Source organism: Cervus canadensis, chromosome 15 (genome assembly GCF_019320065.1).
Source record: "Cervus canadensis isolate Bull #8, Minnesota chromosome 15, ASM1932006v1, whole genome shotgun sequence".
NCBI lineage: Eukaryota > Metazoa > Chordata > Mammalia > Artiodactyla > Cervidae > Cervus > Cervus canadensis.
The window spans coordinates 7,946,590-8,018,678 of NC_057400.1; the positions used below are offsets into that span (position 1 = coordinate 7,946,590).

The following is a 72,089-nucleotide window of genomic DNA, read 5'->3' on the forward strand; positions in this document are numbered from 1 at the left end:
ACATGCATCTTTTCAATTATGATTTTCTCCTGATATATGCATAGGATTGGGTTTGCTGAATCATATGATAGCTCTAGTTTTAGTTTTTTATGAAATCTCTGTACTGTTCTGCACAGTGGCTGTATTAATTTACATTCTCACCAATAGTTTAAGAGAGTTCCCTTTTTCTCCACACCCTCCCCAGAATTTATTCTTGGTAGATTTTTTGATGATGGACATTCGAACTGGTGTGAGGTGATACCTCATTGTAGTTTTGATTTGCATTTCTCTAATAATTAGTAATGTTTGGCATCTTTTCATGGGTTTGTTGGCCATGTGTATCTCTTCTTTGGAGAAAAGTCTATTTAGTCTTCCACCTATTTTTTTGATTGGTTTTTTTTTTTAATATATATTGAGTGCATGAACATGGCAGAAAGTGAAGAAAAACTAAAGAGCCTCTTGATGAAAGTGAAAGAGGAGAGTGAAAAAGTTGCCTTAAAGCTCAACATTCAGAAAACTAAGATCATGGCATCCAGTCCCATCAATTCATGGCAAATAGATGGGGAAACAGTGGAAATACTGGCTGACTTTATTTTTCTGGGCTCCAAAATCACTGCAGATGGTGATTGCAGCCATGAAATTAAAAGATGCTTACTCCTTGGAAGGAAAGTTATGACCAACCTAGACAGCATATTAAAAAGCAGAAACATTACTCTGTCGACAAAGGTCCGTCTCGTCAAAGCTATGGTTTTTCCAGTGGTCATGTATGGATGTGAGAGTTGGACTATAAAGAAAGCTGAGTGTCGAAGAATTGATGCTTTTGAACTGTGGTGTTGAAGAAGACTCTTTTTTTTTTTTATTATTATTATTTTTTTCCAGTGGGTTTTGTCACACATTGACATGAATCAGCCATGGATCTACATGTATTCCCAATCCCGATCCCCCCTCCCACCTCCCTCTCCACCCGATTCCTCTGGGTCTTCTCAGTGCACCAGGCCCAAGCACTTGTCTCATGCATCCCACCTGGGCTGGTGATCTGTTTCACCATAGAGAGTATACATGCTGTTCTTTTGAAATATCCCACCCTCACATTCTACCACAAAGTTCAAAAGTCTGTTCTGTATTTCTGTGTCTCTTTTTCTGTTTTGCATATAGGGTTATCGTTATCACCTTTCTAAATTCCATATATATGTGTTAGTATGCTGTAATGTTCTTTATCTTTCTGGCTTACTTCACTCTGTATAATGGGCTCCAGCTTCATCCATCTCATTAGGACTGGTTCAAATGAATTCTTTTTAATGGCTGAGTAATATTCCATGGTGTATATGTACCACAGCTTCCTTATCCATTCATCTGCTGATGGGCATCTAGGTTGCTTCCATGTCCTGGCTATTATAAACAGTGCTGCGATGAACATTGGGGTGCACGTGTCTCTTTCAGATCTGGTTTCCTCAGTGTGTATGCCCAGAAGTGGTATTGCTGGGTCATATGGCAGTTCTATTTCCAGTTTTTTAAGAAATCTCCACACTGTTTTCCATAGTTGCTGTACTAGTTTGCATTCCCACCAACAGTGTAAGAGGGTTCCCTTTTCTCCACACCCTCTCCAGCATTTATTGCTTGTAGACTTTTGGATAGCAGCCATCCTGACTGGCGTGTAATGGTACCTCATTGTGGTTTTGATTTGCATTTCTCTAATAATGAGTGATGTTGAGCATCTTTTCATGTGTTTGTTAGCCATCTGTATGTCTTCTTTGGAGAAATGTCTGTTTAGTTCTTTGGCCCATTTTTTGATTGGGTCATTTATTTTTCTGGAATTGAGCTGCAGGAGTTGCTTGTATATTTTTGAGATTAATCCTTTGTCTGTTTCTTCATTTGCTATTATTTTCTCCCAATCTGAGGGCTGTCTTTTCACCTTATAGTTTCCTTTGTAGTGCAAAAGCTTTTAAGTTTCATTAGGTCCCATTTGTTTATTTTTGCTTTTATTTCCAATATTCTGGGAGGTGGGTCATAGAGAATCTTGCTGTGATTTATGTCGGAGAGTGTTTTGCCTATGTTCTCCTCTAGGAGTTTTATAGTTTCTGGTCTTACATTTAGATCTTTAATCCATTTTGAGTTTATTTTTGTGTATGGTGTTAGAAAGTGTTCTAGTTTCATTCTTTTACAAGTGGTTGACCAGTTTTCCCAGCACCACTTGTTAAAGAGGTTGTCTTTTTTCCATTGTATATCCTTGCCTCCTTTGTCAAAGATAAGGTGTCCATAGGTTCGTGGATTTATCTCTGGGCTTTCCATTCTGTTCCATTGATCTATATTTCTGTCTTTGTGCCAGTACCATACTATCTTGATGACTGTGGCTTTGTAGTAGAGTCTGAAGTCAGGCAGGTTGATTCCTCCAGTTCCATTTGAAGAAGACTCTTGAGAGTCCCTTGGACTACAAGGAGATCCAACCAGTCCATCCTAAGAGATCAGTCCTGGGTGTTCATTGGAAGGACTGATGGTGAAGCTGAAACTCCAATACTTTGGCCACCTGATGCGAAGAGCTGATTCATTTGAAAAGACCTGATGCTGGGAAAAATTGAGGGCAGGAGGAGAAGGGGACGACAGAGGATGAGATGGTTGGATGGCATCACCGATTCAATGGACATGAGTTTGGGTGGACTCCGTGAGTTGGTGATGGACAGGGAGGCCTGGCGTGCTGCGGTTCATGGGGTCGTAAAGAGTTGGATATGACTGAGTGACTGAACTTAACTGAACTGAACATGACCTGCTTATATATTTTGGAGATTAATCCCTTATCAGTAGTTTCATATGCAAATATTTTCTCCTATCTGAGAGTTTTCTTCTCATTTTGCTTATGGTTTCCTTTGCTGTTCAAAAGCATTTAAGTTTAGTTAGGTCTCATTTTTTAAAATTTGTTTTTATTTCCATTGGATCAAAAAACATCTCATGGTAATTTATGTCAAAGATGTTCTGTCTGTATTTTCCTCCAAGAGTTTTATACTATATGCCTTTACATTTAGGTCTTTAATCCATTTTGAGTTTATTTTTGTGTATGGCATTTCAGTTCAGTTCAGTTGCTCAGTAGTGTCTGACTCTTTGCGACCCCATGAACTGCAGCACGCCAGGCCTCCCTGTCCATCACCAACTCCCAGAGTTCACCCACACCCATGTCCATTGAGTTGGTGATGCATCCATCCATCTCATCCTCTGTCGTCCCCTTCCCCTCCTGCCCTCAATCTTTCCCAGCATCATTTGGGAGCATGCTATTTTGATTCTTTTACATGTAGCTGTCCAGTTTTCCCAGCATCACTTATTGAAGATACTTTTCTCCACTGTATATTCTTGCCTCCTTTGTCATAGATTAGGTGGCCATAGGTGATTGGGTTTATTGCTAGATTTTCTATTCTATCCTGTTCTATTGATCCATATTTCTGGTTTTTGTTTTTGGCAGTACCATACCGTTTTGATTACTGTAGCTTTGTAGTATAGTCTGAAGCTAAGGTGCCTGATTTCTCTAGCTCCATTCTTCTTTCTTTAGGTTGCTGTAGCTATTTGGGATACAAAGGATACATTGTTTTTGTTCTAATTCTGTGAAAAATGCCTTGTAATTTGATAGGGATTGGATTCAATCTATAGATTGCTTTGCATAGTATAGTCATTTTGACAATATTGATTCATCAACCCAAGAACATGATATATCTCTCCATCTCTATCATCTTTGATTTCTTTCATCAGTATCTCATAGTTTTCTGAAGATATGTCTTTTACTGCCTTAGGTAGGTTTATTCCTATGTATTTCATTCTTTTCAATGTGATGGGACATAGGATTGTTTCCTTAACCTCTCTTTCTGATTTTTCATTGTTAAAATATAAGGATGCAAGAGATTTCTGTGTATCAATTTCATATCTTGCAACTTTACCAAATTCATTGATGAGTTCCAGTAGTTTTCTGGTTGTGTTTTTATGATTTTCTATGGATAATATCATGACATCTGCAAACAGTGACAATTTTACTTATTTCCCAATTTGGATTCCATATACATATATTTTTCTCTGATATCCATGGCTAAGACTTCCAAAACTATGTTGAATGAAAGTGGTGAGAGCAGACATCCATGTCTTGCTCCTGATTTTAGAGGAGCTAAGGTCCTCCTACCTCAGTGTTAGAGGAAATGCTTTCAGCTTTTCACCATCGAGTATGATGTTAGCTGTAGGTTTGTTGCATATGGCCTTTATTATGTTGTAGTTTCCCTCTAGGCCCACTTTCTGGAGAGTTTTTATTCTAAAGGGGGGTTAACTTGTCAACAGATTTTCCTGCATCTATTGAGATGATCATATGTTTTTTACTGTTCTATTTGTTAATGTAGTATAGCACAGTGATTGATTTGCATATATTGAAGAATTTTTGTATCCCTAGGATAAATCCTACTTGTTCAGTGTGTATGATCCTTTTAATGTGTTGTTAGATTTGGTTTGCTAGTATTTTGTTGAGGAGTTTTGCATCTATGTTCATCAGTGACATTTGTCTATAATTTTCTTTTTTGCGAGATCTTTGTCTGGTTTTGATATCAAGGTGATGGTGGCCTTGTAGAATGAGGTTGGGAGTGTTTCTTCCTCTGTGATATTTTGGAAGAGCTTCAGATGGGTAGGTGTTAACTCTTAGAATTTGCCTGTGAAGCCATCTGACCCTGGGCGTTTATTTGTTGGAAGATTTTTAACTAGTTTCAATTTCAGTACTTTAATTAGTCTGTTTATGTTTTCTACATCTTCCTGGTTCAGTCTTGTGAGATTATACCTTTCTAAGAATTTATTCATTTCTTCTAGATCGTCCATTTTATTTGCATATATTTGCTTGTAATAATGTCTTACGATCCTTTGTATTTCTGTGTTGTCATAACTTCTCCTTTTTCATTTCTAATTTTATTGATTTGAACCCTCTCCTTTTTTCCCCTGATGAGTCTGGCTAAACGTTTATTAACTTTGCATATCTTCTCAAAGAACGAGCTTTTAGTTTCATTGATATTTGCTATTGTTTTATTTATCTCCATTTCATTTATTTCTACTCTGACCTTTATGACTTCTTTCCTCCTATTAACTTTGGGTTTTGTTTGTTCTTCTTTCTCTAGTTGTTTTAGGTTGTTTATTTGAGATTTTTCTTGTTTCTTGAGGTAAAATTGTATTGTTATAAATTTCCTTCTTAGAACAGCTTTTGGTGTAGCCCATAGGTTCTGGATTGTTGTATTTTCATTGCCATTTGTCTCATTTGCCATTTTTTATTTCCTCTTTGATTCCTGCAGTGATCCACTAACTACTTATTAACATATTGTTTAGCCTCCATTTCTTTTAAACTATTTTTTTTCCCCCTGTGATTGATCTCTAATCTCATAGTGCTATGGTCAGAAAAGATGCTTGATTTGATTTCAATTTTCTTAAATTTACCAAGGATTGATTTGTAACCCAAAATGTGATCTATTCTGGAGAATGTTTCATTTTCATTTGAGAAGAAAGTGCATTCTGTTGCTTTTGGATGGCATGTCCTATAAATATCAATTAAGCCTAGTTGGTCTAATTTACAGACTGTGTTTTCTTATTAATTTTCTGTCTGGATGATCTATCCATTGGTTTAAGTGGGGTTAAAATCCTCTACTGTTATTATGTTACCATTGCTTTCCCCTTTTATGCCTGTTAGCATTTGCCTTATATATTGAGGTGCATATATATTATATACTGTGTACATATATATTTCTAATTGCTATGTCTTCTTGGATTGATCCCTTGATCATTATGTAGTGTCCTTCTTTATTTCTTATAATGGTCTTTATTTTAAAGTCTGTTTTATCTGATATGAGTATTGCTACTCCAGCTTTCTTTTGATTTCCATTTGCATGGAATATCTTTTTCCATCCCCTCACTTTCAGTCTATATGTGTCTTTAGGTCTGAAGTGGGTCTCTTGTAGACAGTGCATATGTGGATTTGTTTCTGTATCCATTCAGCAACATCTATACTTTTTTTTTTTTTGGAGCATTTAATACACTTACATTTAAGGTGATTATTACTATTTTTTAATATTTTTATTTATTTATTTTGCTGTGCCAGGTCTTAGCTGAGGCATGTAGGATTTAGTTCCCTGACCAGAATCGAACACAGGCCCCTTGCATTGGGAGCATGGAGTCTCATCCACTGGACCACCAGAGAAGTTCCCCAAAGGTGATTATTGATACATATGTTTCTGTTGCCATTTTCTTAATTGCTTTGGGTTTGCTTTTGTCTTTTTCTTCTCTTGTGTTTCTCACCTAGCTAAGTTTCTTTAGCATTTGTTCTAAAGCTGGTTGGGTGGTGTTGAATTCTCTTAGTTTTTCTTTGTCTGTAAAGTTTTTGCTTTCTCTGTTGAATCTGAATGAGATCCTTGCTGGATGGAGTAATCTTGGTTGTAGGTTTTTCTCTTTCAATACTTTAAATATATCTTGCCACTCTTTTCTGGCCTACAGAGTTTCTGCTGAAAAATAAGCTGATAACCTTATGGGGATTCCCTTGTATGTTATTTGCTGCTTTTCCTTGTTGCTTTTAATATTTTTCCTTGTATTTAATTCCTGTTAATTTGATTAATATGTGTCTTGGCATGTTTCTCCTTAGGTTTATCCTGTATGGGACTCTCTGTGCTTCCTGGACTTGGGTGACTATTTCCTTCCCCATGTTAGGGAAGTTTTTGAGCATATTCTCTTCAAATACTTTCTCAGATCCTTCTCTTCCTCTCCTGGGACTTATGATTCAAATGTTGGTGCATTTAATGTTGTCCCAGAGGTCTCTAAGACTGTCATGACTTTAAAAAAAATGTTTCTTTCCTTTGCTCTGTGGCAATTCTTTCCACCATTCTATCTTCCAGCTCACTTATTGTTCTCCTACCTCAGTTATTCTGCTATTGATTCCTTCCAGTGTATTTTTCATTTCAGTTACTGTATTGTTCATCACTGTTCATTTATTCTTTAGTTCTTCTAGTTTCTTGTTAAACATTTCTTGCATCTTCCCAATCCACTTCTCTATTCTTTTTCTGAGATCTTGGATCATCTTTACTATCATTACTCTGAACTATTTTTCAGGGATATATATTTTCTATATCTTCTTCATTTATTTGGTCTTGTAGGTTTTTACCTTACCCATGTGTCTGCAACATACTTCCTCCGCTGTCTCATTTTATCTAACGTACTGTTTGCGGTCTCCGTTCCATGGGCTGTGGGATTGCAGTTCCTCTTGCTTCTCGTGTCTGCTCCCTGGGCGTCAGCTTGACTCAGGGGCTTCTGTTGGTTCCTGGTAGGAGGGGCTTGTGTCTACGCTGCGGTGGGTGAAGCTGCGTCTTGTTCCTCTGATGGGTGGGGCTGCACTGGAGAGCGCGTTTTGGGGTGGCTGTGAGTTTAGCATGACTTCACCGCTGATAAGCGGGGCTGCGTTTCTGTCTTGCTGGCTGTTTGGGGCGACTCCCTGAGGCCTCTGCTACCAGTGTGGTCGTCCCCACGGTGAGCCACAGACAGCCCCTTTCTGCCCAGGAGGCCCTCCGAGGCCTCTGGGTCGGTCTCTGTGCGTGCTGTGGGCACGTTGCAGACAGCTCAAACTCTGACCTGGCCCGACACCCACATGCACTTGTCCCCGAAGTCCACAGCTGCTAAAGCTAGGCCAGTCTCAGTTGTGGGGGCACTTGTGTCCATTCATACAGGCTGCAGATGCTGGGTTTACCAAGCTGATTGCTGGGGTTTAATCCATGACCTGTGCAGTTTCTTGGAAAGATTTCCATTCTTCTTCCTTAGCTGCACAGCCCCAGGCTCAGTTTTGGTTTTGGGCCCAACTCTGCCTGTGGGCGACCCTCAGGTGCCTGTCCCTTGCCCAGGTGAGAGGAGGTCAGTGGCTGACTAGGGTGCTCTTGCTTGCTTAGGTGGGAGGGGCAAGAGGTTGCTACCGACTGGAGTGCAGGCTCACTCAGACGAGAGAGATAAGGCAGCCATGTACGGGGAGCACGGGTTCACTTTGATGGGATTCCCCTCTAGTGCCGTGGAGACAGGGGCTGGTGTGGTGGGGAGAGGGTCTCCCTGTCGAGGACTCCTGATGGCCACCCCTCCACTTGTGCACCACTCAACAATGGCCCCTCGCTTCGGAGGCAGACCACGTTTCCTCCAGGAGCTTTCTGGGATGTGGAGCGCCTCACCCGTGTCTCCTCAAGCTGTCTCCATGCAGCCAACAGCAGTCTTCTCCCCAGGTCTGCTCTCCCAACCCCACACTTCAGCACCCAGCCCCTGCCTGCACTGGCAGACAGCCGTCTCAAGCTGGGGCGCCCAGGCTATGACCCGTCTCCCTCCAGTTCAGTGTACTTTGCTGCCAGGAAGGGCGCCTCCCCAGGTGCAAAACCCCTCCTCTCCTTCAGCTCCCCCCTCCCAAGGAGTGTGGGTCCCATCCTGTTCTCTCTTTCCTTTTTCTCCCCTTTTTCTCCTTCATCCGACCTGGCCATGCTGGGATCTTTTCTTGTCCTTTAAGATGTCTGAGGTCCTTTGTTAGAGCTCTGTGTGAACTTTTCAACTTGTAGACGTACTCCTGATGGACTTGTGGGGAGAGGCGAACCCCAGGTCCTCCTATTCCATCATCCTGACCTTGACCTTAACTTATCATTTCAATGAATCCTCACAAGAAATCTAAGAGGGGGGAGCTGTTACTAGTTTTTATTTTACAGATGAGGAAACTGGGACCCAGAGAGGTTCAATAATTTGATTGTGCAGGTGGAGGCCTGTTAAATGGCAGCACCGGATTCTAACCCAGGATGTCTGACTCCAGAACCTGAGTCCTGAGTTGCATTTCTAGAGTTGGATGCTGGGAAACTCTCTGAGCTTGCCCTGCCAGGGCAGTGATAGGGGTCCTGCGCACAGAAGGTCCTTCGAGGGCCCTGCCGTGTCTGCCGTGCCCAGCCAGTGTGCTGAGTGCTGGTGTCTGTGCTGCTGGCCTCAGCGAGGGTCCAGCATCCCCAGGAAGGGGACGCAGGACGGAGGAGAGTGTTCTCAAGTGGACGGCAGAGTCACGCAGAGGTCATGCCCATCATATGGCGGCCCCAGGCCCCTCGCCTGCTCTCCAATGGTTGAGAATGCTGTCCTGCTAATTTTACCCAGTTCCTCTTCAGCCCCACAACAAGCCGCCAGTCAGCCACAGCACCAGCAGGCCACATGCTGCGGCCAAGTTCTGTGGTCACTCTGGTTCCAGAGGATTTCCTCAGCTGAGCTCGGCCGGAGAGCTTACCAGGAAATCAGGCAGACGTGTAGGCAGCAACGCTCCTGCTGTGTGAATCCCCCGCTGCTTCTTATTAGCTGCGTGTAGTTTTCTTAGGCCGTTATTACTATAAAACAAACCACCCCTAAACCTAGTGGCTTTCAACCACAACCATCTGTGATTACTCACGAATTTATGGGCTGGTCTTCTGATGCGGGCCAGGCTTGACCCGTCTTGGCTGGGCTCACTAACGTGACTGTGGCCAGTTGTATGCTAACTCACGGAGGATGACCTCAGCTGGGCCAACTGGGTCATGCTTCACACACTTCACACCCCACACATACCTCCTCCATTAGGTTTAGGCTGGGCTTGGTTTCATATCATGGTGGGAATTGCGAGAAAGACAATGAAAGAGTAACAGCCCTGCTTCCTGTTGAGAAGAGCAGCAGTCATGTTGCAAAGGCCGTCAGTAGAAAGAAGGTGAACTGGAGCCAACATACCACAGGCCACACCTCTCAGAGCCTCAGTCTGCACACTTGTAAGGTGGGCATGGTATCCCTTGGATCATGTGCTGCTCTGGTGTGCTGTGTTCTCCGATGGGATGGTTGGTCAGGTATGGCCTCAAGAGGGGACCCAGAAGAGGTGTGGGGATTACACTCACCAAGACAGAGTCCCTACAGGTTGAGAGGGGTCCCAGGGAGTGGGTCAGCCACTTAGACGGGGAGCCAGGAGAGGGTGAAGACTCATGGACAAGGGTCTTCGCTGGGGGGTCAGGATGGGGTACACAAGCAAACAGTGTGAGGGGATTTCATTGGTGCATTTGAATGTCACTGGGTCACAGTCACTGTGGGTGGGGGGAGGAAGGGGGATTTGTGGCAGGGGCCCAGCTTATCACACCAGTGCCCCTGATCACCTGGGCTGGTGCTCACAGCCTGTTTGTGGCGATGCTGAGACAGTGGGAAGATAGGATCTTTTAAAATTTACAATACACCTTGCAAAACTTGGACCTCATAATTTTGTTTCAAAAGCTAATCTCCTAAAGTGTGAAAGGCCTAAGATTAGACTTGCCTTTGGAGAAAATCTTCTTCGTATTGAGGAACCACTGCACAACAAGGATATGTCTCTCGTCAGAGGAAAGACTGTGAAGCAATACCAATATTGAAAAGCTAAGTGCTCTGTTTAGCATTCCTTCAGAGAGCCAGTCAGAAAATATTTATCACCAGTTTGTTGTGTAAGAGACGTTATGTAAGAGCAACTGAATGAACAAAGGGCTGGAGGTAATAGAGGGGAAATGAAACATTAAGGTTGCAGGAGGGCTTTGTGAGATTGTCAGGGGCACAACCTTTTAAGTCACGATGGTGAGTTTGACCCACCGCCTAAGGGGATGGGGAGCCATTGAAAGATATAAGCATAGAGCGGCACAGTGAGCTGTATGATTTCTAAAGATCTGTCTGGCTGCTGCCTGCAGAATGAATAGGTGGTTGGTGGAGCACGGTGGAGGAAAGGGACTGATTAGAAGCTCCAAGCATCCAGGCCACGGGGCAGTGGCCTGGACCATGATGGTGGCGGAGATGGAGATACCTGAGTGGACTGGAGAGACATTTGGGAGATAGAATACTTGGTGCCTGGTGGAGGTATGGCATCTGACACCCAGTTTCTGTCTTGGACACTGGATGGAGGGAGCAGGTTCTAGCTGCCTGAACTTTGAGGTGCTTGCGTGGAGGCAGCTTGTGGACATATAGGCAGCCAGTGCTCAGGAGAGAGGTTTTCACTGGAAGTATAGATTGGGGGATCAACACCTAAGAGATGAACACCAAAGCCATGGAAGGGAAATTTGGGGTGTGTTGAACTGTGTCTTTCAGCTTTCTTGCTGGAGGAGGGGAGGGGTAGGGGGAGGTTGGTTCATTCTCTGCAAGGATTTTGTCTATTTGGCGTATAAACTATTATTTGTTCCTGTGGAAAGATGTGTGTGTGTGTGTGAGAGAGAGAGAGAAGAGTGCATGCACGCTCACACATCCCTAAGAATGACGCAAGGGGTCCCCCAGGTAGGAACCAGTCCCACAGTCCATCACTCTTGGAGGAGGCAGATCCTGGGAAAGGAGATGAAGATGGGAGAGTTGGGCCTGATACTCCAGGGAGAACCCTCCTCTATTTCTGTCTCCTCATCTCCTTTCCCACCTTCCCCAGGGAAGGGCAGGGGGCTTTCACAGTACCCTTCCTTCCTGCTTGCTCTGCTCTGACCTCTTGCACTTAAAACACTGAGAGCAAGTCAGCCAGGCTTGGCTTTTGGTAAGCTGAATGGAAAAAACCAGAAAACTGTTTCTGCTTTCAACTCTGCTTTCATGGTTCTCCTGCTTCTAAAGAGGTTCAGAAAGTCACTTTGAGATTCAGATGGGAGAGATGACCCCCCGCTCTGTTTCAGGTTGGACCTGCTCTTGACTTTCCTTGTGGGTGGGTGGATGGGAGGGACTTGTTAGGATAGAAGGAATGGGCAATAAAATTTGAGAAGTAAGGAAGCTGATAAGACACACAAGTTACATTTGTAAAATACTACATCTTAGAACCCCTGACAGGCTTCCTTCCTCCCTGACCTTCCATTCTTCCCTCCTGAAGCACCAAGCCTGCATCATTATAGAGGTTTCTACCAAATTAAAACAACCAGCTTTCACATCCTGGTCCCATTCCCTTCTCTGTGCCCAGCTCCAGAGAGCTCTCCCACCCCCTGCAGCTCTGACCCTGCTGCTGATTTCTGAGCAGTTGCAGCCTCTGAGAGTGCAGACTGGGTCCTGGGTGGCTGGTTAAGCTCTTGAGGGAGGAAGCCCTGTGGTGTCCGCTCCTTCTCGCAGCCCTTTCACTGCTCCTCCTGGACTCTACCATTTACAAGTGCGTGCATCTGTGCTAAGTCGCATTAGTTGTGTCCGACTCTTTGTGACTCCATGGACTGTAGCCCACCAGGCTCCTCTGTCCGTGGAATTCTTCAAACAAGAATACTGGAGTGGGTTACCATGCCCTCCTCCAGCTGGATCTTCCCAACCCAGGGATTGAACCCACATCTCCCGCGGGTGAATAAAATGGATGAAAGTTCCTGCGTATACGGAACTCACGTCCTAATGAGAACAAATTTTCATGCTTAAAGGTACAGTTCCTATTTTCCATGCAACCTGGTGTCAACTACACGAGGTTTCTTCATTTGCTGGCGAGTAGCTCCAGTGCTGGGGGAACCATCCACTGCTGCACGAAGAGGCTACATCTGATCGACTGAAGGGCTGGTCATGACTAATTCTGACAACAGGGGAGCCCCACTTTCACCATCGGATTTCAGCCCCCATGTACCTCGGTTCTGAGCTAAGATTCCACTGTCCCTGTGCACCGGGTGGGGGTGCGAGGAGCATGAGGACTCAGTGAAGCACTGCGTGAGAGGAGAGACGAGCTAGTAATTTCAGCCACAGCCCGGGGCGGTGCCAGGTAGCGCTTTCAGCTTTATTGGCTTTATTGAACCCACTTCAGAGGCTGCCAGCCCCCTCTGGGAGCCCCTCAGAGAGCACCGCCTCCCTTCGAGGGCTGAGTGTCTTGGCTGTGGACACCCTGGGGGCAGAGTGGTGAGTGGGCTGCGGGGTCAGCTGCAGCTCACGCCCGCATCCTCGCTGTGGTTGCAGTTGTGAGAGCCCCAGCTGCTCTTGCTGCAGTCCCACAGGGTCGATTCTGACCCTCGACACGCAACATCGTCCAGCCAGATGTTCCCAGAGCCTGGACACAGAGAAAGCAAGGAGCGAGAGGAGTGCGGGATTAGCGGCCGAGCTGTGTGGTCCGACTGTCCTCGGGGTCTTCCACAGGGAGCTAGACTGATCATTTCTCCTGCAACTGCCCAGGCCCACAGTGCGGATGACTGATCTGCTCTCTTATGATGACTCTGCCTCTGTTCTGCTCTCTACCCTTTGATAAAAGTCTCATCCAAGTATTTAAAATGTAATCCAAGCATGATTTGAAGTCTCCTAGGGATCTCTCAGGGTTTGTTTCTTCCTTAAACGCCTTTGTAATCAGGTCATTCTCAGTTCCAAAGCATTCATACCTCCTTCAAACCCCCTTCCTTCTGATATAATCGATTTCAGATCAAGAGCTTAGAGGAATCACTGGCTTATTTGATTCCAGTAATTTATACTACAGTGTAACAATCTATATAGGCTTAATCTGTGGGAGGAAATGTGTATTTTGAAGGAGTTTTATAATCCAACTAGACTCAGGTTAAAAAGTAGGTATGCATTTTTGGTGGGGTGGAGGGGGAAGGGTAAGGGCAGAGAAGATTCGGGGGCAGGAGAAGGAGAAACCAGCCTAGTGTCATTGGCAGGTCAGCTCTTGGTGGTTGTTTAGTTGTTTAGTTGCCAAGTTGCTTTTGCAACCCAATAGGCTGTAGCCCACCAGGCTCCTTTTTCTATGGAATTTTCCAGGCAAGAATACTGGAGTGGGTTGCCACGCCCTACTCCAGGGGACCTTTCCGACCAAGGGATCGAACTCATGTCTCCTGCATTGGCAGGCAGATTCTTTACCACTGAGCTACAGGGAAGCACAGGTCCACTGTTATGGCCAAAGAAAATGACCTTTTGCTGCAAAACATAGTTGAGTCTCCATCACTCCAGGACATCTTTCCAAAACTGATTTTAGAAAGTCCCTGTGATTTGCTGTCTCTTCCCTTCTCCTTGAAGATGATCAAGTTTGGGCTGCCCAGGCCTTCATGCTCCAGAGAGCTGAGATGACCACTGTGCTTGCCTGCTTGGCATCTTTGTTCTCCTAGCTTACACCCCTCAGCTGTCCTTCCGATAGCATCCCTCACAAACACTGTTGGACATGTGGCATTCTGGTTTTAAGGCTGGATAGATAGCAACTTCTGTCCCTGTAGGGGAAGAGAGCCTTCTTTCTCCTGGGGCTGCCAGCCAGAAGGATGTAAACTGGGGCCCTGAGTTGCAAAACTTTTCAGTTGCTTGAACCAATCCCTTTCTTTTAAGCCAATCACGATGAGTCACTTGCAACTGATGGGTGCCAACACCCTACCCAGGAGAGAAAGCTCACATCAATACCTTAAAAAAAAAAGTAAAAGACTCCTGGTTGAGGACTGATTCACTCACCAGCTCCCACATTGTAGATAGCAGTTCCAGAGGAGTAACCCAGCATGCGGCAGAAAACGGTGGCATCTGCATTTTCCCAGCCGTCATCGCAGATTGTCCCCCATGCACCGTTATAGAAGACTTCAGCTCGGCCTCGGGTCCTAGAGCCAATAATCCGGATGGCTAATGAGGAGTCGCCTGGTGACGAAACACACGGGGAGAGGTGAGGGAAGCAGCACCGGGCTTTGGGCAGATGCAGGTTCGGCCTTTTAATTTTTGGAAGTCCTTTTGTTGTTCAGTCACTCAGTCGTGGATGACTCTTTGCGACCCATGGACTGCAGGATGCTAGGCTTCCCTGTCCTTCACTGTCTCCCAGACTTTGCTCAGACTCGTGTCCATTGAGTCGGTGATGCTATCTCACCAGCTCATCCTCTGCCTCCCCCTTCTCTTTTTGCCTTGGAAGTCCTACAGTTAGGGAAAAGAAGTCTTCTGCTCGGCTGTCTTCACAGCAGTAAGATCCCATGTTACGGCTCCAGCACTATCGGCGGCCTCTGTGCACTGAGGCTCACAGGCCTGAGGCCACAGGGGCAGGCGCCTCTGCAGCTGGCCTTGCAGATCCAGCCCACTATGTTTTGCTTGTGTTGTGGAGGGGAAAAAAGGGAGGAGGAAGAAGGGAGGAAGAGAGGGAGAGAAGAAGAGGGTGGGGAAGAAGCAAGGAAAGATGGAGAGAAACTGTTACCTGTGGCTCTGGGACACAGGCAGGCTTATTCAAGGGACAAGCCTTTTAGCTTTCCCCCCAAATGAGGAACCTCTCTGAGAACCAAGGCCTCTCCCCCAGGACACACAAAACTTTCAAGTACAGAGTAGCCTCTATAGCATACGTTAAAGAGAACAGAAATAGCAATTACCTTTTTGACCTTTTTCTCCCTTGGCTCCTTGTGGCCCAGTAGCTCCTGTCATGAGGAGAAAAACCGCACAGTTTGAAGGAAACCAAGTCAGAAACCCCTGCTCTCCTTTGCCACCAGTGGGGAGGAGTGCTGGGGGTCGGACTCTCTCCTCCCTCTTTGCTGGCCCCCTGGCATAAGGGGGACTGGATATGCCATGGATCTCCGTGGCTGAGCAAGAAGAAATGGGCCTGAGCTACAGCAGGAAGGACTTAAGCTAGATTAGAGAAGGACATTCAAGAGGTATGGAGTGGGAGGTCTCTGCTGAGGTCAGTCACGGGGACTGTAGGGTCCAGGGCTGGGCATGGTGCCGGCACATTGTCACCTGCTGCTCCGAGTGCCCAGCTGTGCCTTAGTCACCTGTAAGCTCCGGGCCGAGGGCAGGCCCAGCACGAGACTTCTCCACAGAACCACTAAACCTCTAGCCTTCTGGTTCTGAAAACCACTCCCAACCCCTTACAACAGGCCTCTCCTTTGAACTCTTATGTCAGAAGCCGAGACCTTACCTCTCGATCCGGGCTCTCCCTTCTGGCCACTTGGTCCAGGTGCCCCCTTGAGGCCTCCCAGGCCTGGGCTTCCCTTCTCTCCCTTCATGCCTGCGAGGCCTGGGGGAGAGAGACCATTGCCATCAGATGCTCCCATCTACTTTCCAAGGGAAACTAACAGCCTTCGTGTTTAATGAATAAATTGTCCTGAGGGCCCCCCCACCCCTATCAGTGGGCTATTTGGATGTTCAGCCTGGGGGCAGGGGCAGAGTGCTGCCCTTGCCCCAATCCCCCCACCTCCCAGGTAAACTCTGGGGAGAAGAGGGTGAAAAGAGCCGACAGGATTCTGAAGTTGTTGGTCTTCATGGGGCCATTATGTGGAAGCCATTCTGGGAGAATTTGCTAGAACATGTCCAGGCCTCAATTTCCCCTTTATTAAGTTAGAATAGGAAAAGAAAATCCACCTTAGGAGTAATAAAGACTGCTCAGGAAATGTGTCTGAGGAGTTTTTGTTTTGGTTCCTTAGGGTGGGGCCGGCAAGAAGACTAGAAATGCCGTGTGTAAGGGTGGGGACGACGAGGCCTGTAACAATAGTCCTGGGAGAAGTAGCAGGAGGAGGGGGTGCCTTGAGGGCCAAAGTGAACAGGGAGATGGACCAAAGAGATACAGGCCAGGCAACCATCTTGGGAACTGGAGAGAAAGGTTGCTTAGCTCCACGGCGGCTGCGCAGCCTGAATTCACCGCCATGAGGCAGCTCCCGGGGCTTCTTTACAGTTTTCGCTCTCAACTCCACCCCCGTCTCTATACCCTTTCCCTTGGGTTATCACTGGAAGAGCCTGAGGCTTGAAAGGCAGAGCCCTGGAGGCCTCGGCACTCTGGTGGAAAGTTACTGTGGTTACAGCCCTGCTTTCAGGGTCAACAAAACCCGCCTCAGACAATCCTTCCAGTCATTATTGTGGAAAATTAAAATGAAGCCAGTGCTTTACCTGGAAATCCTGATTCTCCTTTTGTTCCTTTCTGTCCTTGAAGTCCTAAGATCAAAATACAGCAAAGGGAAGAAGATAATAAAACTTAGATATTAAACACTTTTAATCTTAGACAACCTCTACCTTCTGTCTGATTAATGCAGATGGAAAGGTACATTGGTTCTCCTCGATTGTTTAAAGCCTCTTTAGCAGAGCATAAAAGCAGACAGACTGCAGATAAATGGGGACGTGTATTGGGGTGAAATAGAAACGTGGTGGATGAAGGTCTGGGTTAGGTGAGCAGACCCCACACTCAGTAACTGGCTTTCTTTGTCCAGTAATAACCTGGCTTGATATCTATTCCTTCTTGTTGCAAAAGAAGGAAAAAAATGGAAAAAAGATTTTCTATTGGAAAAAAATTGAGAGATATTTTGAAAATAAAGTTATTTTTATTTCTAAAAGACTGTGGAGGGGACTCAGTGGCCACTAGAAGCTCTGGGAGTCTCTCACCCTCAGTAGATATTCCATAAGTCTATTGGTTTATTTCATTGTGGCCCCCGCTGTAGCTAAACAGTTAGGCAGCTAAAGGGTCTCATGTCCAGAAAATGGAAAAATAATCACTGCAATTATTTGGGATGATCCTATTTGCAGTTCTGATGTGAAAGTTCCTCCCTACCTCCCTTCCTTCCTTCCTCCATTCATCTCTTTATTCACTAACTTATGTAGAAGGCCCACTGTTCCCAGCACCATGACGGGTCATTACTTATTGTGGGATAATAACCTATTGGTTTAGCAACTCCATGATCTCTCAGTTTCAGGGAAACAGGACTCTCTAAGACAGTCACGCAAACTTGGGGAAAGTAAAGCTCACTACTGATCATGAATAACAGTTTCTTGAGGGTAACAATGGGATTGTACTTCCACCATGATCTTGACTGGGGTCCCTTCCAACAAGCCAGCTCGGCTTTAACCAAAAACCCACTCATTGGATGGTCACTAGGAACCAAGAGGAACACAGTTACTCTCACTGTGAATCGCCTGGGGGACGTTCCTGCCCCCCACTTCAAATTCCTGGCTTTCCTGAGCACCCACTGTGTGCTGGTCAGTGGAGGGCAGAGGCAGGGCCTGGCAGGCCTCTTCAGGATCCCTTCTTGGAATGATGAACAAGGGGTCCTGGCTCCTGGCTGCCTTTCAGATGGCTAGCCTGAGGAGGAGGTTCAGAGGGCTGAGGAGCTCGGAGCTGCTGCTGCAGGCCTGGGCACTAAGGGAGGCTGGAAGGCCTGGAAAGATCTGAGAGGGCAACTAGTTTTGCCCCTCATTCTTGAGATGAGGACCAGTTTGAGTCTCAGAGAGCCTCTTCTAAAAGCTGGAGGAACTTTGAGGTCAGCTGGCAGGTAGGCCCCAGCTCACTCTGGGCCAGCTGTGCTTCCTCTGTTCCCTCTGTTTGGAAAGTCTCACCCCTTTGGTCTCCTGGAGAACTGGATCAAGCCTGTGAAAGCTGCTATGATGCTAGATGTTGCCGACTATAATACCTTCTCTGGCCTTGCCCATGGATGATGTGCTTCCTCCTAAGGCAGCACAGGGCTCAGAGTCAGATAGCCTGGGTTTGCATCCACCTCCGAGACACTTAGTCCAGTTCCCTCTCCATCAGCCTAACCTTTCTCCTCTGAGCTGCTGGTTGCCTCGGGGATGGTTATGAGACTGAAACGAAGTCATCTGTGTCAAGCCCTAAGCCTAGTGTCTGGCAAGTGGTGCCATGCAGACCCTGGGGACCCTTTTGGAACTTGTATGTATTCCTCCAGTGGGAGCACCTGGGACCCTGGGGCTAAAGGCCCCACAGGAGCTCCAGCCTTGCTGCCCAGGAAGCCCCCTCCCCTAAATGTTTGCTGTTGATCGTAAGTGGCCCAGCAGGGGCGGCAGATGTGGACTTTCTACTTAGGTGTGTGCTCAGTCGCTCAGTTGTACCTGACTCTTTGTGACCCCATGGATTGTAGCCCATCAGGCTCCTCCGTCCCTGGGATTTCCCAGGCAAGAATACTGGAGTAGGTTTCCATTTCCTCCTCCAGGGGATCTTCCTGACCCAGGGATCAAACCTGACTCTCCTACATTGGAGGCAGATTCTTTAGTATGGAGCCACCTGGGAAGTCATCCTCTGTGCTTACCTGCATCTGAATTGCAGGTGTCAAGATTAGGGAGGAGAAACCGCATTCAGAAACCTGTCTTTGGTTGTTAAATAGAAAAATGGTTCATATCTAGACTCTTGACCCCCCCCCCCACCATCTCATCTTAAAGGGTGCCATATTGCACAAATCTTTACCTTAAGAGCCTGTCCCTAGATGCAAGGTTGAAGCCATCTCACACTGTGATCTCTCCTGATTGCCTCCCCACTACCTAAGAAGCCTCCAAAGCCCCAAACAACAAATTTCTTGTACAAGCAGGAGCCCTAGGTAAGCCCCGGCTCACTAGGTCCATGGTCCCCGAGGCCTGACTCTCCCACCTCATTTCTCACACCTTTCCCCAGCCCCTCACCTCTTAGAGACTAAGCATCTGCCCCTGCATGCGCTATGCTGGACACCCTGTCAGGGGCTTCCCATACATCTCTCAGCTGCCCTGCTAGGCTGTGCCATTTCCCTCTTTATAGAGGAGGGAGTCTACACTCAGAGATGCTAGGTGATTTATCCCAGGTCACACAGAGAGGGAGTGGTGAAGTTGGGTTTGGGAACCAGGGTTGGCCTCCCACTGGGCACTGTGGCTGCTTGTTCCACCAGCGTGCCGGCTCACTCCCGCCTGGAATTTCACATGGGCTCTCCACCTGGTTCCAAAGACTTTCAGTAGCCTTGGGCCATCGCTTACTCCTAAATGAGTAGTCAAACTACAGTGAACATCAGAGTCCCCTGTACAAGGTTTGTTAAAAACTTTCTGGGACTTTTCTGGTGGTCCAGTGACTAGGACTCTGAGCTCCCAATGCAGGAGCCCTGGGTTTGATACCTGGTCAGGGAACTAGATCCCACATGCATGCCACACTGAGAGTTTGCATGCTACAGCTAAGACCAAGCACAGCCAAATAAAGAAATAAAAATATTTAAAAATCCTTCTCCCTTACATTTCTAAAAACAAGCAGACAAACAAGCAAAAAACAACTTGCTAAGCTCCACCCCAGAGTTTCTGATTCAGTGCATCTGGTTTGGGCATCTGAGATGCTGTGTTTTTAACAAGTTTCCAGGTATTGCTGATGCCTCTAGTCCAGGAATCAAGGTTTGAGTAACCACTTCCCTAAACACATCCCACTCAGTCTTCAGGGACCAGCTCACAGCTCAGCTCCTCCAAGAAGACTTCCTGTCTCTAAAGAACTAATGACCCCTCCCCTGGCTGAGCTCTCACGGAACCCACTGGCCCTTGATAAAATGCCCTCTAAGAAATGTATAATAGGTATGAACAGATATATAATAGGTGTAGGTTTTATCTTCAAAACTCCCCTCTTCAAGGGGAGAACACTGGAATTGAGTTTTGTGTGATTTCTCTCCAGGCCTCCCTTGACCCTGAGAGGGTGCTCATTGAATGGCTGTGCATGGATCCAAGGACTAGTAATTACTTTGCTATAAATCAAGGTGGTATCCTGATTGGATCAGGGAGAAGGAGAAATGGCTGAAAAACAGAAGTGCATGTTCAGAAGTGCATGTTGTAAGCCTACACTGGAAGGGAAGGAATGCTGAGTTTGTCCTCTTAACCACAAGCAAACTGGGATTCCCTGGGTGTCACAGGCTCAAGCTGAAAGGGCCCCAAATGTTTATTTGCAAGGTGCTTATTTAGAGACATAATTTTCTCCCAAGAAAATAGTTTAGTTGAAAAGCACAAGCCTTCCTATTGTTTCATGTTCAGTTGGTACTCTGCCTAAAATCTTTCCCTTCAATCAGGGGAAATTGCCTGTTTCAAATCCAGAATGCTGGCCAATTGTCAGGGACCTGGGTATTATTCTAGACCTTTCCCCATACTCCATAGAGGAGCAAACCAAAGCCTTGCAAGGTCCTATATCAACCTATCATCACCTAGCTAGTTGATAAGTCCAACATAATATACAGGCCTACTGACTCTGATTTAATGTAGAAATTTCCAGTACGTTGGGAAACTTCCTCCAATACCATCCCAACTTACAGGCTAAGTGCAGCCTGGCAAACTTATGGTTAATTTAATAACGAACAACTTAGAGTTGTCTGATAAGTCAGATGGTAGATAGGGACCCAAAACATTCTACAAATGTCTCTAAGAAACAGGAAAATGAGGGAAAATCTGTGGCAATTTAGTAATATGAGTTGGGAGAATTTAATAAATTCTTAGACTAACTCAATACTTAGACACGGGGAATGAAATTAGCTGAGAAATTGTATTCATGATCTAGGGCTTAATTGCTATTGAATTATTCTTTGTTACTTTAAAAGTAAAACACATCTTAAAATACAGATGAAGAACTAGATTTCAAGTTATTGGCACATTGGCTTAGCCTCAAAAGAAACATAAAAGGACATAGAAAATTCAGATTCTTGTTATATTTTAGACATGAGTACTGTTGAGATGGAGAAATTTTGATCAGACTGGTATTTTGGAGCTTAAATGTTTTGGCTGCTTCTAACATCGTTTCATGAGATGTGGAGGTAGAAAGAGAAATGCCATGATCACAAGCTGAAGTGAGCCCTTCCTTATTTTCAAACAAAGTTTACTTTTCAAAATGGCTAAAGGATTTAGAGCTAAAATTAGTTTTGTTGTGGATTTTTTAAAAAATTTTTTTCCTGAAGTCGAGTGATTTTGCAGTCATTTGAAAGATCAAAGGTTAGAAAACACTAAGTTTTGGGGGTTTGTGAATGGTGAAAGGAACTACCATTAGAAAAATTTCTTCTCGGTGATAATGTCCTATCTTAAATATTAGCTATGCAGTCTCTCTTCCCAACAGAATGGAAGGAGTCTCCTCTTTGCCATCTTTACTCTGAGATGGCTTCTTTTTCTCAAGAGGTGTAAACATGGGGAAATATTCCACCAGAATGGGTTGGAGTGTGATTATTGAGTGTTTAAAACAGTAGGAAGATTTGGTGACTAAACTAGGATTGACCCATCTACTGTGGGGTGGAAAATATGGGCATTTCTGATCTCTCTGTGTCCTATACTCTATGCTATTCTATACAACAAAATTTAGAAAAGCACAATTTTGGAACCAGACCTTGGGATTAAATCTTGGACTCAGTGTATATTAACTATGAGACCCCGAGGAAAGGCCTTTACTTCCTCAGCTGTGAGGTAGGGATGGTGAAACTCAGCTGTGTGGGTGGATGCACTATGATCATGGGAGTAAAGGCTCAAACAGAGTACCTGGCTTAGAGGTGTTGTTAATAATAAACAGACTTCTTTCTTTTGTAATTAATGCACAATAACGGGGCTTCCCAAGTGGCTCAGTGGTAAAGAATCCACCTGCCAATTCAGGAGACACAGGCTTAATTCCTGGGTTGGGAAGATCCCTGGAGTAGGAAATGGCAACTCACTCCAGTCTTCTTGCCTGGGAAATCCCATGGACAGAGGAGCCTGGTCCCTGAAGTCCATAGGGTGGGAAACAGTCAGACAGAACTGAGCAACTGAGCATACATGCACAAAAATGAGATCTAGCTGTTACGTAGGTTAATTCAAGGGACCGTAATTTCTCTGTTTTCAATCCCATGCAGCTGGATAGTCTCCTGTGAGACTGATGATTTTATTTACAAAATGGGAAATACATCAGTTTGAAAAACTGGCTTGATATAATCAAAACTGAACAAATACTGCAGTACCTCTAGCTTGGGGATCACCAACATCCTGACATTGACAAATAGAAATTGCCTTCCATGATGAGAAGATCTGGCTCCCACCCTCCCTTCCTTCTCCCACTTCAGAAATCTGACCTCTCCAAAAGTCCATTAACCCATGACTTCAGGATGATACACAGCCCTGGCTACAGCTAGCCAGGTTATGGTCCCACGGGAATCCAAGCTGTCTATGTGAACCATCTGCTACTTGATCAAGGGAAACGTTTGGATTTGAGTGGGAAACCTATGCAATTTGGAATAAGTTATGATCATCATACACCCCAAATTGAAAATGCAATTCATCGTGTTCACTTGAGCAACTGGAGTTAAGGAATAACCTTTAGAATTTTCCAGGTTTGGTATTCACCACTAGGCGTGGCTGATGGAAGTTCCCATAAAGGTGCCCACCTAATATGCAAGTGTGCGTGCTGAGCTGTTTCAGTCATGTTTGACTCTTTGTGACCCTGTGGACTGTAGCCCGCCAGGCTCCTCTGTCCATGGGATTCTCCAGACAAGAATACTGGAGTGTGTTGTCATGCCCTTCTCCAGGGGCTCTTCCCAGCCCAGGGGTAGAACCTGCATCTCTTATGTGTCCTGCATTGGTGGGCAGGTTCTCTACCACTAGCAGCCCCAAGGGACTTGATAATGGAGGTAAAATGATTCCCAGTCAATCAAAAGTGTCTGTGGGATCTTGGGGTGGGACCTTGGGTAAATAACAAAGAACTATAGCAGGGCCTGACAGCTCTGTTTCCTTCTAAGAGTGGAAGAAGCTGTTGAAGCTTCTGCTCTGATCCTTCTAGGACTTGGGTAGAGAGAGAAGGTGCTCCTCATCGGAATGCACTGATGGGGTGGGGGTGCTCTCAGGCTGTTTGAGGGAAAAGGCAGCATGATCAAGTATAATGGATGCGGCCCCAAGTTTTGAGTCAGCCAGCCCTGGATTCCAACCCTAGCTGCATCTCTTACTGTGAAGCAGCTCTAACAAGAGTGTGGATCCTGTTGAGCTATCATGAAAATGCCCTTTGAGTTTTAGGAATCAAACCCTCCCAGGATGCAGAGTGCAGGCAAGATTCCCCACCTTCGGACAGTGGGAGACACAGGCTGGGGACCTGAGAGGTGGGTGCAGTGCTGCTTGGTATAAAATCTTGTTTTATCACCCAGTACTCTTGCTTAGGCAAGAATCACTAGTCTGGCAAAGGGGGGATGGGGTTCAGGGGCTCCCCCCAAAATTTATAACTGAGGGAGAAAAGCCAACATCGCCATGAAGCCAAGCAGAAAACTCAGGGGTAAGACAGTTTTAGGCCTCAGAATCAGAAATCCTAAGATCTGGGACAGGAAAGACAGAAGTATAAGATCAGAAAGAAGCAGCCAATAAATTGGGGTTGCCTGACCACTACACCCAGATGGAGCCTTGAAGGCGAGACTTTGCTGAGAGCCTTCAGGTAGCATCCACATGGGATTGGGTAGCAGAGCCCCTGCCTGTCCTGACCCACCATCTGTGAAAAGGAAAGCAGCTTTGAAGACGGATGGGTTAGAAGGACAGTGTGTATAGGACTCACCTGTGTCAAGGCTCCTGACACCCTTCAGGGGAAACCCAAATGTCAAAGGCCCAGAGTCCTAGGCTCAGAAAGTGGCCTGCCCAGCTCTCTGGCCAGAGCTTCCCGAACCTCCACCAGATGCCAGACCTGGACTCAAGGGATGCCGACCTACAGAGCCCTCCCTCACCTTCCAAGACTTCACCTGCTCTGTTCCCTTTCTCTGGACTTGCCTTCCTCTCTCCCCCTGGCCAAGCCCTAGTCATCCTCCATGACTCAACTCCAGCTCTTCCATCACTCGTGCAAGATGCTACATTTTGCTACCCACACCAGGGGCCACTGTGAACTTGAAGATTTTGACAGAGCCAAGTCACATCTGTTTAAAAAAAAATCAATCAATCCATTGACCACTTGATCAATGAAAAATGAGAGGGCCTGCTCCCAGTGTGGGTTTCTAGTGTGGCTCTGGGGTGAAGGCGTCCAGGTTGTCTAACTCAAGTATGACCTTCCACACTGGCAGTGACTGTCCACAGACATCCTTGGAAGATGCCCAGCCCTTCCTCACCCTGCACTGGCCACAGCACCTCCTGGCCTGCACCTGGCTTCCTAAATGACACGTGGCACTCCTCCACGCAAAACCCTCAGCAGAGTGGGCCTGACGCCATCTGACAGTCAGTCTGCCTGTCTCCTGTACCAGCCTGTATGTCTGAGGGCAGGAACCAGGTCTTATGTGTCTTGGAGGCCCAACTTTCTAGACTCTCCAGTGGACCAGACTTCCTAGATCATTATGGGTGCCCGGACTTACTTAGTGACTAGCAAATTTAACAGTTGTTTATAAAGCAGACCACATTGGTAGGATGGTTTATAACTTTGACTAAATTGGCCTACTGGTTTACGACCTTGACTAAGTTGGCGTGATGGTTCATGGACTAGTCTCTGTGAGTTGGGTAACTGTGGGTCCCTCCTTTCAGCCTGGGCCCCCCTGGGAGAATGTGCAAGAAGGGTTTTTTGACAAAGTGAAATCGTTCAGTAGTGTCCGACTGTTTGTGACCCTGTGGACTGTAACCTACCAGGCTTCTCCATCCATGGGATTTTCCAGGCAAGAGTACCGGAGTGGGTTGCCATTTCCTTCTCCAGGGGATCTTCCCAACCCAGGAATCAAACCCGGGCTCCCGCATTGCAAATGCTTTACCCTCTTGAGCCGCCAGGGTTTTTTGACAACTGCTGCCCAAATCCAGAGCCCTGACCCTTGGGGCCCCACCTCAGGTCAGTGGAGAGAGCGGACTCCACATCCACAGCTGGAAGGCAGGACAGGAGACAGTGCGAGCAAGGTGCCCACACCACCCCCTCCTGTTTGCCAGTGGAGATTTGATTGTGGCATTCAAGGTCTCTCATGGACTCTGGGCAGAGACAAACAGCCACAGGGCCTTGGACTCAAAGGGCTCTGGCAGAGAGAAGTGCCCTTCTTAAATCCAGATGCTTCAGGGGCCAGAGCACAGGAGACGCTCTGCCTCCTTCTGATGGCCCTGCTGGGCAGTAGTCCTGCTCCGTGTCCATCACTGACACCCAGAAACCCCACCTGCCCACCTACCCACAGCCTCTGTTACCTGTGTCCCCCTTGCTTCCTTTCACACCTTCGACTCCTGGTGTCCCGGGCATCCCTGGTGGTCCTGGACAACAGATGCCACAGAGAGTGTCAGGGCTGGGCTGGGTGGGTCTTCAGACATCACTCCCCACACCCACCACAGGACCCAGGACCTCACCTATTGGCCCAGGGGGGCCAATGCTGCCAGTCTCACCCTTGGCACCTGGGGATCCCACAGCTCCTGGAAAGCCTGGAAGACCCTTCACTCCAGGTGGTCCTGAAAGGAAAGTCATGAATAGAAGGCTGGGGGTGGTTGGCAGAGGGCCTGGCTGCCTATGCTTTCAACACACCTCTGTTCTCTGCAGTGGCACATGCATCTCTTAACACCTTAAATATTCCCTGGGCAGCTTGAAAGATCTCCCTTTAGAAGCTTTAAACTAGCCCTATTAGTGGGAGGAGAATTACAGTCTCAGCAATTTATTAATTTATTTCCATTCACTGCTGCAGGGTTTGAAGCTTATGGACTTACTCAGAACTCGGGGTGTGAGTGTCTGGCTGCACAGGCCTGAGCAGCAGAGTGAAGAGAAGCTCTCTGAAAGAATATCAATTAGGCCTGCCCTCTGAATACTGCTCTGTTCCTCTTAAGGATGGGCCAGGTTTTACAAAATCTCAGAGGCTCTGGGTTAATATTACAGTCAAATACAGGACAGGGACAGTACCTGGAATGATGCCCATTCCTACAATTCTTACCTTGATCACCTTTGATTCCAGGAATTCCAGCCACTCCTAAAATACAGAAGGATTTTTAGGGATTGTATTTTTACCCTCTAGCTTCAGCCTGCTAGACAAAAGGGGAATACCCACAGGACAGCAGACTTGACAGTGCAGACACTTACCTGGGGAACCGGGCTTTCCCGAGTCACCTTTATCCCCCCGAGCTCCGGGGGGTCCCATGACCCCCATGTCTCCTTTCATGCCCGTGTCTCCTTTTCTTCCTAAAAAACCAAGAAACTGTGGTCAGACGTGGGAGGAGGGCGGGGCTTCCCTGGTGGCTCAGTAGTTAAAGAATCCGCCTGCAGTGCAGGAGACCCAGGTTCGATCCCTGGGTCAGGAAGATCCCCTGGAGAAGGAAATGGCAACCCACTCCAGTGTTCTTGCCTGGAGAATCCCATGGACAGAGGAGCCTGGCAGTTTACAGTCCATGGGGTCGCAAAGAGTCGGACACAACTTAGCAACTAAACCACCACCACCATGGGAGGAGGGCAAGCCCGGCCACCACATCCAACTCTGATATTTCCGGTCCCACTCAAGTTCTAAACTCAGACTCCTTGAACCCCTTGGTGCCCAGAAGTGGAAGATACAATGACTGCCCTCAAGGAGCACACCATCTTGCCCAGAGACCAGGCATAAACTCATGAAAAATGGATGAGAGGACCTGGCCTGGCTGATGGGAAGTGGAAGGTCCCAGAAGCTGAGCTCTCCATCAGCATTGCCTGGCTTATTTCAGTGTCTGAATTTGGAGGACTATTTTTTTAAACTTCCCAAACTGAATTCTGAATATTCCAGAAAGCAGATTTCAAGTGCTGAGAGCAGAAGCTTTGAGGTGCTGATGGGGAGAAAAACATTGCAACAGCACTTATCCCCCTAGTGGTTCAGACACCTGGTGGCCAAGGTTTCAAATTTTCCACTTGTCATCAGTATTCCGGGCTTGCCCCAGTCCTTCCTTTCCTCTGTCCTCCATCACTCCCCTCTCCTTCCTGAGGCTGTTCAGAGCGTATCAATCGAGGGAGGCTCCTCGCTGGACAGGGCTCAGCAACAGCTTCCTGAACTAGCCAGCCACCCATAAAGGGCCTGCTCATCGGTACCCACTGGCTGGGGAAGGCTGGTGAGGTCCCACCATCAGCAGAGTCCCAATCCTAGAAACTCCCTCAGGGGGCAGGACTGGCTTGTTAAGATGGAATTTGGTTAAAGGGCTCTATTCCATTATTGTCATGATTCCAGAGCTGGAGGGAGAAGGAAATGGCAACCCACTCCAGTACTCTTGCCTAGAGAATCCTGTGGAGAGAGGAGCCTGGTGGGCTGTTGTCCATAGGGTCGCATAGAGTTGGACACAACTGAAGCAACTTAGCATGCATGCATGCGTTGGAGAAGGAAATGGCAACCCACTCCAGTGTTCTTGCCTGGAGAATCCCGGGGATGGAGGAGCCTGGTGGGCTGCCGTCTATGGGGTCGCACAGAGTCAGACACGACTGAAGCGGCTTAGCAGCAGCAGCAGCAGAACTGGGGAGAACACAGAAACGCCCTGGCCTCCTCTCTAATGAATAAGGAAAGTAGGCATAGTGGTCTTGAGTGGAGGCAAAGAAGCAACTGCTGTACAGAACTCTCTGGGTCTAAGGTTTGAGAGATGTTAGGTGTAAGTCTTGAGAATGAGATTCTTTGAGGTGGTTAGGATACTTAGAGAATGATTATTCCTTGATGGAAGACAAAACAGCCATAGAAACCTTGATTGCAATGGAAGTCCCTTACAACTGCCTCAGATGCAAAGAGCAAATAAGTTTTTGGTCCTTCAGAGCATCCACTTGAGCAGAAGGGCCAAAAGGCTAGGACAATGCAAGGAATTATTTTCCTGAGGCATTTGTTGGTGCCCTGCTGCTCTGGGCCAGTCAGGGTCATCACTTTAAGGCACCTGTGTGACTGTATGGGGTTTCTTTTCTCTTTTTTTGCTCTCCCACACAGTTTTCAAGATCTTAGTTCCCCAACCAGGGATTGAACCCCAAAAGAATGGAGTCCTCACTACTGGACTGCCAGGGAAGTTCCTGTAGGAGGTTTCTTGAAACTGGTGTGGGCCTGAGTGAGTGTTGCTATGACTTCCATGTCTCCACAAAGAGGACCACCTTAGGAAGCAAAGTAGTACTGGTGAAAGTACCGGAATCTGGCACCAGCTGAGGAATCACAGCTAATCTGACTTCAGAACCTCCCCATCATCACAGCTAAAGGTGGAGTGAAGGAGATTGACATGATCTCCTGGAACCTCATCACAGTGGCATTACCCATCTTCTGGGACAAAGAGGGAAAGACCTCAGTACTGAATACTACAGGGGCGTGTCCCACTTGGTCTGCTAACCCTGTCTGCAGGCAGTGGATTGGGCAAACAGTGGGTAATTTGGGAAGAGGAGTCCTGATTTCTGAAGACATGAAAGCGATGCATTTCCCCTCGCCAGCTGCAGTGCTCTCAGCCCCGAGCCTGGGAGTGGCAGTGGGTGAGGGTGAGGTGGGAAGCAGTGTGGTTCAGACTCCACAGGCAAAGGCTTGGCTCTCATCCATCCCCGCTCTGGGGCTGCTGGGGCCACCTTGAGAAAGTCTGGGCCACAGAGAATTGTGGAGGGCCACCTTTGGAATCAACCTGACAAGTCAATTGTCCGACCACCTACCCGGTGCAAGGATCCCCCTTCTGTTCCACCAAGGAGAATTCTGTAGCCCCTCCTCTCCACCCCTACATCCGCTTGTTTCATTGTGGGGCAGCCCCAAGTCTTAACTGTTTGTTCCTCCCTTACCTCAGCACAACTGGTTCTCCAGAAACCTCTGCCCCTTGGCCTCCATTCTTCTGCCGGGTACCACTGACAGCCAGTCTATTTTCTCTTCCACAAGAACCTTTCTAGTATTTGAGGATGGCCGACACGTCCCTAGAAGGGCTCACTTCGTGAAGGCAAGCACCCTCAGCTTCTTCTGATGTAGATAATTCCCACATGCCAGCTACAGTATCACACATCTTCTGTCTTATATTTCTGTTGTAATCAGTCCTCACTGAAGGTTACTAGTACTATCCCCCTTTCATAGGTGAGTTAATTGAGGTTCAGAGAGCTTACACAGCTGGTGAGCCACGTTCGAACCCAGATCTGTCTGACCTAGGAACTGAAATCCCTTTCTGTGTTACAGGATCACTCACACCACCTACATGTAGCAGAGTTTGAAAATAATGCTCTCCAACCCTTATAGCTGTCCTGCAAAGCATATATAGCTTAATTAGTATTATTTTAGTGTAATTGCCATTCGTTGCTGAAATGAAGTTAAGTGACGTGTCCAGTTACACAGGTGAGTAGGCGCGGAGCAGGAATGGCAATCAGGTCCGCTGGCTCCTCAGCTCCATCCCGCTACCGCACCCAGAGCCGCCCCCAGGGTGCTCTCTGGGCAGGCCGGACGCCAGGAGCATGAGCTGCTCAGTCAAGGCCAGAGCGTGGGCCGTGCTTCTCAAAGCCGGTCCCCCACACCTCCAGGCTCTGAATCCTCCACGGCCTCTGAAGCATCTCGAATGGTTCTTATTCGTGGCCATTAGCTTGAGAAGCACTGCTCTAGACCAAGTGCGGGCCATCGAGGGAAGATTCTAGATGCCTTATCAGCCCCTTTGTCCTCACCACCAGCGGTCTCCCCTCCTGACCCAGGCCCACCTCAGGCCCCACGCGGGTCCCCCACCGTTTTCTCCTCTGAGTCCCCAGCACTGTCTGTGTCTGCCCTTGCCACCAGTTATACATGGCAGGACGTCCTTCCCCCCCTCACTCTCTACTCAGATTTCCCATCCTGTCCTTTGCTCGCCTGGACAGAAGGGACCACAGCTGTGCCCCTGGGATGCCTGGCGACCCACCATCCTCTGGGTGGCCTTGCCCCTCCCTGGCCCTGAAGGCTGAGTGAGTGAGTGTGTATGAGTTTGTGGTAGGGGTGGTGAGTGCATGTGAGTGCGTGTGTGGGTGTGTATGCATGTGAGTGTATGTGCACGTGTGAGCAGGTGCCTAGTGCGACCGTGCATGTGTGACTGTGCCTGGGTGGGCCCCTGAATTCTCCTCCGACTGTTTGCCCATCCTCCATTCTGAAAACCTTCCCCAGAGAAACCCTGCTGGAGACTTAGAACTCTAGGCCCTCTGGGATTTCCCCTTCTATTAAAATCTTTCTAAAAATTAGTTCCTGGAAAAAAAAAAGAGTTTTCCCTCCTAACAAGTTTCCCTTCTGCAAATAGTGGTGTTTTTCTTTCTGTCTCAGTGTCCTGGAGACTTAGAGGCTCTCAGTCTATTTCCCCCTTTCTTGCAAATCCTCTCATTCTGCTCTTTCTTTAGTAACAGCTTTCTTGGCATTTTTACAACTCAGCAGCCTCCACCCCTTGGGGATTGGAGGTTTGAGAGTCGAAGTGAAGGGCAGAATGGATTGTAACAGCAATGAAGCCCCTCTCCCCCATGGGCCAGCCGAGCCCCCACATTCTCTGACCCAGCCTTGCCGTGGCCGCTGGTAAGGCACCTGGGCATATTAAGGCCACAACCTAAAAAAGAGAGCCAATCATGGGCTTTGAATTGTAATTTTAACTTCCCAGTAATCCTCTGAAGCATTCTTATCCCCATTTTACAGACCCTAGTAATCCTCTGAAGCATTCTTATCCCCATTTTACAGACCCCAGTAATCCTCTGAAGCATTCTTATCCCCATTTTACAGACCCTAGTAGTCCTCTGAAGCATTCTTATCCCCATTTTACAGACAAAGAAACTGAGATTCAGAGAGGTAAAGGAGTGCTCTCCAGGTCGTGCAACCAGTCTATGGTGAAGGCAGTTGTGTCAGGCTCTGGAGTCTGGACCAATGAGCTTGACTCTCTCCAGGGATGCTCATAGGCTTGTACTCTGAGCACCAAGGAGGGTCTTGGAGTGTCCTCACCCTTCTATCCACACCTAGGTGTCTCCTCCGTGAAGCAGGTACTTCCCAGCATCCCGGGACACGTAGGGTCTCACCCCAGGTGACCTCCCTCACACACAGACCCCACTTGGAGTTCAGGCTCTCGGGGTGGGGTGTGTGTTTGCAGCTGCTCCGAGACGGGCCACTGCCTGGCCGGCACACACACCCAGCCCCTGCTCACCTGCCTCTCCCTTGATTCCTGGTGGGCCTCGGGGTCCTGGGGGTCCTGGAAAGGAAAAGGAATTCAGAATGTAGCCTGGACAAGGAGGAAAAAAAGGATTATGGGGCCAGTAGACAGAGGTGGTTTCTATGACTTCTCTGCGAGCGGTCCTGGCAGGTGGGGGAGGCGAGGTCCACCCTGGGCCCCTTTGGACCTGAAAGACCTAAGGAAAAGGAGCAGAGACACCATGCCCCAACGAACAAGGTGCCACTCACACCATCATCCACTCAACAAGTGTCATTGGGCACACGGATCAGCCAAACAGTGTGGAAGGAAGAAAAGACGGAGTGCCTTCCCACAAGAAGCTCATGGCCCAGCAGGCAAAATTCAGTTGTGTAGACGATGACTCCAGAGGGAGGCTGAGCCGGACAGACCTGGGTTTGAACAGCAGCACTGCCCCTTTAGCTGAGTGACCCTGGGCATGACCTTTGATCATTTGGAGCATCAGCTTTCTCATCAATGAACTAGGGTTCATGTACCAGTTAAGCAGGGCAGTTCTGAGGCTGCCACATGGAAACCCATATAGAAAGCGTGCCAGGCTGTGATACATGGCACCCATCGCTGCTGCTACCCATATCAGATCTCTCCCTTTCCAGCACTGCTTTGGGGATGACAGCCTCCCAAAGACTTGGGTGGACGTGACAGGGCTCCTCGTCCTCTCTTAGTCCATTCTGGCCACCATAACAACACATTATGGACTGGGGAGGTGGGGCTTAACCAAAGAAATTCACTTCTTAGAGTTTTGGAGGCTGGAAGCCCAAGACGAGGCGCCTGTGGGGTCGAGTGCAAGGGAAAGCCTTCTGTGTGGCAGTCTGCACCTCTCCCTGCGTCCCCGCGTGTGGGAGGAGCCAGGGTGCTTCTGGGGTCTCTTCTACAAGGGCAGGTCCACTGTCCTCTCCCCTCCATGGCCCCTGCTTTGGCCAGACTGGCGAGATGCCTGCCATTCCTCTCTCCAGCCACAGACCATATAGTTTGCCACTTGGAAGTGGTCCTGGGAATCGCCCCAGGCTCTGCATTTTACCTGCCCTCCTGAGCATTCTGGGCTGGTCTGAGGGCTTTGGGACTCAGACCTGACCTTTGGCTGGTTACTGAAGACCTTGGCTCTTGGATGTCATAATCATTTGGACAGGGTCCTTGGCTCCTAGCTTCCTGACCCCACTCTCACCAGATCTGTCTGCAGTCACCCAGGGTGCCTGTAATTTCACACCCTCCTCATTCAGCCTTCACCCCCTCTCTTGGCCTCCAGGGTCTCATGCCAGGCCAGGGTCTAGGAAGCCCCTCTGCCAAAGAAGGGAATTCAGGTCTAAAGACCCTCTTGTCCACACACAAGCAGCTCCCCCATTCCCATTCCCTCTGGAGAGTCCCAGGTCAGCGGGGAGGGACCAACCTGGGATCTGAACAAAGTTGTCCATCCGCTGTTGTAGTCTCTCCTGCTTGGCGAGGACTTGGGTGATCTGGGCCTGTGTTTCATTGTTGTGGGGCATCTCCAGGATCTGGAGCCGCTCCTGCAGGTTTAGAACTGGACACCCCACACCCCAGCCCTTCAGCATTCTTTCAGGGACTTCATTAAAGCCCAGGGCATTTGAACATAGCCCTGACATTCTGTGTCATATGTGCTCAACTCTGTAAGTTCTGACTGTGTAAATGCATGTTTTGTGTACTGTGGGGAACTAGTGTGAGCACAGAGCTTTGTCTGTATCTTGCACACGGGCACTTCACACTCACAGATGCTACACGTCCACGGAACACACTGGCACAGTCTGTGCACCCACTGCATCCATGATCAACCTGCGTGCAGTTAAGAACTCTGTGCATGCTGGAGCGTGAGTGCATGGCCACTAACGTGCTGACCTGGCCTAATCGTGTGAGGCGTTAATATGCGTGCGATGTGCGTTTGTGACAGCTGGGCACGTGACGCGCTTGAGCAGCTTCACTGTCTGTATGAGGGATCGCTTCCTGACCTAACCATTTGGACTGGGAGCACTTTGAAAGCCAAATCATGTTGAAATGAAACACTGATCAACAAAGCTCCTTCCTAAACCAGAATAGAAAGAGACACGTGCACCCCAATGTTCATCGCAGCACTGTTTATAATAGCCAAGACATGGAAGCAACCTAGACGCCCATCAGCAGATGAATGGATAGGGAAGCTTTGGTATATATACACAATGGAATATTACTCAGCCATTAAAAAGAATGCATTTGAATCAGTTCTAATGAGGTGGATGAAACTGGAGTTATTATACAGAGTGAAGTAAGCCAGAAAGAAAAACACCAATGCAGTATAATAACACATATATATGGAATTAAGAAAGATGGTAATGATGACCCTATATGCAAGACAGAAAAAGAGACACAGATGTATAGGACAGTCTTTTGGACTCTGTGGGAGAAGGTGAGGGTGGGATGATTTGAGAGAATAGCATTGAAACATGTACATTATCATATGTGAAACAGATCGCCAGTCCAGGTTTGATGCATGAGACAGGGTGCTCAGGGCTGGTGTACTGGGATGACCCAAGGGAGATGGGAGGGGGGTTCAGGATGGGGAACACATGTGCACCCATGGCTGATTCATGTCAATGTATGGCAAAACCACTACAATATGGTAAAGTAATTAGCCTCCAATTAAAATAAGTAAATTAAAAAAGAAAAAAAAAAAAGCTCCTTCTCATCCAGAGACAGGGAATTCTTGATGGGAGATGCACAAGGCATACCTGTGTGAAATCACTGCCTCTTTGACTGCTTCAGACACACACGTGTGTGGTCTATTTCTCCTTGCCTCCCTCTCCCCCGCCCCCCTCACACACGCACACACACACACACGTAACACGTAACACACACTCCCCTTTCTGCTTTTCCCTCCCCTCCCCGCACCACCCTGGCTGCCCAGGGCCTGAGAACTCTCTCCCAGCAGATGGGCAGCAGTGGCCCCGGGGGTCTCCTCTGAGCCTGGGTTCTGTATCTGGTGGGTCCACGTTGTTACCCAAGGAAGGACCAGGCAGGACTCAGGTGGTTTACCTTGTATCACCAATAGCCCAGCGCCCACAGTGAGCAGAACCAGGTACATGACCACTAGGACCATGATGCAGTTCTTTCCATTTCTCCTCTTGGGCTTTGGACCTGAAGTGGAACACAGGCAGAAAGCAGCTGCTAGAGAGGGTGGAGAGCAGAGGTCCCTAGCCTGGGCCCAGATGCCCTCTGGGTGAGCAAGGGGCTCTCCCTGAGGTTCCATGCGGGGAAGGACACAAAGACCAATGACAGCCAAATCCTCCCCTTGACCCTCCTTCCACAGGGCAAGAAGCCACTCGCTTGTGTGGCTGGGTGAAAAACACCTCTGCATGTATTCTTTGCTGAAAGAGCATGGTCCTTAAGCCAGATATTACATCAACCTTGCTCACTGTAGAAGCCCCCGTGTGCCACCTGCTCCAGGGGTTGCTCAGTAGATGTACATCCAATTAACCGATGAATTAACACATTTCAATTTCAAGAGTTTTGGAGGAAAATGTTTGTTCCCATTTTATAAACAGTGAGCGAGGTTTGGAACAGTTGAAAAACCTATTAGGTTATAAGACAAGATCTGCAAATTTTGCCCAGGCCTTTGCTTTCTTTTTCTTTAGATTTTTAAATTATGAAGGTAAAACATGCATAATATAATGCATCAAACAATATGGAGAGCATTTCAAGGATTAATAATCTCATAATTAATCCCCTGAGGTCCTAGCCTGCTGAGGTAAGCTTCATTAGCTTTCTGGGATGTGGCCTTCCTCCCATTCCCCCATCCTAACAAACTCATATCCTCCTAGATGGAGTGTTTCTCCTTTTCGTTTTACACCAATGATATCATATTACAAATACATACTACTTAGTCCATGTGCTTATCATGTGTGCTCATCACATGTGCTTTAGTAGTATGTAATCAACTAAAGCACATGTTCCTTCTGCAATGAAGAATTTTTCCATGGGTTTCCTTCTAGTTCTCTCAGTAGACAGAGACTTAACTCTTCTCTTTACTAGCTGCTTCATAATGCTTAGAGACACATGGCTACTCCGTCTAGCACAGGGTGTTCTCCCTAGCTGCATGCACCCCTGAAGTCCAGGCCCACATCGCAGCCTGCGTGAGTTCTCCAACACACATCCAGCCCCAGTCGCTCCCTGGTTTTCAGCCCTTATGCTCACTACCCTCGGGACAAACAACTCCCCTGTGGGTTCATGTAGCCTGGTCTCCAGCCAGCTCTCCTGTGGCCATGCCTCTCTACCTCACCTCCACCCCTGACACAGATCAATGGTCAGGCCAGACCACGGGGGTTACACCCTTCTGACTTCAGACAGTGTCTCCTCTGAATACCCAAGGAAGGAATATTCCTTCCTTCTTTATGCATAACTACTTCTTACTCATCCTTCGGGAGCAGAGTAGAGACTTCCCTGCGCCAAGATAGACCCTCAGGCTCCCCTGGGATGGGTGGGCCCTTGCGCTGCTTCCCCACAGAATTGTGCTTTTATCTGCTGTGACCCTGAGCACCTTGAACTATTTCTATGTCTCACTCTCCTCTACATGGCCTGGAAGTTCCCAAGGCTGCATTCCAGCATCAGTATGATATTCTGGGAAAATGGCGACTAGCTAATTGAATGGATGAATGAGTCATCTGGGTGCCAAGTGTGTGCAGAGTTGAACACTGCCAGTTGAAAAGCGTTGGGAGAGCATCAGGAATGCAACTTAAAACCTCAGGTACCATATAGTCATGATAGTGAGAATGAATAAGCATGAGGGGAAGCCTCACGCTTAATAGAAGATGGTGGACAGCAAATACAGCCTCATAGACAGCACAAAATGTGATGAAACTTAACATGTGATGGCAATAGAAAGGTAAACTATGTTTCAGAGACACACATATCATAGATGCTAGAGATAGGGGTGAGGGCCAGCACGGAAGATGCAGATATTTTCAACTACATGGTAGGAACACGTGTAAGGCATTTGAAAAAGGATAACAAGAGGAAAAACAGACATGACAGGGAGCTGGGAGTAGTTCAGGTCCAGAATGCAGAATGCTTTTAAATTCAGAGCTATAACTGGCACAAAGGCAAAGTATTTTAGAACTGGGAACTTTAAATCTGTAGGTTTTGTCTAACTTGCTCTGTACAAAGCAAAGGATAGGACAAATTCTTTACCCCCATGTTGATCATTAACAGAAGCAAAATATATTAAGAACAGGTGGCAAAAATACATAGAACTATACAAAAAAGATCTTAACGACCCAGATAACCATGATGGCATGATCACTCACATAGAGCCAAGTCAAGTGGGCCTTAGGAAGATCATTACGAACAAAGCTAGTGGAGGTGATGGAATTCCAGTTCAGCTATTTCAAATCCTAAAAGATGATGCTTTTAAAGTGCTGCACTCAATATGCCAGCAAATTTGGTGATCACAGGTGGTCACAGGACTGGAAAAGGCCCGTTTTCATTTCAATCCCAAAGAAAGGCAATGCCAAAGAATGCTCAAACTATCACACAATTGCACTCATCTCACATACTAGCAAAGTAATGTTCAAAATTCTCCAAGCTAGGCTTTACCAGTATGTGAACTGAGAACTTCCAGATGTTCAAGCTGGATTTAGAGAGCAGAAGAACCAGAAATCAAATTACCAACATCTGTTGGATCATCGAAAAAGTAAGAGAGTTCTAGAAAATCATCTACTTTTGCTTCATTGAACATGCTAAAGCCTTTAATTGTGTGGATCACAACAAACTGTGGAAAATTCTTAAAGAGATGGGAATACAAGAACACTTTACTTGCCTCCTGAGAAATCTGTATACAGGTCAAGAAACAACAGTTAGAAGCAGACATGGCACAATGGACTGGTTCCAAATTGGGAAAGGAGTACATCAAGGCTGTATGTTGTCACCCTGTTTATTTAACTTATAGGCAGAGTACATCATGCAGAATGCCAGACTGGATGAAGCTCAAGCTGGAGTCAAGATTGATGGGAGACATATCAATAACCTCAGATATGCAGGTGACACCACCCTTATGGCAGAAAGCAAAGAAAAACTCAAGAGCCTTTTGATGAAAGTGAAAGAGGAGAGTGAAACAGTTGCCTTAACACTCAACATTCAAAAAATGAAGATCATAGCATCCAGTCCCATCACTTCATGGCAAATATATGGGAAAACAATGGAAACAGTGACAGGCTTTTTTGGGGGGCGCTCCAAAATCACTGCAGATGGTGACTGCAGCCATGAAATTAAAAGATGCTTGCTCCTTGGAAGCAAAGCTATGACCAACCTAGACAGCATATTAAAAAGCAGAGACATTACTCTGCCAAAAAAGATCCATCTAGTCAAAGCTATATTTTCTCCAGTAGTCTTATATGGATATGAGAGTTGGATTATAAAGAAAGTTGAGTGTCCAAGAATTGATGCTTTTGAACTGTGGTGTTGGAGAAGACTCTTGAGAGTCCCTTGGACTGCAAAGAGATCCAATCAGTCCATCCTAAAGGAAATCAGTCCTGAATATTCATCAGAAGGACTGATGCTGAAACTCCAATACTTTGGCCACTTGATGAGAAGAGCTGACTCACTGGAAAAGACCCTGATGCTGGGAAAGATTGAAGGAGGAGAAGGAGACGACCAAGGATGAGATGGTTGGATGGCATCACCAACTCAATGGACATGAGTTTGAGCAAGCTCTGGAAGTGTGGTGTGCTTCAGTCCATTGGGGTTGCAAAGAGTCAGACACAACTGAGTGACTGAACTGACTGATGTCGATCATTTCAACTATTAGTGGTTAGAAGAAACTGTCAAGAATGATAGCCCACAAAATGGGCCAGAATCTATCTAATAAACCTAAACAGTTTATGCAAGAAACTTAAACCTAAAATCATTGAGATGACACCAGTGTTGGAATTATTCAATAATATTTTAAAGCAGCCACCACAAAAATGCTTTAATGAGTACTTACAAACAAAACTTTAAAAAAATCTCACAAGATAGAAGATATATAAAAGACTCAGATGGAAAATTATATAATTTCAAAATGCCAAATATCCTTTTTAAACCTCACCACATTGGCTCAATAGTGTAATAAATATGACAAAAGAAAGAATCACTCAACTAAATGATAGAACAATAGAAATTGCTCAATCTGAAAAACAGAAAATCAACAACAATAAAATGACAAATAAACAGAGCCTCAGAGATGTGTGAGTCAATAAAAAAGACACACACAAAAAACACATAATACTCATCATTGAAGTTCCAGAAAGAGTGTTTAGCAAAAAAAAAAAAAAAAACCTCAAAAAAATAATGGTAGCTGAAAATTTCTCAAATTTGACTAAAGACCCTATAGATCCAAGAAGCTGAGCAAATCCAAGACATGGTAAATTCGAAGAAATCCATATCAAGACACATAGGCAAAAATCTGAAAAATTTAGAGATAAAGAAAATTAAAAATCTAAACAAAAAGGAAAAGTCTTGAAAATAGCCAGAGGGAAAGGAGAAATTACTTATAAAGTAATATCTATTTGGAATGTCAGCAGATTTTTCATCTGAAAGCACAGAGATCAGCTAGAAGTGGCACAATACTTTTTGTGTCCTGAAAGAAATTGTCAACCATGAATTCTATTTCTGGTGCATCCTTTAACAATGATTGGAAAATAGAGGTTCTCAGATGAAGGAAAACTAATAGAGATGATTGCTCGTGAACTTACCTTTGAAGAATGGCTAAAGGATATCTTCAAATAGAATGGCAATGGTGTAGGAAAAGGTTTGACACCTCCAAAGGGAAGAACAGGAAAAGGGAAAGAAGAATGGGTAAAATACAAGGATATATATTAGATCATCCTTCTCCTCACAGCTTTTAAAGGTCACAATTGATGGTTGAAACAAATATATAACACCATCTAATGCGACTCTCAGTGTAAGTAGAAGAAATACCTCAGACAATTCATTTTAAAAAATGAAGACAATAAAAAGACATAAATGTAAATAAGATTTTTGCACTCGACTCAAAGTGGTAAAATGTTGATACCATAGACTGTGCTAAGTTATATATGTATATTGAAATGCACAGAGAAACCACTAAATAAACTATTAAAAGAGATATACCACAAACAAACTATAAATAAATAAAAATGGAACTTTAAAAAGTGCTCAAGTAATCTATAGAAAGATAAGAAAAGAGAAACAGATGAATGGGAAATAGAAGAAGCAAAGAGAAAATACAAACTAGGATGGCAGATTTAAACCTAATGTAGCTATAATTATTTTCATAAATAGTCTAACTATACCAAGTAGAGGGAAGAAATTGGCAAAGTGAATGAAAAACCATGACCCATTATAAGATGTAAAAGAAACCAAACAGTAGAACTTCTATTCACATGAAACAGAATTGATATAACAGAAAAGAGAAATGGGCAAATCCCAGTTGTAGTTGGGGATATTAATACCCCATTCTCAGCAATTGATAGGAAATCAACAAAAGTATAGAACTGAGCACCAACAGGATCTAACATTTATAAGACGCTCCATGCAACAACGGCAGAATATACATTCTTTCCATGCATACATGGAGTATTTACTAAGACCATATCCTGAGTCATAAAACAAACCTAACAAACTGTAAAAGAAATTAAAATTTGCAGATATCCTCTGACAATAGTGGAATCAAAATGGAAGATAATAACAGAAAAATCTTCAAACAATTGGAATCTTTTTTTAACTTCTAAATAATGCATGGGTCATAGGAAAAGTCTCAAAGGAAAAAATCTTTAAAAGAATTGAATGAAAGTGGAAATAAAATATATCAAATTATGGAATGCATCTAAAGCAGCACTGGAAAGGAAATTCACAACAGTAAAAGTTTACAAATGAGGAAGGTTCTCAAATCAATAAACTAAGTTCTTACCTTAAGAAAACATAAAAGAAAAGTAAATCATAAACATTCAGGAAAAAAAAAAAGAAAGAATAAAGACCAGAGCACAAATCAATGAGATTTAAAATAAGAATACAAGGGAGAAAATGAAAAACCAAAAATCTGGTTGTCTGAATAAAATCAATAAAAATTGGTAAAGTGCTATCAAGACCGACAAAGATAAAAAGAAAGAAGACACAAATCACCAATATCAACAATAAAACAGGATGTATCACCACAGATGCTACAGCCATTAAAAAGAAAACAAGGAGATACTACTAACTTTTTGCTAACAACTTAGAAGAAATGAACCAACTCCTGAAAAGTCACAAACTGCAAAAACTCAACCAAGGTGAAAGAAATAAGATAAATATCTATGCCGATTAAACAAGTTTAATTTGTGATTTAAAATTTCTTATAAAAGAAATATCCAGGTCCAATATCCTAACAAACCTTTAAGAAAAGAATTAACACCAAGTTCAGACAATCTCTTATGGTTTACAGAAGAGTAAAGAACACTTTTTAACTCATTTTGTATTATCATAATATAAAAGCCAAAGGCAGTACAAAAAGAAAACTAAAGATCAATATGTCTCATGAATGTTGACACAAATATCCTCAACGAAATAGCAGTAAACCATATCCAACAGTGCGTTAAAAAGATTGATATACTAAATGGGATTTCCAGGTAAGCATGACTGGTTCAATATTAGAAAATCAATGTAATCTACATATCAATAGACTGAAGAAGAAAAATCATGTAACTGTATAGTTAATGCAGAAAAAGTACTTAACAAAATTCAACTTATGATAAACTGTCATAATTATCGCTCTCATAATAAATAACACATTTATAATAAAACTCTCCGCAAATTAGAAGAGAACATTCTCAAATTTTCCTTTTTAAAAAAGAGTATCAACAGCTATCTAAAGCTTACATCACTTTTTTTTCTTTTTTTGATGTGGACCATTTTTAAAAAGTCTTTATTGAATTTGTTACAGTATTGCTTCTGTTTTATGTTTTGGTTTTTCACCAGAGAAGCATGTAGGATCTCCATTCCCCAACTAGGGATTGAACCCACACCCCCTGCATTGTAAGGCTGTCTATACACTGGACTGCCAGGGGAGGCCCCCTGCTTATCTCACTATTAATGGTGAGACAGAAAACTTTCCTCCTGAGACTGGGAACAAGGCAAGGATGTGTGTTGCCACTCCCTTTTTCTATATACAACTGACAAACAAGTGGAAATCAAAATTTAAAACACACATTTATAATTGCTCTAAAGAAAATGAAATACTTTGATATAAATTTAACAAAATGTACACAGGATCGGTATGCCCAAAAGTTACTAAATTTTCACTTAAAGAAAAAGCAGTAAAGACCCAAAGAAATGTAGGAACATATCAAGTTCATGGATTGTAAGACAACATAAAGATGTAAAGATGTCAGTTTTTGAACTATCTAGAGGTATAATATAATTCTTACAAAATCCAGCAAGGTTTTTGATGGTATAAATTTATCCCAAAATTTATATGGAAAGGCACAAGCCTCAGAATAGTTAAAATCATCTTGAAAAAGAAGAATAAAATGTGAGAAATAACGTTGCCTTATGTTTAGAGTTACAATAAATCTATAGTATCAAGACAGTGTGGTACTGGTGCAGGGACAGACATGTAGATGAATGGACAGAATAAAGAACACAGAAATAGACTCATACAAGTAAGTAAATGTAAGTGTTAGTCACTCAGTCGTGCCCGACTCTTTGCGACCTCATGGACTGCAGCCCACCAGGCTCCTCTGTCGATGAGATTTTCCAGGCAAGGATATTGGAGTGGGTTGCCATTTCCTTCAAGTGTGCCCAACTGATTTTTGACAAAGGTGCAAAAGTAATTTCCTTGAGGAAGGATAGTACTGATTGCTTCAATACCAGCAGGTGGTATTGAAGCAGTTGAACATCCATAGGCAAAATAAACAAACCTTGACCTAAACTTCACATCAACTCAAAATGAACCATGATATTATAATATAAAACTATAAAAGCTTTGGAATTACACATAGGAGAAATCTTTAGGACCCAGTGCTAGGTAAAAAGTTCTCAGACTTGACACCAAAAGCACAATCCATAAAAGGAAATGTCAATAGATGGGACCCCAATAGAGTTAAATACTTTTCACTTTGCAAAAGATTTTGTTAAGTGGATGAAATGACAAATTACAGACTGAGAAAGAATATTTGCAAATTGCATATCCAGCAAAGGACATATATTTTGAGTATATGAAGAATTCTCAAAAAGTTTAGCTTTAGTTTAGCTTAGTAAAAAAGAAAAATCTTATTAAAATATTGGCAAAAGACACAGAGACATTTGACTGAGGAGGGTATATAAGTGACAAATGAACACATGAAAACATATTCAACATCATTAGCTACTAGGAAAATACAAATTAGAATTACAGTGAAGTATTACTACCACATGCTTATCAAAATGGCTAAAGTAAAAATAGTGATAATACCAACTGTTGGCAAGGATGCAGAGACAGTGAATCAGTTGTACACCGCTGATGGGAATGTAAAATGAAACATCCACACTTGAAAAACAGATCGACTGCTTTTTATAATACTAAACATAACTAGAATCCAGCAATTAATTGCACTTTTTGGCATTTTTTCCTAGAGAAATGAAAATTTGTGCTTGCACAAATACTTTTACATAAATAATCATAGCAGCTTTATTTGTAATAGCCCAAAACTGGAACCCAAAAGTCTTTCAGTGGGTGAATGGTTAAACCAACTGTGATCCATTCATATCACAGAATAATACTCAGTAAAACTCATTAATAATATAGAACCAACTACTGATACATACAACAACTTGGATGGATCTCAAGGGGGGAAAAAGCCAATCTTTAAAAAGTTACATACTTGTAATTCTACTTATGTAACTTTCTTTAAATAGCAAAATTATAAAGAGGCAGAGCTGATTAGTGGTAGCTGGGTATAGTGATTGTTGGACAGGAAAGAGGGCATGTGTGTCTCTAAAAAATACCATGAGGGAGATTTTGTGGTGATGGAACTGTTCTATATCTTGATTTTGGTGGTGGTCACACAAGTATACACATCTGTTAAAATTGTAGAGAACTATATTCACACACACAAATGAGTGCATGGAAAACTAAAGAAACCTGCATAAGCTCTGTGGATTGTACAAATATCAGTTTCCTGGTGGTCATATTGTACTAGAGTTATGTAAGATGTTATCACTGGAAGAAAAGGGTGAAGGTCACAAAGACTTCCCTGTACATTATTTGCAACTTTCTGTGAAATTACAAATATTTCACAATAAAAACTGGAAAAATACCTCTGGGTAGTCAGATTTTTAAAAAATGTTGAGAAATAGGGACATGACAAAATACAAAAGTCAGAACAACAATGTGAAATGAAAGTACTCCTTTCAGCAAGGCTGACCCCGCATAGACTCCAAAGTTAAAGCCTGTTAGCAGAATATTTAAAATTAACTTCAGAGCAGGAAGAAGGGGCAGCCAGGTCTGATGCTGGGGCCAAGGTTCTGTGTTAATTAAACAATACCCCCCTACCATAACTTCTCTATTTGCATTTTTTGGGGTCTTCTCTTTCAAGAAGGATGTTCTTCAGATGGAAATTGGTGGGAAGAAATATCATGATGAAAGATATAAGTCCTAAAATAATTGAGGGCTTTGCTTGAGAGGTCCAGATTACATTCCACAGAAAACAGCAAGAGCATGCTGATCTAGTAACAGAAGTTCAGATATCTGACACAACCCGTGAGGAGAGTGACAGGAAGATGTGAGCCAGAGAAATGCTCATATTTTCAAAAAGGTGAAAGAAGTACATTCCAGAAAGATATGGACCACAGGGACAAATGTGTATTCTGTCATTTGGGCTCAAATGCTCCATTGTTGAAGGGAAGAGCAACTGATACTGGTTCATGAAGGAAGACCTGGAGTTTCGTTGGGTCTTAAGGTCAGCAAGAGCCTGCAGTCTGCTGAGCCTCTTCAGGTAACTTAAGCAATCTTCAGTTGACAGAAAGGTAGGTAGATAGATAGATGATGGATAGATAGATAGATGGATAGACAGATAGATGAGGCTGGAGCCATTTACTGCTGAAGCAAATAGTTTTTTTTAGTCTCAGTAAGCCCTGAGGTGTTACATAATCTCACAGTGGGCACTGTCCATAATGGTATTCATCTAGAAAATTCCATGCATTCCATGTTCTTTGTATGAGGAGATAGGAACTTGTGGATGCATTTAGGAAAATGTTCTCTCCAAACAGGAGTGATCGTGGTTAGATTTTTACTTCATGGTATCTGTAACCCCAGTCAGAAATCTAGGATTCACCTTTGACTTATGCCTCATCCTCACTTGCCGTGATTCCCCTACTATAGTCTTGCTGATTTGACTTCTGTTTCTCCAGAGCATCCTCTCTTTTCCTTCCACACACCCACTGTCTCTCATCATCTCTGGCTGCCAAACTCCTCTCTGTCCCCAGGGTTACTCTTTCCAACTCATCCCCTATCTGTGAGGATAAGTAACTGAAGTGCAAATCACTGCCTCTCAGCCAACTTCAGTCCCTACAAAGCTCCCCACTGCCCTTGCTACTTACAAATTGGCACCTACCATCTACCTCTACAAGGATTAAATCATGAGCTGCTGAAGCTGTTTTCAACACCCTCTGAAAGGGGTTCAGTGTGGAGGTCAAGAATGAGGCATTCTTGTACTCTGGGAAAAATGGTAGAATAGGTGTTCAGATAGATAAATAGGATTAGATTTTATGAGCCCAATTCTTTCCTCTCCTCACATCTGTAAAAGCACTAAAATCATTAACAGTGACATCTGCTCTTTGTGATTGGCAGCAAGCCTCTGCCAAAATGTGTACTTGACTGCAAGTATCCCCTTCACTAAAATCATATATAGCTCTGACCTTCCCCTTTGCCTCTTTGGAGCATTTTCTCAGAGCTATTTGAAATGCTATCTCCAGGGCTATTGTCCTTATTTTGTCCCAAACAGCATTGAAATATATACATTTGTTGTTGTGTTAGTAGCTCAGTTGTGTCCAACTCTTTGTGACCCCATAGACTATATAGCCCACTAGAATCCCCTGTCCATGGAATTCTCCAGGCAAGAATACTGGAGAGGGTAACCATCCCCTTCTCCAGGGGATCTTCCTGACCCAGGGACGGAACCCTGGTCTCCTGCATTGCAGGCAGATTCTTTACTGTTTGAGCTGCCAGGGAAGCCCAAAATATACATTCAGTTCCGTTCTGTTCAGTTCAGTTCAGTTCAGTTCAGTCGCTCAGTCGTGTCCGACTCTTTGCGACCCCATGAATTGCAGCACGCCAGGCCTCCCTGTCCATCACCAACTCCCAGAGTTTACTCAAACTCATGTCCATCGAGTCGGTGATGCCATCCAGCCATCTCATTCTCTGTCTTCCCCTTCTCCTCCTGCCCCCAACCCCTCCCAGCATCAGGGTCTTTTCTAATGAGTCAACTCTTCGCATGAGGTGGCTAAAGTATTGGAGTTTCAGCTTCAGCCTCAGTCCTTCCAATGAACACCCAGGACTGATCTCCTTCAGGATGGACTGGTTGGATCTCCTTGCAGTCCAAGATTATCATGTATAAAATAGCTAGCTAGTGGAAAGTTGCTGTATAAGACAGCTAACTCAACCTAGAGGGGTGGGATGAGGGTGGGAGAGAGGCTCTAGAGGGCGGGGATATACTTATGAACTAAACTGGCTCAGCAGGAAAGAGCCCACCTGCAATGAAGGAGATGTGGCAGGAGTTGTGGATTCAATTCCTGGTTGGGAAAATCCCCAGAGAAGGAACTGTCAACCCACTCCAGTATTCTTACCTGGAAAATCCCATGGACAGCTCACGGGGTTGCAAAAGAGTGGGATGCCACATAGTGACTAAACAACAATGGCTCATTCACACTGTGTGCAGCAGAAACCAACACATTATAAAGCAATTATCCTACAATTAAAAATTAAAAAAAAACTAACTTACTACTCTCACATTGTGCATTTTTTTTCAGTAGACACTTTCAGGACAAGGTCTGGCTTAATTGGTCCTCCTAATCTCAGTCCCCACTGAGTTTCTCCACCCAATTTTGAACCAAACAACATGGAGCTGTTTGTTTTTTTCTGAATATTCCTTGTGAAAGTATCAAAAACATGTGGTGCCCTTCTCCTGTCCCAGCTTCCATTTCCTTTCTCAATGGATCCTCTTTATCCATTAAACTTTAGAATAGATCTCAGCTCTGCCCTCCAGGGCCCCGCACCAGGTTAGATCTGTCCAGAAAGTCCTGTGCAAATCTCAGTGACAGCCAGTGACGAATCATATAGCAATGAGTTAGGAATAGGCTCACTCTGCCATCTTCCATCCTACATGACTGTGGGATCCCTGAGGCCAGAGACTGGGTTGATTCTTGTCTATTTTTTTGGTGCTGAGTACAGAACTCAGCAGGTAGTAGGTACTGAGTCTGTTTGATCACCTGGCTTCATTTGAACATTTTCAGTACCTTAAAAAGTCACATGTCCATAACGCTGCCTTCTCCAAAGTTCTGAATAGCCAACAACTATTAAAGTCGTCTGTAATTCTGCCTTTATTGTTACTCCATTTGAACACCTAAAGGCAGAGCACCTGACCCTTCATCTTTCCAGCCACTGACTTGCACAAACAGATCCTGGACAAGAGGGACCGTTAAGCCAGAGGACAGCACTGCAGCTGTTCCTACACATACAACTTCCAGAAAAGACAGAGTGGGAATGATTGATTGACTTGGAAGACAAATCCAAGAGGATATTCTGAAATAGGAAATCAGAGATCCCCTGTGGGAAGCACTCATTGGTGACTTTCATTGTTGTGAGTTCTAGGAAATTTTATAAAATACATCACCTGTGTAACATTGAGGGAGAAAATAAAACAACAGAGTTGACTGAATTTTAAAATCTGAGTTTAAGACAGACTAGGTATGCCACTATAACATATTTTTTGTTATATAGGTGCTAAATTGTGTCTGACTGTTTTGTGACCCCATGTAGCCCACTGTGGCTGTAGCTCTAGGTTACATCCTTTTGCGTATAGCCCACTAGGCTCCTCTGTCCATGGAATTTCCCAGGCAAGAATACTGAACTGGGTTTCTATTTCCTTCTCCAGGGTATCTCCTGACCCAGGGATCAAACCTGAGTCTCCTGCATTAGAGGCGGATTCTTTACCACTGAACCACTGAGGAAGCCCACAAGTAGACAATGCATTCCCTGAGCAACACATGAGTATTCACAGAAACTATCAAAGAATTTTAACAGAATTGCATTAAATAAACATGACACTTGGCCTCAGTTTTCTTGAACTTTTTCATCCTTCTTGTTTTGCATTTTCCTTTTGTTACAAACATCACAGACATAATCTGTGTGTCAATGAGACATTAGTAAAAAGGAGGGACATATAAAAAGTATTAGTATTAATGAAAGGGAAAAAATTTTAATACAATTTAAACGAGTTGTGAAGCTAAAAAAAAAGAAAACCCAACTATGCTAAAGACATAGTTTCTATTACTAGCGTTATACAAATTTCCAATGGAAGCATTCCAGAAATGCATCATTGAATCTCTAAGCCGCAAATTTAGACTTTCAATGGACTTGTCTATTCCTATGTTGCCAAGAGAAAGACATCACAGGCAATGTCATTATTGGGGAGTAGTACTTTACCATTAACTTCGAATGTCTCCATCCTAGACAACATGGTTTGGTCGAGAGCTGTTCCGTCTTCAGTGCTAGCCAAGACCTCTTTCTCCTTGAGAATTTCCTCATTTTCCATTGCTAAGGTTTATAAATGGCCAAAGTTCTGGAGCCAGCAGAAATGCTCTCTCCAAGAGGAACCACTTGGGGAGAGATTGTTCCCTTTTGACTACTGCTTCTACTTGTAGAGCACACAGGACTTCCTTTGACTCTGATTTCTGAATTTGCAAAATGTTTCCTGACGTGGTCAGGATTAGGCATTTCTCAGAAGTGGGGTATTCACACGTGGAGCTCCCGCTTGGTCCAACTGCTTGTGAAGGGGTGTGCGGAGTTGGGGCCCACACCACAGGTCCCTGAAATCACCGCTTGTTTTCAGGCGCCCAAGAGCAGAACCAATGACCCCCATCTCCTCTGTCTGTCCAGACCCTGCCTTCATCCCAGACTCAGCTCATTGTCATGGGACCTCTCCAACCCACAGTGAAACCTGACTCCTCTGACCTATTTCAATCCTTTGAGTTCATCCTTGCTAGTCAAAGTGTGGGCCATGGACCAGTAGCGTTGGCATCACTTGGGAACTGTTATAAAGGCAGAATCTCAGCTCCCTCCCCATAGAGACGGAATCCAAATCTATAGTTTAACAAGGTCCCCAGGTGATGTCTGTACACATTCAAGTTGAAGAAACACTGCTCTACCCTATATGTTTTAACATTTAGTTATGTTTCCTCTCATTGCTTTCTCACGTTCTCTCTGTGTGTGAAAGCATGTGCTTGGTCTGGTCCCAGTAAGATCTGAGCCCCTTAGGAGAAACCCCTACCAGGGGGGTTATATAGCACAGTAGTTGACACACGGACCCTGAAAGCTTAAATGCCTGAGTTCCAATTTCACTTCCTGCAAGTGGTTGTGTGACCATGGGAAAGTCACGCCAGCTTTGAATATCTCACTTTTCTTGTTTGTAAAATAAGGAAGGTGGTAATAATTAGTGTGTGCATTAGATGACTTAAATGGTGTACGGTGGCCAGGGTGGCATCTGATGGGCAATGCACACTAGCATTGAGCCGCTGCTTTTATCACGAGAGATGTTGCGAACCCACTGGGTTCAGGGAGATGAAGGTAATAATAGCCTTTGCCTTAAGGGATGTCAGTCCAGTATGCAGAATGGTTGTGGATACAACTGAATTCTAGAAAACTGATGTTGGGGATTGGAGCCCCTAGGAGGACAGGGGTGACCTCTAGGCAGAGAAGGCAGGGCTGGGAATGCCACAAAGAGCTTGTCCATTGGATCTGGGTTTGAAGGGGTGACTGGGGGTTAACTCTAGAGCAGAATAAGGTGATGGCCTTGCACGTGGGAAAAAATGGCAAGCATAGCATCACGGCAGCAGGATACTTGGAGGCAGAGGAATCATGGACCACTGGAGTACTGGGGGCATGAGCTGTGATGTGGCAGGAGATAAAGCTCAGCTAGACTAAGTCTCTTTCTTCAGCCAGTGGCATGGCAGAAAACCCAGGAAAGGGAGTTACTGACGGTGCCCTTCAAGGTAGAGGTCCCCACCTTGCTCACAATTTCAACATTCAAGAGGTCACTGATTTGGGCTGAGAGTTAGGAGCAGAATCCAGGACAGGAAAGGTTAAAAGAGAAAGTTGGCAGTGAGGAAATGAAGGCAGCTGGCAGCTCCAGTCACAACTCTGGTAGTGGACTGTCCAAGAGGCCAGGGGCTGTAAGGGCTTCCTCCATGGGCAGGAAATCTCCTGGCGAAAGGAACCCATTACTTGGGCTGCAGTGCCTCCCCTCTCTGCCTGGTTATCTCAGCTCTGGCCAAGGGCAGTCCTCACTCATGGGGTTGCAGAAGGGACTCTTTGGAAAATGCTTGTGTTAATTACAGAGTGTAGTCCTCTTTAGCGGGAACATTTAGTAGATATCAAGCATAGTCAATTAGCTCTGACTCTGGGGTCAGACAGACCTGGGACCCAAAGGCAACTATTTCACATACTTGCTGTGTGACCTCAGGCGATTGGCTTAGCTTCTCTGAACCTCAGCACAATGTAACAGCTCACAGAAGGATTAACTGTTATCCAAGATGTATCAGGCGTCAGGCACTGTGCTGGACACATATACATGACTCAACACTCACAATAACTTGTAACTTGCCTCAGATCTTGTGGTTAGAAAGTGATAACACCTGAATTTGAATTCAGGCCATCTTGCCTTTACAGTTTTGTTTAAATCTAGTTTAATCCAGGGGCTCTAATCCAGAAGTTTATACCAGATGAGCTTTTGAAAATACTCCCTGCTATTCTCCTACTCCAGCCTGAGATCCTGGTTTTAATCAGAAGCCTCATGGTTGGTTCTAATGCACAGCCAGGCTGAGGACTGCCGTGCAGAATAATAAAGCAGTCACAAGCAGCACAGGGACCCTGTGAGCCCTCAGGACTCCATCCTAGGAGGACCCATGAGGTTGAACCATAGGAAATTACTCATATTAATCCCATTTGATAGTTGATAAATGGATACTTCATAAGATTCAAGCTAGTTCATCCACTTAGCAGGGCCAGATAAAGCAAACAAGGTACTAGCTTGGGGTGAAAAAGATTCAGTAATCAAGGTAAGTAATATTTTAACCACAATCTTTAAAAATCAGAATTAATGCAAAATGTCCATCATGAAAACAAAGTCAACATTTTAAATAGACCACAGGATCCCATGCTGCTTTGTGCAGTGACTCTGGTCACCCACTCACCCAGGTCCCAGCGCTGCTCCTTACTCTGTTTCAGCATCTTCATTTGCAAAATGGGATACCAACAGTGTCCCTATTTTTCCATAGTGTGGGTTTAAGGATCAAACTAAATGATAGAAGTCTGTTTGTAAACAAAACGGCATTCAGTGGAAAAGCATCTTATCCTAGCTGGTACATAGTGTGAAACTTCTGGATTGTGGATACTACCCTTAAAAATCTCTTAAGTCTTCCATAAAGTGCAAAAGACACAATTTGGAGACTCTTGTACAGTTTCTTCCTAAGTCCCACTCAGACACTTTTATCTCCGGAACACAGATTTGGCTGTTACTTTCCTTGAGCACCAGATGAAGTGCCGACTTGCATTTGGGGAGCATGCTGTTCAAGAAATGCCGGGTTTGGCTTTCCTTTTCATGAAGAGTGCATATAATTGCATTGGAGAATTTAAACATGTTTTCAGAGGGGTTCTGACGTAGTTTTATCAAGATTTGATGTTCTCCAAATTGCCTTTCTTACATAGGAGTTATGGTGTTGGAGTCCCAAGAAAGCATGACCCCAACTCATGGTACCCCTGCAGAGTTTGACCCTCTGAACTAGTGGCTCCCAAACTACTACAGTCATTGGGCCACCTGGCAGATCATCAAGAACTCCTGAGTAACCCCATTCCAGCTTAAAACTGGGGCAATCATGATAACACATGATGTAAAATTCACCCACATAAACCAAAATATTCAAAACAAACAAACAAAACTTCTCAACAAACAGACAAGACAGGTCTCCACGATGCTCTTTGAGTCCCTGTCACACCTCACTGACAGTTTGGCCCATTGTTCTGCCATCTCCTTAAGCTCACCAGTGGAGATGATAGAAAGAGGGACCTGGGCTAAAGAAAATAGAAAGGAGACAAATATTAAACATTTCTACCTATTGACCTTATTTTTCTTGCTAGTCATGCATGACAGTGGTGGTCAGTGTCCCCCATGACTAGCTCAGCACTTACTTAATAATTTCATTAATGGTACTTAATGAAGCATAATTATTATGAATTCATTTTAAAAGTTAAAAAAGCTCAACAACACAAATGAGCATCATTAGATTAACAGGTAAATAAATTTTGGTGTATCCATTCAATGGGCTACAGCAATAAAGAGAAAGAGGCAGCAACATAGATGAATCTTAAAAGCCATTATGTTGAGTGAAATAAGCTAGACCCCAACAGAACATTGTATGACTTCATTCATGTAAGTGTCCAGAACAAGTCACACTCATCTATAGTGTCAGAAAACAGAACCATCAGGCTTCCCTGGTATCTCACTGGTGAAGAATCCATCTGCCAATACAGGAGACATGGGTTTTATCCCTAGTTTGGGAAGATTCCACATACCACGGAGCAACTAAGTCTGTGCATTGCAACTACTGAAGCCTGTGCGCCCTAGAGCCCATTTTCCACTGAAGCCTGTGCGCCCTAGAGCCCATTTTCCAGGAGTAGGAGAAGCAACCGCAGTGAGAAGCCTGCACACAACTAGAGAGTAGCCCGTGCTTGCTGCAACTAGAGAAAGCCCACACAGCAATGAAGACCCAGCACAGCCATAAATAAATAAATAAAATTACTGTTGACTAAAAAGATGCACAACATTTGAGAGTGATGAGTTAAGTCTGGGCAGAGTGAGGACTGCAGCCTGGGAGACAGCACTCAGGTAACTCTGAGACACTGCTCCAAAGAGGCAGTGGGGAAGGGTCAATATATAAGATTTTGGTGAAGGGAGAGTTCAATGCAATCAAGCACTTAGTTTACAAAAGATTTTCTCTTAGTTACAAGGAGATGATGTGACCATGAGGGGATTTAGTGCTTTCCTAGATATGAAGAGATGCAAGGATTGGGATCATGAAAACAGTTCCTGAAAATATCTAACTATCTAAAGACCTGTTCCACCAGTTTCCCTGGAGCACAGAGTGCCTCGCTCTCCACGCTGAATTCCCTTCAGGGAATGTTGAAGGTCAGCAGCTGCAGCAGAGCAGGCAGATGGCAAATGCCCTTGTTGTGGTTGTTCAGTTGCTCAAAAATGCTCTTGGTAAGTGCCAGTTTGTAGTAGACAGGCAAGTGCCAACTTGTAGTTGACAATTTAAAAACAGCACTAAAAAAAAAAAAAAGAAAGAAGAAAAACAGAACCATGGTTTCCTGGAGGTTGAGGTAGGGAAGAATCGACTGATCAGGAGCACCAGGGAAATTTCTGCATTGATGGCAGTGTTCTGTGTCTTGATTGGGTGTTCATTACAAAACTCAGCAAATTTTACATTTGAAATACATGTATAGTTTGTGAATTATACTTCAATAAACTTAATTAAAACAGAAGTTAAAGAAAAAAGGGGACAAAATTATTATTGTTGGACCCTGGCCCAACTTAATGGCAGTGTTCTGTGTCTTGATTGGGTGTTCATTACAAAACTCAGCAAATTTTACATTTGAAATACTTGTATAGTTTGTGAATTATACTTTAATAAACTTAATTAAAACAGAAGTTAAAGAAAAAAAGGGGACAAAATTATTATTGTTGGACCCTGGCCCAACTTGTAGAAGTTTGTCCTTTGAGAACCATTGAGAACCGTTGGAGGTGAAGGGTGTGTGAGGCCTTACTGAGCCACCCACATCTTCTCTTCCCTGTGAAGGGATGCTCACACGCATTTTGGGATTGCTGCATCAGGACTGCAGCCTGTGCTCCAGACAGAGGGAAGGAAAGGGAAGCAGACTGGTCTGTGGTGCAACTTTCTCTCTGAACCAGAACTCCAACTCAGGGCACACCCAGGGCAAAAGCCAGAGAGGCAGCTGTGAATTTCTGGTCTTTTTTTTTTTTTAAAGTTCTCCTGACCACAGACACCACCCTCTGCCTTCCCGACACATACAATGTTTTCACAGGAACCAAAACTTTTTTCTGTTGTTGTTTAATCACTAAGTCGTGACTGACTTTTTGTGACCACCATGAGCTGTAGCTGCCAGGCTCCTCTGTCCATGGATTTCCCAGGCAAGAATACTGGAGTGGGTTGCCATTTGTTCCTCCAGGAGATCTTTCCCACCCAGGGATGGAACCAATGTCTCTTGCATTGGCAGGTGGATTCTTCACCACTGAGCCATCAGGAAAACCCAAACCTTTTATTACCCTAATTTAAATGTATTCATTTTTTTTTTTTTTTGCGATTACTCATACTGAAGAATAAATAAGCAATATTATTCCTTTCCCAGAGAGACTTTTGAGAGTTGGAGGATATGCATAGGCAGGTAAGAGTAGAACAATTCTAGATCCTGGAAGCCTCTGCACAAGAAAGTGTTAAATGTGCACTTAAAGAAAAAGAGAGAGAGAGAGAGCGAGTCACTATTAGAAACTGTGCAGGCTTTGTGCCAAGGGTCACCTGTGCTAATTCTCATTGATCTAAAACAATTCTGCCTGAGCAGTTCTGGACTGAGAACAATGGGGACGGGACAGAAAAGATAGGAAATCAATCAGAATTGCCTAGGGTTGGTTGTCAGTCAGTCCCCATTCATTAAACAGATGTTCATTGGGTGCTAACTCCGACCCAAGCCCTGAACTGGTAAGAAAAGAAAGCAGAGTCTCTGATGATATGGTTCTTCACCCCCCATTCGTCACATGCTTTCAGGTCATACCCTACCCTGTCATTTTTACTGATAGTAAATCTTTCATAATCACTCTTCCATTCTACTCTCTGGCACACCTCCAGTTCTTCCTTCAGTATGCTAGTCCCAACAATCCTTGGCATCTAGGACTTCTGATCTGTTATTCTGCCACTCTTCCACTGTCCATTCCCCACTTCCTGTCCTTTCTCGTGTTTAAACTTACGGTCAGTCATTTTAATCATCCCCTGGCACACGTCCTCAACTGTTGCTCCTGTTTTGCTTCATTGTACTCACTTGCCAAAAAACAGAGCACAGGTTGGATCCAACCCTCTGGGCAGTTGGATGTAACTGGAGTAAGTGATGCGATTATGCGGGTGGTCTCATTGTGACCACCCAGCTGGCAATAGGGTATAGGTCTTTATTCAAGTCTCTCTACCAAACAACCCATTCATTGTCACTTGATCTCCTGTCTTCACTCTGAGCTGATGATCTTGCCCTCTTCCTTATTATGAAAATTCAAGCAACCAGAAGTGAAACTCTGGATTCCCACCATTACTACCATCTCTACCAAGACGCCATCCACCTGCTTTCTTATGACCTGGATGAACTGTTCAAGCTCCTGTCAAGAACCACTCTTTCAACCTGTGCACTGAATTCACCACCTCTTACCTCCTTCTGAGGATTTCCCCAGCAGCTGTCCTTCCTTCTCTCTCCTTCACAGCACCAATAATGCAATTTCCACTGGATTGTTACCAACTGCTGAACACACATATTGTTAGCTCTCCATTTTGAAACACTTAATCATGGTACACTTCCTTCAACCTACTACCCAATTTTTTATCCTCCTTTGTGGAAAACTTCCTTAAAATTGCTGTTGATACCCATTGTTGGTAATTCTTCTCCTTCTGTGCTCTTTAAATCCACCCCAATGAAACTTTCATCCCCGTGATTCAACCAAAACTACTCTCATGTTATCACCAATGGATTGCTCACCCTCTCCTTAAAAGAATCTCTTCTGTTGTCTTTTAAGACATAGCACTTTCTTGATAGCTTTCATATTTCGCTGGTCACTCTTGGTTTATATTTCTGATTCATTCTCTCTTTCTTCATCCCTTTTTATGTTATGGTGCCCCAGGATCTGATCCTTCATTGTCTTTCCCATTTATACTCACTTCTTTGGTGATGTTATCTGGTCTCACAGGTTTAAGTTCCACCTGTGGAATGACACCTATGTGTCATTATTCACAAATTTGCATTTCTAGATCAGACTTCACTCTTGAACCGCAGATGCCTATTTCTACACACCTGTCACATAGACATCTCAAGTTCTAAGTGCTCCTGAATTTGCTCCATCTTAGTGGATGGCAACTTGTTCACTCCAGTTGTTTTGATTTAAAAAAACAAACAAACTGATACCAACCTTGAGTCCTTTCTTTCTCATAGTCTTTCTCTCACCACACTCAATGCATTAAGAAATCTTTGCTTTTACCTTCAAAATATATCCAGAATTTGAAAGTTCTCACCATTTCCCCACTACCACTCTTGTATAAGTCATCACAGTCTCTCACCTAAATACTTCATTAACTTCATTTTTGTAAAGAAATAGGATTTTAATATAATATTCAACCCTAGCATTTACTATTCTTTTCCTTTCAGTTTTATTGAGATATATAGTCTAAGGTATACAGCATAATGATTTGACTTACATACATCATGAAATGATTATTGCAATAAGTTTTGGGAACATCCATCATCTCATAAAGATATACTATTAAGGAAATAAAAATAATTTTTTCCTTGGGATGAGAATGCTTAGGATTTACTCTCTTAACAACTTTCATGTATAACAGTCTGCAGTGTTAATTACATGTATCATGCTTTACATTGCATCCCTACTTCAGTAACTTTGTAACTGGTGTCCATACTACAAAACGGTCCACATTCAATATAGCAGCCAGAGTGATCCTTTCAAAACATGTCAGACATGATGTCAGAGAAGATGATGGAGTAGAGAACTAGCAGGTATCTATTTCTACAGCCAAATAGCAATTATACTGGCATAAACAGTGTGAAGTGACCAAGTTGTAGTTCGAAGTTTATTTGAACATTTGTGGTTTTTAGGAAACAACTTGGCTGATAAATTGCAGTTAATTTCTATCTATAATATTTCAGCCTTCAGCATGACGGCAGCTACCCATCTCCTACTTGCTCTCACTGGCAGACATCTGCAAGGATAGAAACCCAATTTCTGGCATGACTTTCTAGAACCAGAGTGTGCATTAAGGACCTTGTCCTCCAAATGTTGGGGTTCTGTTCTCTGACTAGATTGCTCCTTCATGTTACGAAGGAGAAGACATGGCGGATGTTTGCTATTGGAGTTGGTATAAATTCTAATTAGACTGTTATAACTTTAGGATTTGAATTTAATGGTTGAGTGAGTGAAGTGAAGTCACTCAGTCGTGTCTGACTCTTTGCGACCCCGTGGACTGTAGCCCCCTACCATGGGATTCTCCAGGCAAGAATACTGGAGTGGGTTGCCATTTCCTTCTCCAGGGATTTAATGGTTACCTAAAAGAAAATATTTATAGATTTCACATGTAAGAAAATGACAATGGAAATCAAAATGTTACACTAAAAAAATTTAACTGAACGCAAATAAGGCATTAATGGAGGAAACGAGGGGGAAAGCTATAATTTGTGTAGAAAACAAATAGCAAAATGGCAGCAGTAAGTTCCTCTTTTCCAGTAATTATTTTAAATGTAAATAGGTTAAACTCTACAACCCAAACAGAGAGTTTGGAAGAATATGGGATTTAAAAAACATAATGCTACTATATGTTGTCTACAGGAGATTCATTTTATTTATTTGTTCTCCTTGTGGTGTTTTATTTCATGAATTTTTATACCTTATGCTCAAGTAATTTTCTTTTACTGGAGTTGCTTTAAAATATTGTGTTCGTTTCTGTTGTACAGCGAAGTGAATTGGCTATATGAATACACATGTCTACTTGTTTTAGATTTCCTTTCCGTTTAGGTCACCACAGATTATGGGGTAGAGTTTCCTGTGCTGTACAGTAGGCTCTTATCAGTTATCTGTGGTTTATATAGTAGTTACATATGTCAATCCCAACCTTCCAATTCATTCCACCCGCCATTTCCCCTCTTGGTGACCATGTTTGTTTTCTCCCTCCATGATTCTAATTCCTCTTTGCAGGTAAGTTTATCTCTACCATTTTTCTAGACTTCACATGAAAGTGATATTATACGAGATTTGTTTTTCTCTTTCTGACTTACTTCACTCTTTATGACAATCTCTGTGTTCATCCATGTCCCTGCAAATGGCACTATTTCATTCCTTTTTATGACTGAGTAATATTCCATCGCATGTATGTACAATATCTTTATCCATTCCTCTGTTGGTGGACATTTAGGTTGCTTCCACATGTCCTGGATATTGCAAATAGAGATGCAATGAACACCAGGGTGCATGCATCTTTTCAAATTATGATTTTATCCAGGTATATCTCTAGGAGTGGGATTGCTGGGTCATATGTTAACTGTGGTGTGCTGCAGTCCATAGGGTCACAAAGAGTCAGGCATGACTGGGCGACTGAACAACAACAATAACAATGGCAGCTCTGTTTTCAGTTTTTTAAGGAATGTACGTAGTGGCTGCAGCAATCTATATTCCCATCCACAGTGTAGTAGTATTCTCATTTTTCCACACCCTCTCCAGCATTTATTTTTTGTAGATTTTTTAACAACCATTCTGAACAGTGTAAAATGATACTTCATTGTAGTTTTGATTTGCATTTCTCTAATTATTAGTGATATTGAACATCCTTTCATGTGCTTGTTTGCCATGAGTATGTCTTCAGTGGTCAAATGTCTGTTTAGGTCTTTTGCCCACTTTTTGATTGGGCTGCTTGTTTTTTTGATATTGAGCTACATGAGCTGCTTTTATATTTTGGAGATTAATTCCTTGTCAGTTACTTCATTGCAAATATTTTCTCCCATTCTGAGGGCTGTCTTTTTGTTTTATGGTATCCTTTGCTGTGCAAATACTTTTAAGTTTAAATAGGTCCCATTTGTTTGTTTTTGTTTTTATTTTCATTACTCTAGGTGGTGGATTGAAAAAGATTTTGCTGTGATTTTTGTCAAAGTGTGTTCTCCCTATATTTTCCTTTAAGAGTTTTGTAGTGTTTGGCTTAACATTTAGGTCTTTAGTCCATTTCGAATTTATTTTTGTGTATGATGTTAGGGAGTATTCTAATTTCATTCTTTTATATGTAACTGTCCAGTTTTCCCAGCACTGCTGATTGAAGAAACTCTCTTTTCTCCATTGCATATTCTTGCCTCATTTGTCATAGATTAGGTGGCCATAGATGCATGGGTTTATCTTTGGATGTTCTGTCCTATTCCACTGGTCTATACATACTGTTTTGACTATTGTAGCTTTGTAATATAGTCTGAAGCCAGGGAGCTTGATTCCTCCAGCTCCATTCTACCTCAAGATTGCTTTCTCTATTTGGGTTTTTTGTGTGTTTCCATACAACATGTGAAATATTTGTTCTAACTCTGTGAAAAAATGCCTTTGGTAATCTATAGGGATCACACCGAATCTATAGTTTGCTTTGGGTATTATAGTCATTTTCATAATATTGATTCTTCCAGTCCAAGAATATGGTATATCTCTCTATTTGTTTGTGTCATCTTCAATTTTTTTCATCAGTATCTTACAGTTTTCTGAGTATAAGTCTTTTGCCTCTTTAGGTAGGTTTATTCTTAGGTATTTTATTCTTTTTTTTCTGCAGTGGCAAATGGTATTATTTCCTTAATCTCTCTTTCTGATCTTTCACTGTTAGTATATAGGAATGCAAGGTTTTTGTGTATTAATTTTGTATCCTGAAACTTTATCAAATTCATTGACGAGCTCCAGTAGTTTTCTGGTAGCATCTTTAGGATTTTCTATGTGTAGTATCATGAAATGAAGTGAAAGTTGCTTAGTTGTGTCTGACTCTTTGTGACCCCATGCACTATACAGTCCATGGAATTCTCCAGGCCAGAACACTGGAGTGGGTAGCCTTTCCCTTTGCCAGGGGATCTTCCCAACCCACGGATCAAACCCAGGTCTCCCGCATTGCAGGAAGATTCCTTACCAGCTGAGCCACAAGGAAAGTCCAATATAGTATCATCTCAAACAGTGACAGTTTTACTTTTTTTACAATTTGGATTCCTTTTATTTCTTTTTCTTCTCTAATAGCTGTGGCCAAGACTTCCAAAACTATGTTGAATAAAAGTGATGAGATTGGACATCCTTGTCTTAGAGGAATGCTTTTAGATTTTCACCATTGAGTATGATGTTAGCTGTAGGTTCATTGAATATGGATTTTATAATTAAGGTAGGTACCCTCCAGGCCCACTTTTTGGAGAGTTTTTATTCTAAATTGGTGTTCAACTTTGTCAAAAGATTTTTCTGCAACTATTGAGGTGATCATATGCATTTTATTCTTGTTTGTTAATGTGGTATGTCACATTTGTGTGTATTGAAGAATTCTCACATCCCTGGGATAAATCCCACTTGATCAGCATGTGTGATCCTTTTACTGTGTTGCTGGATTTGGTATGCTAGTATTTTGTTGAGGAGTTTTGCATTTATGTTCATCAGTGATACTGCCCTGTATTTTTCTTTTTTGTGATATCTTTGTCTGGTTTTGGTATTAGGGTGATGGTGAATGACATTGGGAGTGTTTTTAGCTCTGTGTTTTTTTGGAAGAGTTCAGAAGGGTAGGTGTTAACTTTTCTCTAAGTGTTTGTTAGAATTTGCCCTTGAAGCCTTCTGGCCCTGAACTTTTATTTGTTGGAAGATTCTTAATCACAGTTTGAATTTCAGCACTTATGATTGGTCCATTTACATTTTCTATGTCTTCCTGATTCTGTCTTATGAGATTGCACCTTTCTGAGAATTTGTCCATTTCTTCTATGTTGTCCATTTTATTGGCATATAGTTGCTTGTAGTAATCTCTTATGATTCTTTGTGTTTCTGTGGTGTCCATTGTAACTTCTCCTTTTTCATTTCTAATTTTATTGATTTGAGTCCTCTCCCTTTCTTTCTTAATGAGTCTGGCTAAAGGTTTATCAATGTTGTTTCTCTTCTCAAAGAATCAGCTTTTAATTTCACTGATCTTTGCTATTGTCTAGTTTGTCTCTATTTCATTTATTTCTGCTCTGATTTTATGATTTTTTTTCTCTTTTTTCCCATTTATTTTTATTAGTCAGATGCTAATTACTTTACAATATTGTAGTGGTTTTTGCCATACATTGACATGATATGATTTCAATTTTCTTAACTTTACTGAGGTTTGGTTTGGGATCCAAGATGTGTTCTATCTTGGAGAATGATCCTGCACACTTGAGAAGAAAACCTGCTGCTTCTGGTGGGATATCCTACAAACACCAATTAAATCTATCTGGTCTAATGTGTCATTTAAGGTTTGTGTTTCCATATTAGCTTTCTATCTGAATGATCTATCCATGAGTGTAAGTGGAGTGTTAAAGTCCTCCACTATTATTGTGTTATTATTGATTTCCCCTTTTATGGCTGTTAACATTTGCCTTACATACTGAGGTGCACCCATGCTGTGTGCACATATTTTTCAATTCTCATGTATTTTTCTTGGACCAATCCCTTCATTGCTGTGTAGTGTCCCTTCTTGTCTCTTATAACAGTCTTTCTTTTAAAGTCTATTTTGTCTGATATGAGTATTATTACTCCAGCTTCTTTTCAATTTCCATTTGTGTGGAGCATTTTTTCCCATCCTTTCACTTTGAGTCTGTGTGTGTCCCTAGTCCGAGGTGGGTCTCTTGTACACAGCGTATACATGGATCTTGTGTTTGTATACATTCAGCCAGTCTATGTCTTTTGATTGGAGTATTTAATACATTTACATTTATGGTGATTATTGATATTTATGTTCCTATTGGCATTTTCTTAACTGTTTTGGGTTGTTTACATAGGTCTTTTCCTTCTCTTGCATTTCCTATCTAGAGAAGTTCCTTTAACATTTGTCATAAAGTTGGCTTGGTGGTGCTGAATTCTCTGCTTTTGCTTTTGATTCCTCTGTCAAATCTGAATGAGCTCCCTGCTAGGCAGAGTAATCTTGGTTGTAGGTTTTTCCCTTTCATCATTTTAAATATATCCTGCCACTCCCTTTTGACCTGCAGAGTTTCTGCTGAAAAATCAGCTGATAATCTTATGGGGATTCCCTTGTATGTTACTTGTTGCTTTAACCTTGCTGTTTTTAATATTTTTATTGTATTTAATTTTTGTTAGATTGATTAATATATGTTTCAGCATGTTTCTCTTTGGCTGTATCCTGTATAGGGCTCTCTGTGCTTCCTGGACTTGGGTGACTATTTCCTTTCCCATATTAGGGAAGTTTTTGACTATAATCTTCTCAAACATTTTCTCACTCTTTCTCTTCTTTTTTGGGGGCCCCTATAAATCAAATGTTAGTGTATTTAATGTTGTCCCAAGAGTCTCTGAGATTGTCTTCATTTCTTTTCATTCTTTTTTCTTTATTCTGTTCTGTGAAAGTTATTTCCACCAGTCTATCTTCCAGTTCACGTATTCATTTTTCTGCCTCAGTTATTGTGCTATTGATTCCCTCTAGTGTATTTTTCAATTAGTTATTCTATGGTTCATCACTGCTTGCTCTTTAGTCCTTCAAGTTACTTGTTAAACATTTCTGTATTTTCTGTCTGTTCCTTTGTTCTATTTCTGAGATCTTGGATCATCTTTACTATCACTATTCTGAATTATTTTTCAGGTAGATTGCCCATTTCTTCCTTATTTATTTTGTCTGGTTGGCTTTTACCTTGCTCCTTTGTCTGCAACATATTTCTCTGTCATTTCATTTTGTCTAACTTACTGTGTTTGTGGTCTCCTTTTCACAGCTCAGGGTCAGGTGTCTGCCCCCTGGTAGGTGAAGTTGTCCAGGGGCTTGTCTAGGCTTCCTGGTGGTAGAGCCTGGTGCATGGTCTCTGGTGGCTGGAGCTGAATCTTATTCCTCTGGTTGGCAGGGCCATGTCAGGGGGTGTGTTTGGGGGTATCTATGAACTTAGTGCAACTTTAAGCAGCCTGTTTGCTGATGGGTGGTGTTGTGTTCCTGTCTTGCTAGTTGTTTGGCCTGAAGCACCCATCACTGGATCTTGCAAACAGTTGGTGGAGCTGGGTCTTGATGCTGAGATGGGGACCTCTGGCATTTTAGGTCCAATGACAAAATCAGATTAAATGTGAAAGGATGGCAAAAGATATTCCCTATCCCTATAAATGATAATCAGAAAAGAAGTGAATATACTAATATCAGACAAAATAGACTTTAACTACAAAAAAAAAAAGATTACAAGAGACAAAGAAGGATATACTATATTAACAAAAGGTCAAAATGTTCAATATAGCAAGAAGATATATAATAATTAAAAGACCTAATAACATTTTCATAATAGATTCTACAGTTTTTGTGCAAAAGTTGACAGAACTGAAGGGAGAAATAGTTTTACAATAACAGTTGGAGACTTCAATATCCAATAGTTGGACACTTCAATACCCAATTGAAAGACTTCAATACTTTTAACAGATAGAAGGAAGATAAGAAAGGAAATAGAGAGCTTGGACAGATGGTTAACAAATCAGACAAAAAGACATATCTAGAAACTACCCAGTAGCAGTAGAAGGGACTTTCTTCTCAAGTGCACAAGGACAGGTTCTAGGATGAATGAATATTCAGCCACAAAACAAGTCTCAATAGATTTTAAAAGATAAACATCATACAAAATATCTTTTCTAACCCCAATGAGATGAAGTTAGAAATCAATAACAGAAAGAATATTAGAAAATTCACAAATAGGCAAAAATTAAACAATATGTTCTTAAGCAGCCAATGGGTCAAAAAGAAATCATAAAAGAAATTATAAAATACATAGAGGTGAACAAAAACAAAAGCATAACATACCAAAACTTATACACACTTATAAATGATTAAAATAAATATTTTGTTATATGTATTTTACCATAATAAAACAGTAACTCAGATTGACCGGGATGGCCTAATATCTTACTGGGTAACAGGCCCTACACATGCTACATTTAGAGGTTGGGAGTTTGTCTTCACCTCTTTTCATCTTCAAGTTCTGCCCTGTCCTGCTGTCCCCAGAAAGTCTAGGTTCAGAGAGACATTGCCTTTGGGGAGAAGCAGGGTTCATTTACTAGCTTGTCAGTGGCATGTGACTTCATGGGAAACTCAGGAATGAATGAAGTGATCTGAAACTAAAAAGTCATGGGGAAGTGGGAGTTTGTGAAAGAAGACCCAGGGTTAGATTATTTGCCTGGGTGTCTCTTCTTCTGATTCAAATTCATAGATACCACAAGCAGTGAGCTCTGGCACTGGGAGTGCTGAATGGCAATGTGGACTGTAAACGCAGGGTGAAAAAGCATTCACTTGCAATCTTGTTGTAGTTTGAGGTAACTAACAAATGAGTACACAGGTGATATGTGACTGCTGCTTCATGGTGGACAACTAGCTGCACATATCTAAATAGAATTCTGTGCCATTTTTTACCGCATGTTGACTGACACAGGAACAGTGTAATGTAGTCAGCCTGAAGTCGGGGAGGGTGAAATCAGTATTCATTTGACTCTTCCCCTGGAGCTAAGTCTAATGCAGCTGGAGAGGAGGAGGGCTCTCAGGTCCCTCCAGTCATTCAGAACTACTGAAGCTGTGCCAGCTACTTACTCAGGATTGCTAGAGTAGACACGGATGGGTGTGAGGACTGTGTAGCACCCATTTTCCCTTCCTAGAGCTCCCAGTTCCTTTCATCAGTATTACCTTTTCTCTCTTGTCATTCAGGCCAATGTGGACAGGGGACCTGCAGTAACTCAGTCAAGGAGTAGGCAAGTAAACAAAGAGAGACCAATAGCAAGATCCCTTTCTGGTATTAAAATCATAGGGAGAGGGACAGTAGCTTAAAAATGGTTGGGGTTTTGCTCCTTTCTGTAAGTGTTGCCCTGAACCGGTCATTCCTTCTACCTGACATTAACCCTGCTCTGCTACCTACCATCTCAAACTGCCTCAGTTTCTCTCTTTTTTAAGTCCAATTCTTTCTGTCAAACCTGGAAGTCCAACAGTCTTCCAATAAACTTCTTGCTAATTTGTCTAGATTTGGTTTCTACTGCATATAGCTAAAAAATACCCAGGTTTCCTCAGATTTTCACAAAGGGTGTCTAGGGTCTTCTTCTTACCCTCTTTCTGCTCACTTCTCAGAGCTGTATGCCCTTTGATTCTGGATTTCCAGTGCTTTGGGTCTGGTATCCCCTTCAAAGTAAAGTTCAGTTCAGTTGCTCAGTCATAGTCCGACTGTTTTGAGACCCCATGAACTGCAGCACACCAGGCCTCACTGTCCATCACCAACTCCCAAAGCTTGCTCAAACTCAAGTCCATCAAGTCAGTAATGCCATCCAACCATCTTATCTTCTGTCGTCTCCTTCTCCTGCCTTCAATCTTTTCCAGCATCAGGGTCTTTTCCAGTGAGTCAGCTCTTTGCATCAGGTGGCCAAAGGATTGGAGCTTCAGCTTCAGCATCAGTCCTTCCAATGAATATTCAGGACTGATTTCCTTTAGGATGGACTGGTTGGATCTCCTTGTAGTCCAAGGGACTCTCAAGTCTTATCCAACACCACAGTTCAAAAGCATCAATTCCTCGGCACTCAGCTTTCTTTATAGTCCAACTCTCACATCCATACATGACTACTGGAAAAACCATAGCTTTGACTAGATGAACCTCTGTTGGCAAAGTAATGTCTCTGCTTTTTAATATGCTATCTAGGTTGGTCATAAGTTTTCTTCCAAGGAGCAAGCATCTTTTAATTTCATGGCTGCAGTCACCATCTGCAGTGATTTTGGAGCCCCCTAAAATAAAGTCTCTCACTGTTTCCATCATTTCCCCATCTATTTGCCATGAAGTGATGGGACCAGATGCCATGATTTTAGTTTTCTGAATGCTGAGTTTTAAGGCAACTTTTTCACTCTTTTCTTTCACTTTTCATCAAGAGGCTCTTTAATTCTTCTTTGTTTTCTGCCATAAGGGTGGTGTCATCTGCATATCTGAGGTTGTTGATATTTCTCCTGGCAATCTTGATTCCAGTTTATGCTTCATCCAGTCCAGCATTTCTCATGATATATGCTTCGTATAAGTTAAATAAGCAGAGTGACAATATACAGCCTTGACGTACTCCTTTCCCTATTTGGAACCAGTCTGTTGTTCCATGTCCAGCTCTAACTGTTGCTTCTTGACCTGCATACAGATTTCTCAGGAGGCAGGTAAGGTGGTCTGGTATTCCCATCTCTTAAGAATTTTCCACAATTTGTCGTGATCTACACAGTCAAAGGCTTTGGCATAGTCAATAAAGCAAAAGTAGATGTTTTTCTGGAACTCTCTTGTTTTTAGATGATCCAACAGACGTTGGCAATTTGATCTCTGGTTTCTCTGCCTTCTAAATCCAGCTTGAATATCTGAAAGTTCTCGGTTCATGTACTGTTGAAGCCTTGCTTGGAGAATTCTGAGCATTATTTGCAGCATGTGAGATGAGTGCAATTGTGCGGTAGTTTGAACATTCTTTGGCATTGCCTTTCTTAGGGATTGGAATGAAAACTGACCTTTTCCAGTTCTGGCTACTGCTGAGTTTTCCAAATTTGCTGACATATTGAGTGCAGCACTTTCACGGCATCATCTTTTAGGATTTGAAATAGCTCAACTGGAATTCCATCACCTCCACTAGCTTTGTTTGTAGTGATGTTTCCTAAGGCCCATTTGACTTCACACTTCAAGATGTCTGGCTCTAGGTGAGTGATCACACCATCTTTTTTTGTAGAGCAATGGCAGACTACTTCAGTATTATTGCCTTGAGAATCCCCTTCAAAGGCCTTAGCCTAATAGGGAAAGGGAGCAGGCTCAAAGTTTAGAACTGATATGGTTGATTTACTCCTCAGTAACCCAATTCACACCCCAATTCAAATCCAATAATTTTTGATACTTTTTGGCAGTTCCAAATTTTACATATTGCTGAAAGAAATATTTTTTTAATAGTAAAATAGCAACAAAAAACTTTTAAACCAAAACAACAATCCAGGAAAAACATCAACTGGTGCTGAGTAGGGCATCCCTTTCAAATAGCCCCGAGGAAATGACTCAGAAATGGTTCCCCTCTTGTTACTCATGACTGGTATCAAGTCAGGAATGCACCAGAGACTGAGGATGAAGCATTTTTCTGTTTGGTTCGTTATAATCTCCTTTTGGTGGTTGACATCTTTCCCTCCTTTGAAGAGTCAAGACACAGCAGAAACCATGTTCTGACAAAAGACTCTGATGAGTCTAGTTACTTGAATTCCCAGCCTTACTGGCAGCCAGGCATGGGTATGTGACCAACTAGGCACATCTTCCGTGTTATGATATGGATAACTAGAATGCGAGGATAACTGCAGGCAGAGAAGGGGCAGTAGCTATAGCGATGCCAAGGGTTTTATCTCTGCCCTCCCTGGTAGCATAGGCAAGAGAAGAGTGCTAACAGGAAATGGGTCCTCACTGGATGGGTTCTGTAGCATGATTTTGGCTTGCAACTTAGACCCTGACATTTCTCTCACATCTGGTTCTGCTGTCTTATCAGCAATTCTGTGAGTTCCCAGTAGTTTTCTAGTAATTTCCTTCTCAGCTTTAATCAGTCAGCTTTCCACCTCTGTTCTTTGCAATGGACAGTGCAGACTGTTGCAGAGAGCAAGAGATGCAGTCAGCAATCCAGACTTTAGGAGGCCCTAGGGTTTAGATTTTTGGAGAATAATAGGGTCTAAGTTCCTTATTTGCATGACAAATAAGGGCCTCTATAATTGTGCCAGTATCTCCCTCCTAGACTATTGTTGCCCTCTCTTCCATTTATATATGTTTCTCTGGTCATCCTCAATTACTACAGTTTTTTCTTTCTAACCGAGGCTGGTGGTTTAGCCTGAAGAGGCTTCCCCCATCCTAAATCTCATCTGACAAAAGCATGCATGCATACTCAGCCACTTCAGTTGTGTCTGACTCTTCGCAACCCTCTGAACTGTAGCCCACTAGGCTTCTCTGTCCAGGGGATTCTCCAGGCAAGAATACTGGAGTGGGTTGTCATTCCCTCCTCCAGGGGATCTTCCCACCCCGGGGATTGAACCCATGTCTCTTGCATCTCCTGTATTAGCAGGCAGGTTCTTTACCACCACGTCACTTGGAAAACCCTGGCAAATAACCATTATTCAACAAAGGGCACCCGGTCTATGAAGTCCAATGAGTAGAACTGACCCTCCACACTCCCTACCCACCTTTTCAAGGTACATTCTGCACAGAGACTTGTGAAGAGTATAAATAATTGTGGTATTTGTGCTTATTGGATTCCTCCCTAAGCTGTGAGCTCCGCAAGAGCAGGAACCCCACATTCCTGTTGCTTTAACCCCAGTTCACCCAGAGTGAAGAAATGAAGGATTGATTGGGAAACAAATGATGAGAAGGAGTTACCACACAGCATGTCAGCAGGACAGGAATTGTGTATTTTCTCCCATGATATGAGGAAGGAGGTAGGAGGAAAGGACAGGCCCAAGGTCCTTTTATTCTCTTATTAACTTGTCCAGTTCAGTTCAGTTCAGTCACTCAGTCATGTCTGACTCTCTGCAATCCCATGAACCGCAGCACACCAGGCCTCTCTGTCCATCACCAACTCCTGGAGTTCACCCAAACTCATGTCCATTGAGTTGTGATGCCATCCAACCATCTCATCCTCCGTTGTCCCCTTCTCCTCCTGCCCGCAATCTTTCCCAGCATCAGGGTCTTTTCAAATGTCAGCCCTTCGCATCAGGTGGCCAAAGTATTGGAGTTTCAGCTTCAACATCAGTCCTTCCAATGGACACCCAGGACTGATCTCCTTTAGGATGGACTGGTTGGATCTCCTTGCAGTCCAAGGGACTCTCAAGAGTTAGATTGGGTCAAAAGAATGATGATTCAAAAAGACTTTGTGAGGATCTGTGGTTTGTATACAGCACAAAATATTATCCTGCAAAAACTAAAGAATTTTATGGTCAATTCCATCTGAGATTCATTCTTCAGAGTCCTCAACCTCAACCCCAGGATAATAACAGTTGGATAATCACCTTCCCAAGAACTGGACACCTTAATAGGGACCTTACACTGTTAACTGACTACATTTCTGCAGAAGTGAGAGACTGGGTGCTGAAGGTCTTTGCTGAGGCGGTACTTTCTCACTTTCCTGCTCTTGTGGGTGAATTGAGTAAACACATGAGGACATTTCTAGTGATTTGAAGCCAAACTCTGCCTCTATTTCCACTTAAACTACTTTTTGGGTGCAATAAACAATACAACTTTGCCTCCATAATTTGGTCTGACTCTGTGCATTCCACTAGATGAGGCTGAAATCTTGGGGCTCATGATTCTACATCTGTCCTGAGTATGGTGAAACCATGTAAAACTTACATGTAAGAAGTTATTAGTCTACAAAATTTCCAGACTATTACTGTCTTCCTTATGTCATTTCTGATCACAGAGAGGAGTTAACTAACAATGATTGTGCAAAATATATACAAATAAGAAAAGAAGTGAAGTGCTGATGCAGAGTTTTTTAAGACTGGGTGGAGGGATCCAAAGTAATTGCATTTCCCTAGACTCACTTTCAAAGTGGTCAATTTTATAGAATCACTTCCTCAGCAAAAGGAAGTGAGTGTTCACATTTTTGGACCTATTCTGAGCCTGGCATAGTTAGACATTTAAACAGGTTCTTTCACAACAATCCTCTTTAAATGTTAATGTCACTGTTTTTTTTTTTTTTTTTTTTTTTTTCACGGATGAAGAACCTAAGGTCCCGGGCAATTAAAAATATATGCCAGAGGTCACACAACAAGGTTCATCTGATTTCAGAGCCCAGATGTGGTCTACTATATGCCCAAGGAATGTCACTGTGTCTAAAGGGGGCTAGTTATTTGAATGGTGCAGTTATAAGGGAATTTTTATCCCAGGCAATAAAGCTATCCATCATAAGAAATACAAAAAACTAGAAGCTAATGAGCCCATAGGAAAATCATGATCTATGTAACATGTGTCTGATTCTCTTTGCCCTGATGGACATCCTGTTTTGAAAGAGGCTGTGTACTCAGCATTTCCACTGCCAGAGTTAATTCTAAGGAGATACTCACAGAAGGCTCTGTCACCCAAAGACACTGCAGCACTTGTTTTGAGCACAGCAAAAACCTGGAAATAGTTGAATGGCCTTTAGTGGGAAATACATCAATAATACATCAGGCTTCCCTGGTGTCTCAGCTGGTAAAGAATCTGCCTGCAATGCAGGAGACCCCAGTTCTATTCCTGGGTTGAGAAGATCCCATGGTGAAGGATAGGCTACGCACTCCAGTATTCTTGGACTTCCCGGTGGCTCAGATAGTAAAGAATCCACCTGCAACAAGGGAGACATGGGTTTGATCCCTGGGTTGGGAAGATTCCCTGGAGAAGAGAATGGCTACCCACTCCACTATTCCTGCCTGGAGAATTTTATGGACAGAGGAGTTCGTTGGGTTACAGTCCTTGGGGTCACAAAGAGTCAGACACGCCTGAGCAAATTTTACTCACATCAGTAAATTGTGAAATACTGTTGTTCAGCCGCTAAGTCGTGTTGGGCTCTCTGATCCCATGGACTGCAGCACACCATGCTTGCCTATCCTTCACTATCTCCTGGAGTTTGCTGGAATTCATGTCCATTGAGTCGGTGATGCTATTGAACCATCTTATCCTCTGCTGCCCTCTTCTCCTTTTGCCTTCAATCTTCCTCAGCATCAGGGTCTTTTCCAATGAGTTGGCTCTCTCTTTGCATCATGTGGCCAAAGTATTGGAACTTCAGCATCCGTCCTTCCACAATTTTCAGGGTGGATTTCCTTTAGGATTGACTGGTTTGATCTCCTTGAAGTCCAAAGGACTCTCAAGAATCTTCTCCAGCACCTCAATTGGAAACCATCAATTCTTCGATGCTCAGCCTTCTTTATGGTCCAACTCTCACATCTGTACATAACTACTGGAAAAATCATAGCTTTGACTACATGGACCTTTGTCGGCAAAGTGATATCTCTGCTTTTTAATACACTGTCTAGGTTTGTCATAGCTTTCCTTCTAAGGAGCAAGCACCTTCTAATTTCATGGCTGCAGTCGCCATCTGCAGTGATTTTGGAGTCCAAGAAATTAAAATCTGTCACTGCTTCTACGTTTTCCCCTTCTATTTGCCATGAAGTGATGGGACCAGATCCATCTAGTCAAAGCTATGGTTTTCCCAGTAGTCATGTATGGATGTGAGAGCTGGACTATAAAGAAAGCTGAGTGCTGAAGAATTGATGCTTTTGAACTGTGGTGTTGGAGAAGACTCTTGAGAGTCCCTTGGATTGCAAGGAGATCAAACCAATCAATCCTAAAGGAAATCAGTCCTGAATATTCATTGGAAGGACTGATGCTGAAGCTGAAACTCCAATACTTTGGCCACCTGATGCAAAGAGCTGACTCACTGGAAAAGACCCTGATGCCGGGAAAGATTGAGGGCAGGAGGAGAAGGGGACTACAGAGGATGAGATGGTTGGATGGCATCACAACTTAATGGACAAGAGTTTGGGTAAACTCCAGGAGTTGGTGATGGACAGGGAGGCCTGGCGTACTGCAGTTCATGGGGTTGCATAGAGATGGACATGACTGAATGACTGAACTGAACTGAACTGAACTGAACTTGCTTTCGCTATGATTCAATGGATATTGGCAGCTTGATATCTGGTTCCTCTGCCTTTTCTAAACCCAGCTTGTCATCTGTAAGTTCTTTGTACATGTACTGCTGAATCCTAGAATGAAGGATTTTGAGCATAACCTTACTACATGGGAAATGAGAGCAACTGTCTGATAGTTGGAACATTATTTGGCACTGTCCTTCTTTGGGATTGGAGTGAAAACTGACCTTTTCCAGCCCTGTGGCCACTGCTGTGTTTTCCAAATTTGCTGACATGTTGAGTGCAGCACTTTAACAGCATCATCTTTTAAGATCTGAAATAGCTCAGCTGGAATTCCATCACCTCCACTAGCTTTGTTGGTAGTACTGCTTCTTAAGGCCTGATTGACTTCACATTCCAGGAACTTATGTGGAATATTACACAGCTGTTACTAAGAGCAAGACAGATCAGATCATGTAAATTAAGAAATTATTGCAAAAGTTATTATTAAGGAGGAAAAAAGGGGACAGAACAAATGAATAGTATGATCTCAGCAATACAAATTTAAAAGCATATGCATATAACCCACTATATGATATCACATAATCCACTATATGATAGGTTATTTTTTAAATTTCTTAGAAGTA

General features: G+C 43.6%; 1 protein-coding gene across 1 annotated transcript; it reads right to left on the reverse strand.

Annotated features, from left to right (window-relative positions):
• Positions 1-12,676: 12,676 nt before the first annotated feature.
• On the reverse strand, positions 12,677-48,390 carry MARCO (macrophage receptor with collagenous structure). Its single transcript, XM_043487869.1, has 13 exons — positions 48,236-48,390; positions 34,603-34,704; positions 32,969-33,100; positions 31,543-31,587; positions 26,549-26,647; positions 26,403-26,438; positions 25,831-25,929; positions 25,675-25,737; positions 16,732-16,776; positions 15,767-15,865; positions 15,225-15,269; positions 14,338-14,514; positions 12,677-12,964 (listed from the first exon to the last, which is right to left on the reverse strand). The coding sequence occupies exons 1-13, from the start codon at positions 48,342-48,344 to the stop codon at positions 12,834-12,836; spliced, it is 1,182 nt and encodes a 393-aa protein (XP_043343804.1). The 5' UTR covers positions 48,345-48,390; the 3' UTR covers positions 12,677-12,833.
• Positions 48,391-72,089: the final 23,699 nt, after the last annotated feature.

Coding starts and splice junctions, on each gene's coding strand:
- MARCO (XM_043487869.1), bottom strand. CDS start 48,344: ATGGAAAATGAGGAAATTCTCAAGGAGAAAGAGGTCTTGGCTAGCACT. Junction 25,738..25,830: donor TGGCCCCCCTGGGCCAATAG/GTGAGGTCCTGG, acceptor TCTGTTGTCCAG/GACCACCAGGGATGCCCGGG. Junction 15,270..15,766: donor GGGAGAGCCCGGATCGAGAG/GTAAGGTCTCGG, acceptor TCCTCATGACAG/GAGCTACTGGGCCACAAGGA.